The 65348-nt window shown below is 42.3% G+C and overlaps 2 protein-coding genes across 3 annotated transcripts; both read right to left on the reverse strand.

Annotated features, from left to right (window-relative positions):
- Positions 1-3522: 3522 nt before the first annotated feature.
- On the reverse strand, positions 3523-22119 carry nt5c1aa (5'-nucleotidase, cytosolic IAa). 2 transcript variants are annotated; one of them, XM_070984031.1, is made up of 7 exons: positions 21453-22119; positions 17529-17573; positions 14369-14536; positions 14148-14277; positions 8796-8918; positions 5579-5763; positions 3523-5000 (listed from the first exon to the last, which is right to left on the reverse strand). In XM_070984031.1, the coding sequence occupies exons 1-7, from the start codon at positions 21606-21608 to the stop codon at positions 4644-4646; spliced, it is 1164 nt and encodes a 387-aa protein (XP_070840132.1). In that variant the 5' UTR covers positions 21609-22119; the 3' UTR covers positions 3523-4643. The 2 variants fall into 2 exon arrangements, with proteins under 2 accessions (XP_070840132.1, XP_070840133.1); XM_070984032.1 differs by lacking the exon at positions 17529-17573 and having other exon boundaries at positions 21453-22055.
- Positions 22120-29327: 7208 nt separating this feature from the next.
- On the reverse strand, positions 29328-50692 carry LOC139345451 (hippocalcin-like protein 4). Its single transcript, XM_070984033.1, has 4 exons — positions 50529-50692; positions 35947-36122; positions 33071-33286; positions 29328-32913 (listed from the first exon to the last, which is right to left on the reverse strand). The coding sequence occupies exons 2-4, from the start codon at positions 36106-36108 to the stop codon at positions 32716-32718; spliced, it is 576 nt and encodes a 191-aa protein (XP_070840134.1). The 5' UTR covers positions 36109-36122; positions 50529-50692; the 3' UTR covers positions 29328-32715.
- Between the last annotated feature and the right edge of the window lie 14656 nt (positions 50693-65348).

The following is a 65348-nucleotide window of genomic DNA, read 5'->3' on the forward strand; positions in this document are numbered from 1 at the left end:
GTAGATTAAAGAGTTTTGAGATATTTCAGTGTGGACCAAAGTGTTGGACCATCCCTGGAGCCATTCTGCTAGCGTGTGCTTAAAATATACAAGAAAATGCTGGAAAACATTTTAATATCAGGAGCTCTGTTAATCAACAGCAGCTGTTATTTGTTCCTATATATGAGTTACAGTGACAGCTGTTTTCTCACTTGTGACAGGAAGCTATTTTGCTGTCAGGCTACAACACACAACCTGCACGCACAAACATAATCTGGCAGATACACACAGCAGTTCGTGTGGTGAACTTGGTATTTTTGATACCTGACTGGCAACCGCTCGCACACACACTCACACATCCCTGCTACCAGCTGCCTCTCATCCAGGCAGAATCTCTGAAACGCTGTGCTGAGTTAATGAATACTCAGTTACCGAGACCAATGACACACACACAAAGTTCAACCAAATTAGCTTAATGGCTGTGAGTCAGGTTATTAACTCCACAGACTTCATTTCATTTTTATCGTGTGACACTGTACGGAGAGAAAAGCCTCGTGAAAGCCGTTTCAGCTCAATTCCTAATTAAACACATTGCAGCACTTTCAGAGAAGTGTCTATTTTAGGAATTCAAAAAGCTACAGGACTTGAGTGCACAGCAGACAAAAATTGTGTTGGAACAGATCGAAAACATTTTGCGGACTGGTCTCCCACTGCACAGTCCCTCTGAGTCTGACCGCCAAATCTGCCAAGATAGACTGAGTCACCCATCTTTCCCCTCCACGGGTGCCACTCTGCTTTGTAACTGAGCAGAAGGAAAACAACACTCTTGTTATCTGTGTCTTTGGGGCAAGTGCTGCTTTGCTCTCCGTCTGTCTTTATTCTGATCTCTCTTTCTCCTACTGTCCTTCTTGTTGTGTTGTTATCCAGTGCTAACAAAGACCGACCGCATCCCCCACCCCCCACTCAGCCTCTCCTCTGTAGGTCACATCTGGCTGTAAGACTGCTTATATTTGAGCTTATGGTCTGTTACGTAATGTTCCACATTCGGCCCTCAATTGCAGTCAGTCGGACGTATCTGCAATCTATAAAATAACTCTTTACTCTGCTCTATTTCTTTCTGTTGCATGATTGTCCTCCCATCCCATCAATCAATTTTATGATCTTTGCAAGAAGACCATGGGTTGCTTCTAACACCTGAAATGAAAATCTATCCCAATTTATTTTTATCTCTGCTTCACTTGAGCACCTTCCAGCATTTATCTGCTAACTGGGGTATCTGTAAGATGCAAGAGAGTGGGTTGTTATGGTCATTTCTGTCCCCAGGCACCGCCTCAATCTGGCATAGTGAAGCACAAAGTCGTCCTCTCTCACTATTCTTCATTCACGTCGATGGTTATTGTCTGTTTATGGATACAGCTGGTAGCCTGTCATTATTAACTGTGCATAGGCTTTGCAGAGTTCACCAGCTGGCCATATCCTATCTATGCAACTCTGTATGTTGCAGCAACATGAGCTGCTTACTGTTTCAGAGCTTATAAAATCCACACGGATGTCAGTCCATCAGCGTTTACCAGCAGGGCCCGTCCCTGCGGTGTTGTTAGCAATATGGCTCCAGATACACCAGCACTGCACATTGGTGCTTTCTGGATTTTATTACCCAGGCTCTGCTGGGAAGAGCACAATTCAGCTGGGACTGATTGATAACATTAACACATTTTTCACAGATATGTGAATAGGGGAGGGAAGATGCAGGCGCTGATATGATTCTGCTGTAGGAGAAGTTTGAAAAATGGGAGTAAACGGGAAAAGATGAGAGAGGGTGTTAGGAAGAAGAGGAGGTAGAAAGAAATTAGCTAAACTATGTAAAGATGACATTTTACATTATCATCTTTAATTTGTGTGGAGCTGTTGAATCAATGTCAAGTGATAGGTTTTCATCCTAAATAAAATCAACATGTGTTAAATAAAGACCGGTTGCTGCAGCAGGTCATTTATCATTCCAGTGCTGCCACCCCATGGTAGAGTGAAGGAGTGCACATCAGTGAGTTGCAGTATGGGAGTGATGTGCTAATCTTGGATGCTTCATTATAGAAATCAATCAATCTGAGGCTATTTTCATTCATGAGTAAAGCAACTGCTAACATTTTCATCTTTATTATTTCTTCATGTACATTTTTTTATTGCAGTGCCACAGGCTACGTGTATATAAAGTCATCAGAAACTTGCTGAAAGGTCCAAACAATGCTTCATCTGCATTAGTCTGATCCTGAATGCCCAACTGCCCTGATTGATCCTGCTGAAACTTTATCCTCCGATACCTCTGCCATCATTTCAGGGCAACCGTCTGCCAAAAGACACATCTGCTTAATTATCTGTAGAAGATTTCTGAGGACTCGCCAGCAGTGACAGAGAGATGTGAAGTGGATTGACATTTTCAAAAGGCCACTGCGGCCATTTTTTTCAGTGAAAGAAAAATTCATGTTTCTCAATCAAACATAAGTCATACTGTAAGTGAAAAAAGGCATTGATTGCCAGATGCACTTGGACTGGCTAAACTTAGCAGAGCGTGACTTTGCACTAGCTTTGTTGTACAAGAGAGGGCGGTAAAATCAAAGTGGCTGCTGGTGGAACATCTGTTAATGTGATACTTCAGTTGATGAGAAACCTCAACATGTTGCACAGAGGCTGTTTTGCCCTCATATGAGCTATCAGGATGGCTTTTAACAAGAGCAGCCATAGAAGGCCTGCAAAGTGGTAATACTGGAAATTGAAACTGCTGGATGGAATAAACATTGAGATCTTCTTTTTACCGCTTGTGGCGCAAAAACCTTTGGCCTGAGTGAGCAAAGCCGCACTGTTATAAACGTCACAACAAGAAGTCATTTTAAGGACAATTCAGACAAGAATTATCAGAATTTACTCATTTTTAATCAGGCTGCCCAGTGCTTTGCCCCTGTGCTTTAAGACAGTTAACCTTAGCATGCTAACATGGTCAACTTTAGCATGCTAACAGTAGTTTACTGCTGCAAGTAATGGGGACTCAGTTCAATTAGTTTCAAGCATGTTGTGTTATGAACTGAAGAGCTTTGAATGGTTGCTGGTGCTGCATGAAAGGGAATACCTATGATCCATGTTGTCAAGCTATCACTGACCATATAAAGATATCCACTGAAACTAAGACCCCCCTGAAACTTATGGCTGCCTATTTGTTCGGGACCATCGGAATAATGAAATAATATGCCTATATTCAGGCTTATGAAATACATTTCACATGCTCAGACTGGACACCTTTGCATGCTGATGGTACGCCTGTGTCCCACAGCTGTGAGGGTGATGGAGGTTGGTTATTAATTTAATGCTACATGAAAAGTCGCTGACATCAAATTCCCACTTGATATTTTTCTCTGGGTCAAGAACATACTGCTAACATGGCAATAAATCATGTACTCACCAAAACTAAAGGCACCCACTGAAACTTATGGCTGCATATATTCTTTTTTTGTTTTGTTTTGTTTTGTTTTGTTTTGTTTTGTTTTGTTTTTTGGACAGAATAATAAAATAACACTGTTGTCACTGTTGTCACTGTTAACACTGTTTAACATGCTAGATGGAAGAACATTAGCATGCTAATGGTCATGTATGACTGGAGCTAAGGGAAATTTATTAGCTCAAGGTGTTCTGTCATGAGCTCAAACTTTAAGTTTGACCTGTGAGGCAACATTAAAGGTCAGGTGATCTCCATCTTAGGTTTCATTCTGTGTGGCATAAATGCTCATACTGAATTTTATGGCAATTCATTCCACAGATATTTTAGTCTGGACCAAAGCACTGGACCGACCACACTGCTACACGGCTAAAAATAGTGTCTTCATTGAAACTAAGGCACCAACTGAAACTTATGGCTTTCTATACATGTTTCGGACTAACAACAGTAGATATTATAATCAGACAGTGTTCAGAATATACAATACATTTTGTATAGTTGCAAACAAACAATTTTACATTCTTGTAAAGTCAAACTGTAAAATGAGTCAACCATAAACTTTTTAATTAAAATTATGACTCTTGTGCTACAGTACATCACTATAATTTTTGACCTTTTTATACCTCTGCATTGGGCATATGGCTCACCAGGCAGCATACAGTGTAGACTCTGGGCTTCACTTGAACAGGAGGCATGTAAAAATCAGTGAAGCCATTCATTCTATAATCTCCAGCGATCACTGTAGAGGCATCTTCTTTATGAAGTCGAGTAGTAGAGAGAGAAATAGCAGGTCATCATAGCAGTCAAGCACCTCTTGAATTTCCTGCATGAAGCAACATTTGACAGAACGCTTAAGTATTGAGTAGATTGAGGCTTTGAAATGTGAAGCTGAGGGACACTTGACATCATCTCAGCTTCCAGATCTGAACTTTTCCTTTCAGGACCTCTATCTAACTCCTCATATAATAGCATTAAACTAACTTTGTGATAAAACAAGCTTACAGTTGTTACAGTATGGAAATGATGCATTTCCATATACAGTTCAGTTTATCTTTCCAAGCTTTCCAAAACTTCTCAGCCTCATTTTGCTCTGCTCTAAGATGTTTCTTCATCCCATCCTTCTTCTCTTCTTCTTTTTCTGCTTGGATGACCGTGCCATTTGCATCTTCAGTCCTGCTGGCTACTTCCCTGCGCTGGTGTTCTTTTTGGGGTTATGTTTCTGTGCAATGCCATAGGGCACATGGGCAGCGATGGTGCCCATCTCAGCCGCTCCCTCCACATGAAACATCTGATCATCGAAGTAGATGTGAGGCCTGATCTTCTCCAGCATGGGGCCCTTCGGCGCTCCCGCAAGGAACAGGGCCTCGTCAATCTCCAGTCCCCAGGCCCTGAGTGTCTTCAGCGCTCGGATCCCAGAGCTGGCTGCGCTACGGGCTGTGACCAAGTATGTTCGGATGGGACAGTCCAGGCGCTGGCCTTTAGCGTAAAACTTTTTCTGGAGCTTCCCCAGTGCCTCCAGGAAGCCCTTCAGGGGACCCTGCCAGAGAGGAAGACAGATTATGATGAAGCAGAGCTGGTAAGACTGTGTCACTGTCTCGTTTTGTGTATTTTACCTCTGACATTATTAGTTGTTAATCCCTTGGCATATTTTTCTGCACATGCAAACTTTTATTGAATTAGCACCATTTCATTTTAGCGCATCTTGAAGCCTGCAAAGTTTAGAGTTATATTCATAAAGTGCTGTCTGTATCCCAGTGCCATTTGAGACTATTCATCATAGAATTTTGAATTATTAAGTCATAGAATAATCAGTTAATGAAATGGATTTTATATTAAGAACACCATCATCATTTACAGGTGATAAGAGCTGCATGAAAATGGCAATTTGAGGTTCCCAAGGAGAACAGGGATTAAAGCAAAGCTCACCTACATTTTTTTCCCTTAATTTACGCCTTTTAATTACACATGCCAAAAAACCCAAATCTCCCACAGAAACCCATTCTGTGTTAAAATGAAATGCACCAATTCTATCTTTGATTACTTTGTGTAAAGCATGGTGTCAACACTTACGATACTGTTCAAGAGAAAATGTAACCTCCAGTGAGAATTACATACATGATCCAATAGTGTGTCCTCGTGGTCCCTCTCGTGCTCGAAGAACTTGTCCAGGCCGTGGGCCTTGAAGATGCGCTCAGATTCATCAGAGAAGAGGACGGCATCCCCATCAAAGGCCACCCTCAGCTGGGTCTGTGACACCTCTGTCTGCTTCTCTGGCATGAACATGGTGGCTGCAGCGATGCCTAAACACATCAGTTAGAACAGGTCCATCAGTACTCGACTCAAATCATCTGAGGCAGTTAAAGGGAAGTGGACAAGCTCCACTTTACTGCACTTGATGTTACCTCACTTCAAATCATAAAGACTTTGATACCAGCAGACAATCCAACACAGTATCATGGCCGTTTGTGAAACAGTCATGAAATGTATTCATAGGACAGAGTACATACTTTGATACCTGATGACAATCACATGCTGGATAAGATCAAATTCAAGTGAACAGAAACATTTCTTGCTAACCTAAAACCAGCTCTCATTTGATCACTTCATTTCCTGCTAGAAATAGAACAAATCAGGAATGTTTTCAATGACATTGTTACAGCTGCACTCAAAACAGACCCGCAATGGCCTTTAGCTTACAGGAAGTATTAGCAGCTACACAGCTAATTAAGACCTTTCAAGTAAAATGTCAAGGACACTTCCTTTGCTTGACTGTGTGTGTGTGTGTGTGTGTGTGTGTGTGTGTGTGTGTGTGTGTGTGTGTGTGTGTGTGTGTGTGTGTGTGTGCTTGCAGTTGTGTATTACTTATGTTGTGGGGACATAAAGCTGTTCACACATCCACACTGTGTAGACTCGCCTTCCTTAAGGCGGCAAAATACAAGTCCCCATAACGTAAATCAAGAATTTTAGGATGAAGACTTGGGTTTAGTTCAGGGTAAGGGTTAGGTATCCAGGAAATGAATGTAAGTCTATGTAATGACCCCCCCAAAAACGTGAGTGTGTGTGTGTACTTGTGGGAGGGTTGGGGGGTTGTTGGTGGGTGTGCGCTTGCCATAGCGTCACTATATTAGTGACATTAAGTGTGCAAGTCACATGAAGAACATGTGGCCACAATGATCAATCAGCACTCAGGTAATTTCCCCTCAGCCCTCTACACTCAGAGACTGTGACACAGCGGATGCCGTGTGTTGTTTTCTGGTTTTAATAGCCAGGAAATCAAGATTTTGAAAAACTAAAACATTGTGTGTCAACCTAATACACACATCTTTATTTGTTTGTTTGTTTGTTTGTTTGTTTGTTTGTTTGTTTGTTTAAAACTGGTTTTATCCCTCCTTCTGTATTGGCTTTGCAGGATTTTCAGTTCTCCTTTGTTTCAGCCCTATCTCTCTCCACTTGGGCTGCTCCGTTTCAGTATGTGCTCTTCCTTTTTGCCAGCAATAATAATGAAGCGTGAAATATGCTGCACTGAACAGATTTAAACCTTCAGAAGCGGTTGTCACCTCATGTCCCACAAATTTCACGTCAACATATTCTGTTTCCAGTTCTTTGTCAGCTGAGCATATTAACATTTTATATTTCTTTGGGAAAAGGAGCCCATGCTTTCAAATATTGATACACAGTCAGAGCAATGCTGGTATTCCCTTTGGTGCATTTCATGCAGGAATCCATCAACAAAATATAGAGAGAGGAAATAATCAATATGCTGCAGCATCAACAGAGAGAAAAAATAAAGACTGTGTGTAAGAACTTCATTGCATTATACTCTTCATTTAAATTGTAATTTAAAGGCACCATTGAAGTTTTATTCCATTTATCTGAAATTGCACGTATATGAAAAAACTCCTCTTTCCAAAACTTTTTGATCATTCTGCCCCTACAGCTGCACTTAGAATTACAATGATAACAATAATATTAGATAGGCGTGTTGTAAGTAAATGGACAGTCTTTGCGAATAGATTTTCATGCAATAATGAAATGAATGAAAATAAACAGGCCCTACTCTGCCTCTTATTGTTTCACCCTCATGTTCTTACCTTAATCATCACTCCTCATGCCTAGTCCTAACCGAACCAGCCAATAAGGCAACAAGGACAGTGGCAGAGTAGGGCGGGTCATCCTCTTGCTACTGTAGGATTCATCATTTAGCCTTGGTTTTTGTACAGATTAAACAAATGACACAACATGTTAATTAAAGAGACTCAGAGGTGCTACTATAAGGATTTTGTAAGTTTCAACAGAGCCAGGTCAGCTGCTTTCCCCAGTTCCCGGTCTTTATGCTAAGCTAAGCTAACCAGCCACTGACAAATGTATTAATCGTAGCATTGACTCTCATTTCCAAAAAATGGTGAACAACACTGTAAAACAAATTTCCCATTGTCTAACGTCCGCAGAGATTAATTTAATTTCTAATCTATAGAGTTGAAATAATAGGAAATGATCTTAAAGAAATTGTTCAAAAAAAAAATAAATCACATATTCTTTGGCATAACAAGATATCACTGAGAGAGCGGAAGGATTTCTCTTTAAAAAGAATGATCAATGCAGCAGATAGTGGTATGAAGCTTCTGCCTCCTCTTCCTTGTGTCTGAGTTTGTCCCTGTCCCCTCATGTTTTGCGAGTCCTCTCCTTGCGTTTTTCTCTGTGTGTGTGTGTGTGTGTGTGTGTGTGTGTGTGTGTGTGTGTGTGTGTGTGTGTGTGTGTGTGTGTGTGTGTGTGTGTCTGGACTGGGCAGTTCCTCCTCGACCATCACGGCTGCAGCCAATCGATAATCACCAGCCACAGGATAAAACACGGTTCTCTTCACCAGTTTTCACCAGAGTGTTGTCCTCACCAGCCTGTTAACACATCTTGGCCATTTAGCTCTCTAAGTGCCTCGTTCTTTGCTCTTTCTCAGTGATTAAACCGTGCTCTCCTCATGTCTCAGGATCACCTTCCTCATGTGTCTACCTGCCCAGCTCCAGTCCACCACCTGAACTCCTGCTCACTCACCTCGCCTGCCTGCCCACTCTTCGTAAATCTGCACAGATCGTGTCCCAGTGATCAGTTTACCCTTTTGTGACAAATACTTTTTTTAATCCAATTCATCTGAATCTGTATCCCGGCTTTTAAGCATTTATAAGTTTAATTCAAAACAAATGTGATTTGAAAAAAAAAAAAAAATTCTGCCTTTGCTGTACTGCACGTCATCATCTTTCATTCTTAAGTCACAGATACATTGTAAAATTCTACTTGTTCTTCCTCATCTGTGTGTGTGTGCATGCATGTGTGTGCTCACCTTCAGACAGCGCCTCCCTGACCTTGTCAGCGTCAGCAGACAGGTAGAGGTTGGTGTGCCAAGCCTTCAGGTAGCCAATAGGACTGCTTCCCCCCGTCATACAAAACCTCTCAATGAACAAATCTGCAGACAAGAAGAACAAACAGCAACAAGGATTTTAGTTTCAGTATATCGGCCAGTGTTAAATGTCGACATCATATTAGCTGGATTACAGATCCATTACAGTATTGTTAGATGATACAGCCAACATCATGTGACTTTAAAGAGTTGAAACAAAACAGGAAAATCACCCTTTGAGCGGGAAGCTGTGACTCTGAATTTGTCATGGAGTTCACAGTAAGCAATTTCAGGAGGTGAAGTAGAGGGGGGTTGGGGGGGTTAGGACACGTTGAGAGGATAAACTTTCAAGACAGCGGGAGAGGTTCCAAAGAGGGGCTAAAGTAGAAGGGGGAAGAGGGGACTTTGTGGGGGTCAGAGCTTTGCAGGTGAGAGGCAGAAGGAATTAGGACTGGTTGAAAAGTGTCTGTTTGCATTTTGGCTGAGGGAGGCTCGTAATTCGCTGCTGTGGCCTCATCCAAAGAGCAGAGCACAGACGATATGAGGAGAGCGAGGGGAGCATGACATTCTGTAATTAGATCCACGATTACAGGGCTTTGCAGGTAAAGTTGATATTTATGTGGGACCAGGGCGAACAGAAGACAGAGGACCATCAGAAAGGGCACAGGAGTAAAGTAATAGACTAATGTTAGGACGGAGGCATGGTAGAATGAGAATGAGAAAAGCTGAAGGTTATAAAAGGATGAGAATTGGTGGGTGACACCCAAGATGGATGGACATATAGTGAAAGTGAAGGTTAGTGTGGGTGGGAGATTAATATACCGATTATGAAAAGAGAGACAGCAAGGCTATGGCATTTATTTAAAGCTGCAGTAAGCAAGAAACTTCATTCACGCTAAAGGAACATTCCAACCATTTATTACTGCACTTCCATACAGACGAGAGGCTTGGAAGAGACATGCAGCAGAAGTTATCCTGACTTTTTGTCCTTCGTATGAGCCACACACCACAACAGCTGGATCCTACATTTCCCATAATCTTTTATACATTTGTTGTGTCCAAGCCTAAGCCAAGATAACTCTGATGACATCACTGTGACATCACCAGAGTTATTTTCTATGACTTGACAAAGCTCCCAGCCACAGTAGACATCATACAACTGTTGTCACAGCCTGAGTAGCACTAATCATGACGAGTAGAACTGCTCTTTTTATAGAGAACCACTGCAGTGTCCCTTAAAGATGGCTGAAACTTAACACACGTCTTTTCCTTTCATCTTTCTTTGCCTTCATTCCACTCTTACAAGTCAACATTATTTCACACCCAAAAGCTAACACAAAGCAGGAAAGCAGCTTTCTGTCACCTTACTCCCTCTGAGTCCACTCATTTGAAATGTCAGTGAAGCAGAGCACACAATACAAGCTGTCATTAAGATGCACCTACTGCACGCTCATTTTGTCAGACAGCTTCACTGTAATAAAAGTTGTGATGTGATCGACGTATGTCACAGGGTGACATGTGACATGTTACCAAGCGCACCGACTGATTTGCAGTGATTAGCTGCACCTGTCCACAAAACGGCAGCAACTGTGATAGGTGCACGGGGGGTTAGTTTTTTGCCCTTAAGTGACACAGATGTGCTGCATTGGAGGCAGAGAAGAGTCAGGCTGCAGGACGACATGCAGCCACGGAGCCGGGAGGACGTGATCACAGGCGAGGGAGACGGAGCTGAACGGCGGTGACACATTGCAGGCAGAGGAGCCAGCGTATGACCGCTTGGTGGGCCACTTCACTCCCCCTCACAGCTAAGTACCCTCTCCTTACCTTCATGACGTCAGAGACGTGCTAATTTCCAATTAATTCCTTTATTAGTTTGGTTTGGTGTGGATATTTGTTTAAGAGTGTTTTTTTTGTTTGGAATTTCTTTTGATCGATTTTGGAGGGGGAGAAAACACTATGACTGTACCCTGGAATTTGTTTATTGGATGAACATCCTGCTAGGAGTCATCTACAGTTGGTTACAGCTGTCAGACTCTGAAGTAATTTAGTCTTTTTACATGTAGGCTCCCTGCCGCCCTACTTCTGGATGCAGACGGGGCCAGCTGTTTTGCAAGAAGAGGCTCCTCCCTGGACCCTGAACTCCTAGTGGTGTTCTTTTTAGAGACTTTAGTCCTGGACTATTTTAGCAAACATTTCATGTGTTTTAACAAAAATAAATTCTCTTACAAAGACTTTCTCTGCATGCTGATTGACAGACTGCTCCCCAGTGGAACTACTAAGGCAACAACTAGGGGTTTCAACCCCCATTACACGTATCTGTGTGTGATGCTTTGTGAAAGTGGATAAAGAAAAAGAGATGTAGCTCTTTTGTTTGCAGAGGTCTCTCTGAAAGTGTACTTGAAATGCTAATGGTGGACAACAACAAAAGGTTTGACCAAATGTTTTTAACTATTTTGCCTTTATCAGGGTGGTAATTGTTTTTCTCAGCTGACAAAAGGAAGTTTTTCCTCGCCAAGTGCTTGCTCATGGGGGAATTGTTGGTTTTCTGTAGATAAAAGAGCTTGGTCTGTACCAGCTCTATATGGAAAGTGTCCTGAGACAACTTCTGTTGTGATTTGGCGCTATACAAATAAATTGAAACATTTGATGAAACAGAAGAAAATACAGTTTGCAGGTTGCAGCATGAGCCGCCAACAGAAGGTCTGAGGACTTGTAGGACGTAGATCACCAAAGTGTTTGGTACCACTTACACACAGAAACAGCAGTGATCATGTGTTGCGGTTCCCAACCGTTTCAGCTGGTGACCCCACTCAAAATGGACCAATATCCCCTTGCAGCCCCCGGTCGCATGTTCAATACGTCTATTAGTTGTCAGCAGTTTAACGTAAGAGTGGTTTTCTCCTCTAAACCTCGTAAAAACGATTGAATATTTCTTGAGAAAGAGAGCAAACATTGAATAACATTCACAAACAATCTTGTGGACAACTTAAGATGCACACAAACTGTCTCCTGAATGGACAGAGCTCTGCCCAGAAACCCACGAGCTCAGCAGCAGTAAACTCTGATGTTTTTGATGTCAGACTCATTCTGCTGAGATTTGCCACAGTGCAAAATTGTGTTGTGCATTTTTAAAGAAGACTTGCAGGAACAAAGACAGTATGAGTCACAATCAAGCTGAAGGCAGATGGAGACTGAAAAGCAAACAGAGAGACGGTGTGCTCTAAAGCCCATGAGTGATCTCGCCATCATTCAAAGAACCAACTGTCCTGTACTCATTTTCTAAATGGTTTATTTAGCTTTGTAGTCGTGCCCTGGTGAGCTTGACCCTGCACTGCTCTGTGCCTCATCACATCAATTCTCCCATGTGTCCTCTGTCTTTAAGACGGGTGCCGGAGCGTGGGAGTCACTCGAGAGAAAATCTCATCACTGATGTCTTTGTATCTTTTTTTTGGTCTCCTGCAAAAATGTTTTCATATCATCTATCTCTGTATGATTTATTTGCTTATTCAGAAGATCTAAAGCATGGTAATAGGGACGCAGGAAATCAGCAGGACTGCAAAGATGCCGCTGTCACGCGAAAAAATGAGCAGCTGCATTGTGCAGTTTAACACTCCACTCTCATGGTGGCTCGGTGTGTCCATGGAGGACATTATGCATATTGCATGAGCTTGTGTAGTGGCTCCACTTTTGATTTCCATAGGGAATGCACACATTGCAGGACCTTCCAGTGTATAGATGCAAAGCAGGTGCATGAAATTGCAGGGGGCCACCTTGTCATTCACAGCCATGAACTACTGTACTGTATAGCTATCCCCAGTCTTCCACATGCAAGGTGTGAAACTTGATACTGTACTTCATCATGCCACTGCTAAAAATAGCAAGCGTAAGCAGCTGATGAGAGGTAAATGAGTATCGAAGTGTTTCTTGCGGTGCCCAGATTGAATTTCAAATGTGAAAAGCTAAGGAGTCACCCATAGGGACCCATTGCTGCCCAGCACTGCAGGGAGGATGTTCAACAAACCCTTATCTCTGTGACATCAGAGGAGCCGTGTTTTCCTTCAGATCTGTAGGAAAGGTCAGAGGTCAGCCCCGTCATGCTGAGGGCCACCAGAGAGATCTAACATGGAAGCATCTGGAGGGCCGTGTGTTGCCTCAGTGGCTCCGCTCAGACCTGTTTTCATTTCGGGCCTCTCGGATTATTCTTACATCCCGAAGGAGGTCATGTTGAACTCACCCCGACCTGGCACTCCGAGGACATGAAAACATGTGAGGAACCGAACAGGAAGTGGTCTGTGTGGAAGGCGTCATCGCAGGGTCTGAGATTTCCCTGGGAAGGATCCCGTCAGTCAGCTGTTCATACACTTTGTTGTTTGTTTCTCAGCTGAGCTTGCGTCAGCTGCTGGGATTATCTCATTACACCGATGTGCATCTTAACATCTTACAGTCCTCTTTGTGTTACTTAAAGGAGAATAGCTTTAGAGGCTTCAAAGAACGGATACAACAAAGTACACTGAAGAACTCAGAACCACAAACTGACCATGTTTTATTACAGTCACTGCATTGTTTGCTGACTGTTTCCAGATTTCTGATACCCTTGAACATGTCAGATTTATGTTGAAAGTTTCCTCCTTCAGAGTGAACTGAACTTGGCAGAGCTTCTTCACTTAAGTGGGAAATCGTTTCCTTTCTCACTGTTTCTGATTAATGCCCACACGAAGACACTGACCGCATCAGCCTCTGCTCTCATTCACAGTGCAGCTGGCATACAAGCTTGTATTTGCACATTTATTTATTTATTATCTCTTCCAGGTGATTCTGCTGGACTGTGTTTTACAGGATTGATAACCACATTTCTTTTCTCTGGACAACATCCACCTAAATATTCTGTTTTTGCTCTCAATTTTAATCTATTTATTTGTCCTTTTCCTTTTGATGTTGTGTTTTTTCTCTCTTACATCATTGGATGAACATTTATGTGCCGTTTTTGAGTCAATGCCAATGGGGCTCATGTGTTTAGTTCTGCTTGTGTCTGTGTGGGTGATAGAAATCTGATCTCTTACTAATCTATCAATGACAGGAAGCTACAGCATTTAAAGCCACTATTCTGTCAGCCACATTGTATTTTCTATTAGTCCCACTGAGGGCCGCCAAAGTCATAACTTTTCAAATTCTACATATAGAGGCTATAACCTCATGTATCATTGCCACTACGGTCTAACCCTGAAAGAGACGCTGGGTATAAAGCACCACTTTTCTCAGCTTGGAGCTACTTAATTTGATCTCTGTAAGACTTACTGTGATGGTTGATGGTGTTGATGAGCCGGATTCCTACGTGCGCATGGTTGTAAGTCACCAAAACAATGTCAAACAGCTCTTCGCTTTGTGGGTACAGCTCCCGCAGGTGAGCGTTCACAGCCTCCAGAGCCTGTCAGGAAACAGCAACAGCCAACACATTCAGTCTGAAAATCTGTCCTGCTTTCGTCATGTCTGCAAGTGTATGCTTGTGCGACTTTAACCTTGACAAAGGGGAAAGCGGGTCCAGGGGCGAAGGGTTCGTTCTCGTGCTCGATTTGGTACCTCAGATACTCCTCCACCCCTTTCTGCTCGAACACCTTCTGCTCCAGCTCAGTCCGAAACAACACCCGAGAAGAGACGGCAACGGTGACTGCGTTCTCCGGCTTCGGCTGCAGAAAAAGAGAGACGAGATAGAGAAAGGTGTGATGAAGAGGAACAGAAGAGGAGGGAAGATGAGCGAGTGGTAATGACCCATTGAGATGATGATTGGAAAACAGGTGGAGGAGAGATGAAAGGTGTCAGAGGAATGGATGAGCCTATTTTTACCTGTGGGAAAAACTGAGCCGCCAACCAAACCCTGCTAATAATACTTTGACTGTTTCCTCTTAAGAAGTACATGCATAAACAAGCACGGCTGTTACCTTTTACAATGGACCTCTGGGGCGACGCCATTAAACCTTTATTAGAGCTCTTCACATCACAATACGTGCTGGGATACATGCAAACACATGGGCTACATTTCACACATTGCCGTGCCTGTTATCTGCTCTAATAACGTTACAGCTTAATTATCCTGAAGCTGCGACAGACTGCATGAATGGAGATCTGTCATTACTAGAACGTTGTCATCACTAATCGTCGGATAAGAAGACGTCGTGTGTACGGTCACATGACCTTCCGTTTCCCAATTCACAGTATGAATGCAATACAGAACAGCTGCAGCAACAACTACCTGACTGAATGTTGATCCAAGTCTGTGGTGTGTGTGTGTGTGTGTGTGTGTGTGTGTGTGTGTGTGTGTGTGTGTGTGTGTGTGTGTGTGTGTGTGTGTGTGTGTGTGTGTGTGTGTGTGTGTGTGTGTATGTGTGTGTGTTCTTATCAACGACTGCTCCTCCGTGAACTCAAATGAACAATACCAGATGACAGCTCCAGCCTCATGCTGAGCTCATGTTGCCTAATGTGTGTTTATGCTAGGGTGCTAGCGTGTGGAGGGGGAGGGCAGCATTCCTATGGGGGCAGCCAGTATGAGTGCCCACAGCCCGCAGCTGAACGCAGATGATGTCTGGGTGATGGGACAAGAGGGGCGAGGGGGGCAGAGGGGGCTGACAAATTTAAAGTATAATTTATAATAAATCTAATGATAGAGATGATGTTGACGCTATATTGCTCATTTTATCATGTTATTAGTACAAAAACTTGAACTTTATTAGGCAAAGGCAAATGAGTTGCAGCGGGAGACGGAATGTGTGTATTCACACACATGCATGTTTGTGTCCATGCCCCGATGGCTGTGTGCTGGTAAATAGGCCACAGGCTGACGGGGGCACTGAGCCATTGTTCCTCTATTTAGCCTTATTCCATCACAACACCAATGCCTGCTGACATGTCACCTACATACCTGCTAACGCATACACAAACACACACATCACCTTGTCAGGACTAATCCTAACCCACATCTTAATCAGATTAAAAATTCAAATTGATCAAACATAATCCAACTTAAATCACTCCTCCTGTCTGCAGGGCTCTCGTTTTTGTGTCCACTGAAGTGAACTGTAAATCATGTTTTTTACACAGAGAAATGCATGCGTACTGTAGATATCATTTCTTATGCTTTAGAAGCCACATATGCTCTCACAGGTGAAAAAATACACAGATCACCTTTGGGAACATATGGCAATGTATACTGTACACAGATGTATGTAAAGGCAGTGTTTGTATCACACACTGATGAGACTATTTTTGTTTTGTCACCAGAGGGAGGGGGCTCATCCCCATTGTGCATGTGAAGGATGCAATTTGTCAGGACAAAACTAAATGAACACCCATCACCTTCAAAAGTGCAGGAGAGGTATGAAGGCAAAATAACACATGCATGAAAATAGACTAAATGTAGAGCTTTGCCTTCTTTTGCTCATTTAATAATAACACTTTCACTAGAATCAAACTTCAGGAGGGAAGAAAAACACTGGAGTGGAAACACGACAGCAATGACGGTTTTTCCTTCTTTGATGCCAAATTTTAAAGTCACCATAACAGCACCGCTACACAGACCACTTTATTTTTAGCCAAACTGAATTAAAATTCATTTTTGCTGAGGAATCTGGACTGTGCAGTGTATTTGGTGTTTGTTTTTGTCTGACAGGACTTGGTCAAAATTGCAATTACTAAAAAGAAGACTTAAAATTGTATTTATTTGTCTTCTGTGACATTATTTTTGCTCCAGGGAGCATGAATGTTTGGTATCAAATGGTACAGTCAGTACTGTAATGTGATTGGTGCAATACATGTGAGTGGGTCCAGAACACCATAACTGACATTAAGCTTGGTATAAAAACCTTAAATAATATAATACAGCAAACACAATTATGCATGTGTATTGAATGTTTAATTTGCATTCAACTGTGTTTTATACATTGATTACTGGCGCAAAGTATGAAAGTTATCACCAAAGAAAGACGTTCCTGCATCATCATGTAACAAATATGTCATAGGGTCATCTTATGATCTGACTCATAGAGCCAACTGGTTCACAATCAACACGTCACTAGATTTAAGGGCTTCTGTGTTCGTGTGCGACTCCTCTGTGACATGATATGACACACAGGGTAACCCGCTGAGTCACAGCTGCTCCTGTGAGTTCTGACGCTCTGGTCATTTGCCGTCATCAGAACAGGAATCCAGGTGACACTAGCTGGACCATGCTTCTTTGTGAAATGCAGAACAAACGTTTAACGAGTGGACAGAAGCCACCAGTGACTCAGCAGGGGATGTCTAAGAGTAGGAATCAGGCATAACCAAAGCAAATTAGGTTAGCTAGCTTTCACTTTCTGAATGGAAGCCAGCTAGCCTGCTAGCTCCCACTGTGTTCACAAATCAAAGCAGCTCTCTGCGGCTGTCTGGTGTTTAGAACATAGCATGTTGGTTCATTAGCTCAGTCCAGCCGGGGACCGTAGGCTACAGTATGAATCAACATGACAGCACACGTGACGATGCATCAGGTCAGGCTGTTGGTTAGTAGAGCGGGTGTGTCCGTGATCATGCAGGCACATCAACAGCCATCACACAGGAGGTTAAAAGAAGGTGAAAGGGCAGTGGTGATGGTCATTCAGTAGCTATGGAAACAACCTCTGACCTCACGTGATGATGGGACATACTTACGAAGAACACGCCTCCCTCCACCTTCCGGGCTCGTCTCCCTGTCACCTTAGCAAAATGACAGTTTGTTTTTATTCATCGGTCATTCAGAACATTCATTTACAGCTGAGTTTCACTGACAATCCATCCAAAAAATACTCTTTTTCTTGCAGAGAAGCTTTGAATTTTGTGTAAATCAAGGTCTCCCATATGAAGACACATAGCTGCATAGGACACAATGACACCGTGTGCTGTGTAGGCTGCAGTGGATATTATGGGTTCTCTCCAAATGTCAGAGACGGCCTTGCACATGGACGAGACCTTTTGGTGCAGCTTATCCATTAGAGTCATTTTAATCTATGAATAACGTGTCACACAGTCTGGGAGTCATCCCAGAGCTAGAGTCCAGTCCTTTGCTGTGATTTGATACTGGTAGTGTTAACAGCCTGCCCTCTCTCAGTGGGCCTCCTACCCACTGGGAATGCATTGATCACAAGGCTGCTCTGCGCAGGAACCCACAGGAAGCGTAATCACCTCCTACTTATTGATTTGTATGCTGAGGACAAGATAATATAATCAAACCTGCTGGGAAGGAAAACTAAACACTCATTCATGTTTATTCTATGTTGCATGAAGAATTAGAGCACTGTTTATTGTCCAAAAAAGGGGATTGTTGTTGAACTTTACCCCTCCTCTCTTCCCCATCCTCTATAATAATCCTGTCAGAGCTCTGCCAGATCAGCAGCACTGGTATCTTTGCATAACCCATATCCATGACTCATCTGTTATTTACATATCTGAGGCTGTGAGACATCCCCTCCATCCATCTGCGGATGAAAAGAGAAGAGGTGGAAGGGATTTCCAGACAACAGAGGGGGAAAGAACAGAGGTGAGCGAGTGAGCAGAAAGAGACGGGGTGGGGGTGAGGAGCTGTGGGAGGGGGCACTGATATTTATAGATAAGTAAAAGGCCAGTGATGATGCAGTCTGTTCAGGCCTTGGCAGATATGGTAACAGAGGAGTGTGACTGCACACTGTATTAGCAGCAATGTTAATGTTTGTCTAAAATCAGGCCAATATTGGACTTATATGAGACAGAGTTACAGACACTTCTGATGTGATCTATGGTTATATATCTAGTCTAGGCAGTATTTGATCAGGGCTGCTTTGTGTGTCTCATGGGGAAAAAATAAACTGAATGCAGTCATTTTGATCAGATTCGGTGGCTTTTTGGCAACACAATGACTTCAGCCACACAATAAGTGATACATGCAACACTCATAGATTTGTTCAACAAATGAAAACAACAGCTTCAGTCTTTCCCTGAAATGACAACTGTTGCTGGCAGACCTTGTCAGCTGTAGCTTGTCAGCTAATTGAGCTTGCGGTGATCCATTTAGAGGACATGGAAATAAACAAACAGCATTTCTTGTGTTACAGTGTAAAGACTTCCTAGTAAGAACGATACAGAAAAATGGAAGATCCCACTCATACAGTATCCTAGTTGTTGCTTATCCATTAAAAGTTACCTTTATATTTGTATAATTACATGTTCATTATTCTGTTGATTCAACTGTAATTCATTGATTTAACTCCCTTTATATTTGTGGGAGTTTATTGTGGTCCATGGTGTTTATGTGAAGCTATTACATATGTTATTACAATTGCCTCCATACAGTCGCTCCTACACATGGGTTTTTAAGTAATGATATTTTTTTTAAAAAATGGTTACAATCATTCTATTTATTACCTTGTTATTGAAAATAACTTCTAAATATTTAAGATAAGCCAGCTCTATGTCACCTATGACCCCTTAGTCATTTTCCCATCCTGGTCCTCGCCTTCAGACTCACTGTAGTTGAGAAGTTGTTGTAATTTAATATGAATGTTTTTTCATTACACTGACCTGATGAAATGAAAGAAGTACTGAATTAGCACTGCTTTTTCTTATTAATGAGGCCTGCATTGTTGAGTTAAAGCTCCATTATTATCCCCTATTTATCTTTTATATTCATTTTAGGTAGCCAATTATGCCTAAGGCGGACGTCATCCATGAAAATGTATAACTCAAAAAAAGAATCATGGAGTGAAATTTCATCACTTGACTGAGGATTAATGCAGCAATAATTATTTTTTTATATTAATTAATTACACATTTAAATGTGTCTGAGCAGTTTTTAACTCTGTGTCCAATAACATACTACAAAAAAAGAGAAAAGGGGAGAATGTTCAAAATTATTTTTTTGACCTATATTTAGCATCTAGCAAGAGATAAGTGACCAATAAACACATGGTCACAGAATAAAAGCTTGGAAAGTTTTTATTCACTGTCTTTTTTAACCATGTCTTTAAAAATAAAAGATGTACCTTGCAAAGAAACATCAAAATTAATATGATGATATCTCTTGCACATTATGCTATGATAACCACAACACAAAATGATGTGATCATGACCACAACTTTTGTCATAACTGTCATGTTTTCGTGCATTCATTTCAGTAAAAGCTCTATAATCTGCATGGTCCATTTCCTCTATTAGATCAGATGCAGTGTACACTAATGCTGTTATATGGTCTTAAAACTCTCAATGTGATATCTTTACATGTCAGCACAGTTAAACCTCCCAGCGTACAGAGTTTCAGATGAATGCAGACGTGGATCTGTGATGTCCATTAGGCCAGAGTCATATCATTATTACAGTAATATTTAGATTGATAGTTAAGCAGTAATGGATGTTAGCAGTCTGAAAATATACCACTGCCACACTAATCCTCAAACAGCAGAGATTACTCAGCTTTTAGCTACTTTTAGCTCCAGCCTTCAGTTTGCTTTCCTCACCTCCCTTTAGTTTTTTTTATTTTTACCATCCTCTGTCTTCTTTCTTACCCACATGTTCTGTATGCATGTTTAACTTTATGTATATAAACTGAATAATTCCGTTTGAGAGTAACTCAGAGTACTGTAGCTCAGCACCGTGTCACCTGATTCACTGGTGGTGCTGATGTGTCCTGCGCAGTGTGTAAGTCCTGCAGTGCTATAAACAGCACTAAACTCTGCCACTGGGTATGTCTAGTTCTCTTTTACATGTCAGCTTGGATTCATGTTGACCTTTTGCAAACTGGACTTTTACTTCTCAGAAGTTTGTCAGAGGCAAAGTTGCTCTGGAGGCAGGCTGGGGTTGAGTGGAACCTGTTTATAGAACCTAAGGCAAACAACTCAAAGTGAGCTCGACCTACAGTAGCTTCTAATTCACTTTCACTGAAGAACATCTGGAGTACAAATATCCTTTTGTGCCCCTTTCATATCACATCACATATGTGCAGTGTGATTTACTGTTTCATCACCTATTGTATCACATAATCCAGCTATGCTCGCGTACTGTGCAGTCATTTACATGTAAAATATTTTTGATTGCACATGTTCATATTTTTCGTCATATCTTTTATAGTCATGATGAGTGAAAATACTTTAATTCATTGGACAATATCCAATGCAATGAGCCTTTAGACAAAAATCCAGTAAAAACAAAAAAAGATAAGTGATGATGAAATGAAATGTAATGTAGACAATAATTTATGAAAGGTAGTATCAATGATATGGCCGTTGTCTTCTTTCTTTTGCTGGGTTTTAGTGAGATTCCATTCAGAATTTGGAAGAGAAGTTTGACACCAAACTCTGCGGCCTCAAAAACACACACTCTCTCACCTTGTGTAACCCCCACCTATGAGTTACGCTTTAAGTTGCACGTGGGCGAAGTAAACATCTGACTCAAGAGACTAAGCTGACGACAGCAGCAACAGGGCCGATGAGACGACAGGAGGCCTGAGGGATCTTGGGATGAAAGGTGTTGTGCGGTAAATGGAAAGTGTAGCCTCTAATAATCCAGATCCTTAACAAACACAGACACAGACAGATTTACTGACATTCATGGATGATCGGTGACACTTACTGGTTTTGGCTTGGTGGTGAGGCCCAAGTTGTCTTGATCAAACTTTTCTTTCTCTTCCCATGATTCTCTGCTGTCCCCGTTGGACGAAGGGGCAACCTTGAGCTCCTTCACCTGGCCGCTCATCACCTGTACAGGGTCCACACTCATCTTCACCATAGAGAATCCCCCTCTCTGCGCTCCCAAAGGTGCCCCCCAACCTATCCTCACTCCTCTACCTTTGACAAAGACACGACTCTCTTCTTCTGCAAAGTCAAATGAACAAAACGTCCCGCTACAGTCTGCAGCATTTATCGAGATACTCCATTCACGTGCATTGAAAACAGGCTTGCTACAGTAGTCTGCTGGGCTTGCACCTGCCCTGTGGAAGCAGCCGAGGTGTTTGTATCCTTTTTTCCCCAAGAGGATTATTGATTACTGCTTCCAGTTCCAGAGGACATGAAAGACATTCACTCATTCACTGCCATTCTCTTGCACACAGCTTCTCCGCTTGCATACACACACACACACACACACACACTGTCACACACGGTCTATCCTTTGTAAGTGTGTTGCAGGCAGTGCAGCAATCCATCTGCTGCTCTCTCTGTGTCTTTCCCCCCACTCAGTGCCTCCCTCTCTGTCCCATTCAATCACTCCCTCTGCTCCCTGGCTTCGTCCATTCCCCTCTGCCCCCCGTCTGACCAATCACAGCCCTGCTTCCTTATTCAGCATGGCTCCACCCCCGTGGTTGACAGCCCAAGAGGCTCATGGGACGTTCAGGCACACACTAAGTACACAGCAAAAAATAGCCTACATGATGAGGCATTTAATCTGGTGGTGAATCAGATTTTTTTTTATAGCAATATGATTTTTTAATCCTTTTTAAAACCTCACACTGTCTTATTCTAACACTGATTTTCAATTGAATTTTTTTGCAGTGTAGCTCCCTATATGTCTGCTCATTGTCCACACTAATCTAAAGGTTGTAGGTTTAAACTAGAAACATTTTCACGTTAGGTTTTAAGCCACCCAGAATGACTAAACGGAATGCAACAAAGGGGAGATGAGAAACAGGTACATGAAAGTGAAAACAATGGAGAACAGGCAGCTGGCTGAGAGAGTAAGCGTGAGTAAGGGAGGGGTTGATCAGGGAATGGGGAGTTAAATTAGCCTAAAGGTAGCAGATAATGGATGTAACCTTCATTTAAAACCAAGGTTGTCCACCGAGTCAAACACAGGGCCATTAGCATCCTTACTCATGCATGTTGAGTACAGCACAGTGCCAGGGCTTCCAACGACCAAGCGCCTTTGTGGCTTGTTGTCCTGCTTCATACAAAGGGTGGCTTTACACATTCATTTATCTTTCAATCACAAGGAAATGAATACTTTCGTCGCATCATGGCCGGTGTTACTCCCTGATGATATCTACAATATGTTTGTCCAAACTGGTACGACCAGATTCACCGGATATTGGCTTCACTTTATGTCCTACCAGTGCAGTTGAATAATTCATTCCAGAATTCAAAATAATTCACTCAGCGTTGCAGCACATTTTGAATTTATTGCTATAGCTTTAGCTCTGATCTGCCTGCACTCGAGGCTGAAGGCTAATTATATTTGCATTTATATTCTTCATTCACTCTTTTATGTATTGTGCTATTTGGAGGAAATTACAAGTAGTTGTAGTAACCAATAAAGCAGTCGTGTAAGTTGTATTATTATTCATTTCTTAGCAATTACTTAGAAACTCCTTCTTTAAAGATTGTCAGCCATGCTAGCTGAGTGGCACTACAATGGTAATGTAGAGTCCCTCAGCAATATCTGAATGGAACAGTCCAGATCGTCCCGGTGCACAGAGGATGTAGAACCCTGGCTGTGGTGATCCTTTTCATCCAGCTCCACCATGAGGTTAGCATTTGTAGTTTTGAGTGAAATGTCTCAACAACTAGACCCCCCGAGTCCACCGTGTCAGATATAAGATATCGGCTTAGACTGTCAAATAAAGTTTGCTGAGAAACATTTCAGGTCACAGTTTGGTCAGGTTTAGGTATCAAAACTGCTTGATTAGGTGATTAGGAGGATAATGATTTTGGTTAAAATGAGTACGTTAGCTACATAAGTTTAGTTACCTTTCCTTACATTACGTCACATTACTGCACGTACGTCTCCTCCATACAGCAGTCCTGTGTGCTTGTGTGAAAGTCTTATCTTTGACCCATTCCTCCAGCCCGACCGCTCCCCTCACAGACTTGTCCCCTCTTTATATACTACGTCATACTTTGTTTGTCCTTTACTCCCATCATTAATCGACCCTGCTGCTACTTCCCCTTGAGACATGTGTGTACATTTCACGCATGGGCAAGGCCAAACATGACACACTATCCTTTAGTACATCCACAGGTCTATTACACTTCAGCTGAACTACTGGATGAATTGCCATGAAACTTAAAGGTAAAAACATTAATATTCCTCTCGAGGACAATTTGTATGATCCCCATGTCTTTTCAGGTGGCATCATTAACAGAGAAAAGGTTTTTTTCAGATAATTTCTGACCAAATACCTGCAAAACTTATAATATCCCCATCAGTCTCATCTGCAAATGCTAAACTTAGATGGTGAACATTATACCTGCTAGCTATCAGCATGTTAGCATGTTGATTAGCTATTAGTTCAAGGCACCACTGTGTCTCACTGCAGCTTGTCATGGTTTTGGGTGTTAGTTTTGTTATTTCCTGTTTTATGTTGAAAGTTTTCCTCATGTGTCATCTTTTGTTTTCTTCCTGTGTTTTCCCTCCTTTGTGATTGTTGATTTTTTTCACCTGTCCCCATCAGTCTTTCCTCCCCAGTGTCTGTTTTCCCTCAGTCTGTACCAGTTCATCCTTGTACTTTGCATTTCAAGCATTCCTGATGTTTTCTGGTGTTTTTGGACTTTCGCTTTATTTTTCCCTGGTCCTTGCTTATTCTTGGACATTTGGCTTCTGTTCCCTTTTGGGATTTGTTTACCTGTTTGGGCTGTTTTCTTTGATTTGACCTTTGCCTGCCTCACTTTTCCATAAGCCTTTTGTTAGTTGCCTTTTTTTGGAAATAAATAATTTGAGTTGCAGCTCCTCTGACTTTGCTTTGCATTTGGCTCCAGCTTCTTGCTTCTTTGTTTCCCCCGTCTGCAGAAGTGTGAAACAGCCTTACCGTTGATTACATTTTCCAATTAAGTTTTGTGACATCAAATACTGATATTATGAAGAGAATGAGAGTTTAGAAAAAACAGTAGCACTAATGTAGCATTACTGTAGTAATGTACAGTGTACAGTGGCGATAGCAGGATTAGTTGTGGTAGTAATGATAATAGTAGCTGGAGGAGGTTTCCTTTGTCTCCTGCATTACTCCGGGAGCAAGGAGCTGTACAGGAATGTTTACATCACTGGCTATCAGTGATGTAAATACAAGATGTACAAGATGTTGGTCTGTAGCCATACCTCAATCTGCCTGCTTAGGCTTCTGGATCATTAGCTAGTCATAACTTGTGATAACATAGCATCCTATTTGACACTGGTAATGGAGAGCTGTGTGACTCTTATGGCAGTGAGTAGACTGACCCCTATGCCTCCTGCTCCAATGGTGCCCCCTCCAGAATTTTGGCTTGCATGACACCTCTTGACTAGCAAAGTCAACTTCTAGCATGAAACTGATGGAGTTCCCCTTTAATTTTTTTTTTTAGTAGGTGATCTGATCATTGCTCTACATGTATCTGATCTGGTTACAGTGACCTCTACTGAGAATTTTTGTGATGTCAAATCATTGCAAGACTCACAAAGAGTATGGAGCTGAGCAGAAACAGCAGCACTAAGGTGATGGTTTGTGTTTGATGGTGAGTGTCAGCTGGAGTGAGGGGAGGATGCTTATCAGCCACACAGTCTGCCTGATCATGGATCAGTGTGACAGTGCATAGTGTGGGGAAATGCGCTGATTTGTAGATGAATATCTGTCACCTTCTTTTCACCAAATAGCAATGTGAAACTCTTCCTGACAGGTCTTTCTTCTACTCTGTTTTTTAATTTTCTTTTACATGAACACAGGAGTGTTGTCAGGGAATTGGAAAAACTGACCCTCATATGGTTAAGATGGTTGTGATGATGTTAGGGCATTAGAGTTGCATGTGACTGGGCATACAGCGCCATCATGTGGCTGCTCTGCAAACTGCAGCTCCTCAGCGTGACCTCTATTGCTGCAGTGTGATTCACTGTTTCTCTGCTGCTCGGCCTGTGTGCGTGCACTTGTGATGTTTAGTTTTCCACTGAGCTGAAGCCTAATACAGCAAGGCTCAGAATAGATTCATATTGATCTGTGATAGATGGCTGGAGGAGGGGGCAGTGGAAAAATGAGGGTTTAGCCAACACAGTTTAGGAATGAACTGAAACCAGATAGCAGAGACCCTTTGTCACACTGGGAAGAAAACACAAGAACTCCAATGAGAGCTTAAATTTAGCTGTGTTCTCCCTTAACAAAACATTTAAAAGACAGGAAATGTATTGAATTTTTCCACCTCTCATGAGTAGTATGTGTCCATATTGATTTATAAAGTCAAAGCTCAATCTTTCACAGTCATTTAATTGCATTCAATTATTCCTCCATTGCTGTCCAGCTGAGTAAATGAGATTCTGCAGATACAACACAAGATACAAGATTCATTTCCACAGTTAATACATTTCACTTCATGCAGACATGCACACATGCAGAGTTCCATCTCTGCATGTGTGCATGAGTTTTTGTCTAAATATGCGTAGTAATATAGGTGTGAGAGTGTGTTTGTGTGTTCATTCACTGGTCTCCCTGCCTTGTGGCCTCAGCATGGTTACCATGAGAACAGTATGACTGGTGACATCACTGCAGCAGTGTGACATCACTGCTAGACAGTGACTCATACTCTTGGCCCAGTGTTGTGAGTGTGTGAGAGAGAGAGAGTGTTTAAATGTGTGAAGATGCTACGGGGAGGAAACTCATGGGCCAAGGCAAGACGACAACAACAGCCACTCTGGACATCCATGTGTTTTATTCTATGTAACAAAAATAATTACATTGTCTTTGATCTAGAAGCCTAACAATATCGGAAAAGAAAGAGAGAAAACAAAAGCAAAATCATCAGACGGGACAAATAGACATTTACAGAAACATCATAGAGAAATGTTGAAGAGTAGAATTCTATTGCACAATCAAGCACAAATGATCCCCTGTCAAAAAAAAATTGAATATCCATGTTGATATTCATGTCACACAGCTCAGAGCGTCTGTCCAGAGCTTTCTGAGGACTGACAGCTGATGAACTGCATCACATGTGATCAATACATCACTTCGTGTTTCACTCCACCTGATAACTCCACAGCAGTGTTCCAGTTTCCTCACGCCGCACAGTCCCATCTTTGGCACATTAAATCTAGAGTGAATATTGAATTCTGCTTAAGTCGCTCTGAATTGGATACTGCATGGAAGAAAGAGGAGAAAGCAATCAAAACAACGAAACAGAAACCATTCGTGTCTGCAATCTCAGGCAGGAAAGTGAAAGTGGCTCTGAACCGGTGCTAATTAGGATGGACAGAGTCTAATAAGCAGAGGAGTGTGGAGATCAGCATATTGTGAAGCCACTTTGTGAGCCAATCTGTTCTCATCAACTGTTTTACTGCAGACCGCTCAACCTAAAGTAGGATGATGAACCAAGCCTGTGACAGTATTATAGTGTAAAGTCAAAACAACAGGCAACAAAAGGAAACACATGCGGCTCTATGGGTGACTATTTTTACACTCCATCAATCTGCAACACCTTCATTCTGGTGGTGTCAAACTTGGTCTTTTGTCTTTGTTTTTCTTAAAATAAGAGCAAAAAATCTGCAAGTGGAGCTCTTTGAAACACTCTGGGAAAAAATGCATTTCAGTTTCTGTGTTATTGATTGTGTATCACATCATTCACTGCTCTCATTTTTGATTCTATTACTGGAAATTTTCAAATCTTACAGGCTGTATAGGACTTTAAAGCTGCATGAATTGTTTTGTTTTTTCATTTTTACCACTTGAGATCTGTGGAAAAAGCCCCAAATAAATATTCACATATCATCACAATAGTTCTCATGGTGAATGTGTTGAATTGTGTGTATTAACACCTGCAGCAGATTACACAGAAACATTGGCATTCATTTTCAGTCATGCTTCTGACACCCAACAAATGTGGGGGGGGGGGGTTTACTCAGATGCTCATCCTCTTCATCAGTAATATAAAGAGGTCAAAGTTACTTGATTCAAGAAAATCCACAAAACAGGTTAATAATAACAATAAAATCCAATTTACTCTGCAAAAAAGGTGAAATTATCTCAGTCCACTTCCAGATTTCTGCAATTCTGTTGAGAAACACAAGACTGTAAAGACTGAAGCAGGACTAATCGAGCTGTTTGCATCACAGATCGTTGTCAGTTTTGATCCGAACGGCTGTTCATTACATAATAAATAAAGGGGGGCCGTGCAGTGGTTGAGCTTTCATGAGGCGTGACATTATACCTCCATCCACTGGGTGACACTGTGACACAGGACAGGATTTTTTTAGGTTTTTTTTTGTTGTTGTTAATCGCTGACATCCCTCCCCTCACACCTCTGGCTTCTCCCACCAACAATTTCTCACCACCTCCATTTCACACAGACCCCCCGCTGGCTAGTGACCCCTCAAAGCCATTCAGTGAAACGTCTATATGTGAGTATTGTGTGTAGAACTGCAACAGGAGGCTACAGCAAACGAAACGACACGTCCCATATCAGAGACAGTACATACAGTATATCAGCAGACCACAAAAGCAAGTGTAGGTGTGGGTAATAATACTCACTGCTTCGGTGTGAGGGTTTACACTCATGATTTTACAAAGTTAAACTAGACTGAGGCATCTCTCGTTACACAAATGATACAAATACAAAACACGTGGACACTCGCAAAAGCGTCCCGACATACAGCACACACAGAGCTTCCACAAGCACTCACAGGTGTTACACAGGCTCTCTCACTCTCTCTCTCCCACGCACACACACATACACACCCACACACACACACACACACACACACACACACACACACACACACACACACACACATACATAGTAGCTGTGTCATCATATGAAATTAGGTCTAAGCTAGTGGTACATTTACATTTACATATTGTATTTGTTTATATTCATAAATACGATTACAGTCGTATCATAATGTACATGTAGTCTTATCATTACATTATCACACAAAGGAAGCTTGTTCTTTAGCTTTAGAGAGGGAGCATGCTCATTGGCTGGGTGAGAAGGAGGAGATGAATCTGATTGGCTGATAGGAGAGAAGTCAATTGTTTTTGCTGCTATGCAGAGATGTGAGAAAGTCTGACTTTTTTTTTTTTTTTTTTTTTTTGAATGATCCACAATGAAATATACAATGGTCTGCCCCAACGAGGCAGAATTCATGACGCAGCTTTCATGAGATGCAAAGTCTTTTCAGAGCTGCTCGGGTCCTCTCTGCGGTACCTGGCCTGGAAGTATCCAGCAACTTGAATTTGATTAACACTAATGGAGGCACTAAATACTCAAGCACAAAAACAAGGTGCGTCACTACCTCCTCTCCTAAATCCATCTCTTCCTGGAGGACAAAGGTCCCCTCTCTCCAAAGGAAACGGAGCCGACAGTTCATCGTTATGTAACGTGTCTTACTGCAACTTTAGCCATACTCTCTGAGCACAGTGACTCTAACTTACAATCTCCCTCAAATAATAACATTTGCCTCCATGTCTGAGAAAGTCAGGTGGACAGATCACTGCATTTCTTTTTCAGCCAGTATTGGATGCATTAGGTGCTTGCTTTGTTAGCGAATAGCTATTAGCACAAGGAGTGGGGAAAGCTAGCTAGTTTTGCTCTGTCCAAAGGTTAAATAATTGACTACCAGCATCTCTAAATCACTAATTAACACATTATATCTTGTTTGTTAAAATAAATACAAAAATAAATAAATAAGCAAGCTAGCTGTCTTCCCCTGCTTTCACAGTCTTTCTGTTAAGCTAATTGGTTCCTTGCTTTAGCTTTAACAGGTAGACAGACGGTCCATTCATCTAACTCTAGAGCTGACATAAAATTAGATGTCAAGATGATCCAAAGGAATGCGTAGATGCTGTGATTTTAAGTGAGGAATCACTGACTCTTATTTTCCTGTGCAGGTCGCATTACACTTTCACACGTGTAGTCACGCAGCGCGCAGGTTTCCTCTTCAACCTTTTCCTCGTTTTTGAATTGATTTTAGATCTGAGCTGAGTTCAGCAAAGTTCCTCTCCCTCCGCCTATTATCAAAGCGCTTCCTCTCTGACATTTAGAGAGGAAGACAAAAGGGGGGGGGGGGGCAGGACAGTCGGGGAGGAAGAGGAGAGATGGCTATTTCGGCTTTTCACGTGAAACAACAATGAATCATGGAGGCAGGTTTGGCCTTTCAGAGAAATACCGTTTCTGTCACACGGCCTGTAATTACTGTCCTGATTATCCCCACTCCACACTCTTTCAGTGGCTCTTTCTTCTGCTCAAACTGATGGTCTTAGAGATGCAAGATCACGTTTCATATTATTTTGTATGCGCTTTAGTCAGTGCACATGTATAAGATGTAATAATGAAATAATGGAGCAGTGTAATAACTTTGAGTCTCCTTCAAAATTCAACCTGTTAATGAAATACCAAAAATGGAAATAGAAATTTCTTAACTCATTAGCTGCAATAATTAGCTCCATTACAGCGAATGGACTTAATCTAACAATTACTAATGAGGAACAACTCATAAGAATGAGTTATTACATTGTTATCCGATATAATTAGACAGGCTGCAGCTCTGAGACGTTGAAAACAGTTTGTTGATCAGCTGCTTTGAACATTTTTGGCAAAGTTACAAAGGTTTTGGTCATTTCATTTGAGAGCATTCTGCCTGTGCTGTTTCACTGTGCTCTTCACAGTGGTTTGACGTGGGTGGCTGGGAAAAAGGTGATGCCACTCATTTCTGTCCACCAATGACAAATTAGCAACAACTGACTCAGAATAAAAGCTCACACAGTCCTGATGAAGCACGCTAGCTGTTGACGATTTTGAAGGTTAAAGATATAATTTACCAAGCTTATATTGCATCTTATTTAGTTATGAATATTAAATGATATAAAGAAATTCTTAAGATCTGAATAATATCACAATGTGTAATATTTATAAGTGTTGGACTTTTGAGTCCCATAGTGTTTAAAAACACAAAAAAAGCACCAACAAAGAGGCTTAAAGCAACACACAGACTGTGCTGCTTTTTCAGCGAGCAGAAGAATTTAAAGATACTGTAATCTCATAAAAATCTGACACGTGGTTGCTTTAATTATGTAAAGCTGTAGTGATTTCTTCTTTTAACAATTATAGCAATTATTACATAGTACTAGTGATGTGAAGTTGAATGCTAAATGTTTCACATCCCACTCAAACTGTAGACGGCGTTCAAATAAACCGAAATCAATCCCAAAGAGATCCATGCAGAGAATATGTTCACCTGCTGGGGAAAGCACAGATTACATCATGCCTTGACTTGCCTGTGTGGAGGACAAGGTTTTATTCTAATTACATGTCCTTTGAATAAAACACTTGCAATTGCTTTGAGATATTGATTTTGTTAGCATGTGTGGAAAAGCTTTGGAGCAGCCTGAAGTCACTGCGCTGCACATCAGTATGCTTCTCCATGCTGCTGAAGGCAGACATTCATCACCTGCCGTACTTTTACTGTTCTGTAAACTATCTGGAATGTGTTCTGCAAGAGCCATATAACTGGTTGTGGATGTGGTTGTTGAGGAGCTGATGAATGCGCCTGCACACACACATACGTATGCAGAGGGGCAGTTCGGGTTCATGAGGTGCATTTTGCTTGTAAATGTCCACATGCACATTCTCACATTCATACTCATGCACATATGGACACTATAACACAAACTCGCGCACAGCTCATGGGATTGTTCATTTAACGTGATTCTCTTTCTATCAGCATGACATTTGCTTCTCTCTCGTCGCTCTAGATGGACACTGTGGACCAAGCAATGGGCCCTTTGCTGGTTTGATGCCATTCCTTTTTTCAAACTATCCCATGCTGCACGGCATCCAAACACTGGATGTGTTTCCAAATCTCAATTTACACTTGAGTAACATGATTGGGAAATATGCTTATTTGTTTTCTTGACAAGATGATGATGAGAAGATCCATATCACTCTATGTGTGTGGTAAATATGAAGCTGGAGCCAGGAGATGATTAGCTTAGCTTAGCACTGAGACTGGAAAAAGGGGGAAACAGCTAGCCTGGCCTTGTGAAAATATAAATAAATAATGAATAAAAATAATATATAACATGTTAATTAATTAGTTTAAGAGGTGCTGGTAGGCTTGAACAGAACCAGGCTAGCTGGTTCCCTGTTTTCAGTCTTTACGATAAGCTATGCTAACTGTCCCCTGGCTGTAGCCTCATATTGAACTGACAGCTATCGGAGTGCTATCAATCTTCTCACATAACTCTCAGAAAGAGAGCGAATGAGCGCATTTTCCAAAACTATTGCTTTAAACAGATAGCTGAAAGTATCATTTGGGACAATAATGAAGAGGTAAAACCAGATGGTGAAGACATCTGGTGATGCTGTCTTGTGATAAACACACTATTACATATTTTCTCATTGGTGTCTGTGTTAGCTTACATAAATTAGAGGCAACCTGCTTTGCAATTATACAGTGTGCAAGTGTACTAAAAACAGAGCAGACCTTCGCACTGAAGTCACCCTGCAGTCTTGTAAACTCACATGCTAAGCACAGAGCCTGTGAGTGACACGTCTACATATCTCCTCTGTAAATCCCTACACTGTCTGTACAGAGGAGCTGGAGGAATTTCCACTTTTCACAGATCATCAGATTGGATTTGTAAAGACACCCAGCTAGACTGAAGCAGAAGTGCTGCAGGATGACACTGCACAGCGGGACAGTCTGGAAGAAACAAATGGCATCAATCAGAGGTCCACTGTGATCCAAACATAGCTCATTCCCAGTCATCTCTGCCTCAAAAAAGGAGAACAGCTTCTCTACCTCCTCCTCCTCCTCCTCCCCAAACTGCATCCCTCCCTTTTTCCCCAGCCCATCTGTTCTCCCATTCTCCTTCCTTCTCTTGTTTCAGTTCAGCTCTTCCCCCCATCCGCCCCTCCCTTCCCTCCCTGTGTTTCTCCACCCATCCCTCCCTCTACTTCTGCATGTCACACTGAAGCAGTAAGACGATGGAGGGGTCGGACTTGGCCGCCTCCTTAAACTCTTCCAGGGTGATCTCATCATTGTGGTCCTTGTCCATCTTGGAGAAGATCTTGTCCACGCGCTGCTGCGGGGTCAGACCATCCTCATTCATACGCATCATTATCACAGTGCCCACCATCTTGTAGATGGCCTGCAGAGGGGGAAAGCAAAACATTTAGATTTTGTCTTAAAATGTATTCCTTTACAGGAACAAGAACCAGTGATATCCCACAATCCAATTCCTAAATAAAACCTTCCAGACACACTCTAACTCATGCCTACTCCCTCCTCACAAACACATACTGTACCTCGATGATCTCCAGCATCTCCATGCGTGTGATCTTTCCATCACCATCCAGATCATACATGTTGAAGGCCCAGTTGAGTTTCTGCTCAAAGCTGCCCCTGGAGGTGATGGACAGGGCGCAGATGAACTCCCTGAAGTCAATGGTCCCGTCACCGTTCTTGTCAAATGTCCGAAAGGCGTGCTGGGCAAACTTGGAGGCATCACCATATGGGAAAAACTAAAGAGTGACAAGTGAGAAAAATAAGGGGACATAAATGAAAGACCTTACTCAGTTGCATTATGGGCAATGTAGGATACAGCATTTTTGGAGTTTGACACCCTAAAAGTCAGGATATCTCAACCTCTGCACCTCTTGATTATTCTTTTTCTTAATTTGTCTCTTGTGAGTCCCCCAACTTTGTGTGATATGAACACTGTTGTGCCTGAACGCGTTCATTGTTCATGAACCCGTTCATATTTTGGGCGAACATGAACTGAACGTACTGTATTACTGGCTGATGAACGTTACCATGAACTCGTTCGCTCTCTCAGTTTACCTTTGTTCAATAGGGTGCCAGATTTCTATAGAGCCTTCCAGGCGAAAACCCGGCTAAAACACACCATAAACAGGCCTTAATATGTAGCGGAAACACACCCAATCTGGCAACACCAGCCACCTGCGTCGCACCGCCACATGCGTCATCAAAACAAAAAGCAGCATGTAGGCGACAAAGCAGCAAGGAGGCGTCATATGATCATTTACCACTGTCCTGTTTTTCAAGCAGCAAGTTTTTCCTCCTGTTTTTGAGAATAAACTGTAGGGGTGAAAGCTGCGGCTGCTACTAGTGTAGACTGAATGGACAGCATCAAAGCGTTAAAGCAACAATGGGGAAATGCTGTCCCCTCAATGCTAATGTAAACCCTGGTTGGATAAGGACTCAAAATTGGATCTTTCATCTTCTGACAGTGTGAAATAGATAAACTAATTGCTGTCTGTGGTTCTATATGGGCTGTGGCAATAATTTTGAAAAATAATAGCTCGCAGCAACATATGGAAAAAAAGAACTAGAACTAGTTTATTTTTTGAACGGTGAACTTAGTTCAAAATTTTGAATTATGAACTATGAACTGAACTAGTTCATTTTAAAATTTATGAACTGAACTTTGAACTAGTTCATGTAGAAAGTGAACTCTCCCAACACTGAATATGGGAGGATTTTGATGACAGTACCATAGAATTGGAGCAGGAGTATTTCAGTGTTAGCTCAGAGGACATTAACTCACCTAACAAATAGAGGATCGCTGTGTGCAGTGCATTCACATTGCATTTAATGAGCAGTGAACAAAAGATGAACTAAGAAGCTAGATTCTGTTTTACATTGTGTCAGGAACTACAAAAAGTGATGACAGACTGAGCCTCCTCCTGTTTGTGGCTGTGGAATCTACACTGGTAAAGACATTAAACATGGACGATCTGCTGACAGACTTTGCCCAGTTAAGGTCCAGATGCTTTCCTCTTGAGGACTCATCCAATAGCAGCCTACAGCACCAGAAGGCAAGAAGATGGGAATGCCTTCCTCCTCTAATCTGCCGACTAACATTTTAGCTGTGCAAAAAGCAAATAATCGCCTACAGCAGCCTGATGCTATAGTCAACCACTGTTGGCTTTGTCAAAGCATATTGACGTTACATTAGACGCAACGATCCAACATGATTTAATATGTTGGATTGTCTGAGGATTAGCAGTGACTGACTGTTTCACTGCATGCTGCTGGATCTGTCAACTGTGTGGCTGCAACACCCCGTAGAGAGGAGAGACCCTTCTGAGAGGGAACCTGGACTTTAGCTAGCACTTAGTGAACCTGAAAGTATTGCACTCTCTGGTCTTTGTATGCACTCGTTCAGCCCTATTTCTCCATGGCAAGAAAATAGACCTCTCATCAGTTAGTTATTATAGTGTCACTGAGTGAACTTGCTCGTTCCTCCATGATTTTCGACGGTGTCTTATGGCCCAACAACAGGCTCTACAAATGAAGTAGGTATTTCCAGGAAACCAATTAATTCAAATATGTTGACTGAAATAAGCCTGCATGCTCAGGCCTTCATACAAGGTTACAATACATTTGCTTAGTTTGTGCCAAATGTGCTTTCTGTTTTGATGTGTCTTGCAGTTTGAAGTTTGAACAAATGACTACTGTAAGACCTCTGCTCTCTGTCCGTGGTGCTGAAACATGCACTCAATAGATATGATGGAAGCTGCACTTTAGATGCAAACATTAGGCACTGTCATATTTTTTCAGTATTCCTGTGATGTCATGTCATGCTGACATACGAGTGGAGACTCCTTACTTACAAAATGCAGCTATACTACTGATGCAACTTATCTGGGGTCAGGTGAACTTTGCAGTTAGTTTCTTAATCGCAGTGACAGATTAATACTTGAATCACAAGCCACAGTTGTTCTCTAGGCACTTTAAAAGTGGGAGACAGTGAGAGGATATGCAAAAGTGATTTAAAAATAACTTTAACCCCTGTGCATCCATGAAAAATCAGGCAGCCTCTCACTGGCGCTGTGCCATCTCAAACGCTCCAGAATGTTCTGAGCGAGCTTCAGCCAGCAACAGTCGTTGGCAGTATTACGACTCCGCCTCCTCTCTGTGGCCCAAACACAGGATGACTAGTCAGTCATGGTAACATAAGGTTTCTATGGAACAACCCAACAGTGAATCATTTAACAGGTAACTTGACTTATTTTATATAACTGTGGGAAAAAAGCCCAGTGTTCGCTGCAGGCAATGCAGAAAAAAGCTATCAAGAACATTGTGCTACCGATTCCTAAAGACCCCAGCCCTGTTTACTGCTGCATAACCAACTGACATGATTTCACCTCGACCTCACCTTGACATAGAGCTGCTGAAACTCCTCCAGGTTGAGGATGCCAGAGGGGCAGTCTTTGAGGAAGCCTTTGTACCACTGCTTGAGCTCTGCCTCATTGAATTCAGTGTTCTTGGTCAGATCATCCAGGACCTCTGGAGCCAGCTTGCTGTTGTGTTTCCCCATGATGCTTCACCTCTCTGGGGGCGGGGGCAGATACAGAGAGAGAGATAGGGTGAGGACACAGGTGAGGAGGTGTTAGACAAACAACAGCAACAGCAGTAATGCCCCTGTGTTGTTGCAACAGCGCAGGTCTCTGAGGACAGATGCAAACAAGGAATCACCTGCACAGGCGTACACTGAGGAAAGCTGCATGCTCTATTTGTGGCTTTGTGTGTCAAAATATTCAGTATAAAACATTCACAGACAAATATACGCTACAAAAAATACTTTTAGCAAGCCATTTAGCCCTAAATATTAATCATTTACAAGTGTTTTCGACAAAGTATTTCAAATAAAATGACTGACATTTAGTCAGTAAGGTTTGCTATTTATCAGTCAAAGTTAGATACTGTGTGGGTTGTGTTGTTGGGGCAGTGTTCCTGGACCTGAAGAAGGCCTTTTATTTTACTGTCGAAGCTTTCTACTTTAGATATCTCAAATGAAACACTCTGCTGGGTGAAATCTTGATTGGGTAAACACAGCTAAAGGGTCTGCCTTGAGGACTGCTTATCTGACGCTGAAGTACAATATTGGTGTGCCCAAAGGTTCCATATTAGGCCCTTTACTGATTGTGTACCGCATGTACTTTCTAAGAGAGACTGTCTCCTGTTCATCGGATGGACTAGAGAGAAAGAACATAAAAATTGTTGATAACCTCAAACATCTTGCAGTCATCTTGTGTAGTTTAAGATTAATGAGACCTTATAAACCATAAGATGCTATAAAACCATACATGCATGCAGTGATTCTCTCAGATATCTAATTTGTTCAGAAGGAGACTTTGAAGCAGTATTAGGTCTTATATTTAAAATTCTGCATGGAATTACACCTCCTGCTTTAAGCCACTTTGTCAAGCTCATGGACAGCACCTCTTGGAAAACAACAGCAGGTCAGAGGCAACTTTATCAAAACCTTCAGTTGCAGCAAAATTGGACAATCATCCATTTCTGTGAAAGCAGCAACTTTGGAACACTTTACTTATGGAATAAGAAACTGCACTACTTTAAAAAAAATCTGTCTCATAATAGGGTTTTAATCTACTCAGGTACGCACTAATCGATCACCTGATGTGTTTAGAGATGAACTCGTGTTTCAGACTTATCTCATTCTGCTGCTGGTTTAAAACTGCTCAAAAGCAGTGGTCACTGATATCTGCACTTCACTTTGTACTGATGGTTTCTATCCTTTGTCTGTTTTTAGTAGTGTTGGGACTCCAGGTGCTCTGGAGCTGACCCCGGCACATTTTCATTGATGTCTGTGTAGATTAATGTATATTGTCCCCTATAAATAACTTGTTTCCAATGCATATTCTATTGTTGCAGGAATGTTCCAGACAAGTGAAAATATCTATATAAGATAAAGCTGGTGCAGAGTACGGCTTATTGAATAAAATCCCTTAAAATAAATAAATCTGCCTCAGACAAGTGGAATTATTTGCTTAAATGATTTGTTGAAGTCGATAGGGTGAGCAGTGCACATACATTACAGGCAAAATATTCATGCCACAAAAGGTCTCTCCATTGCCATCATGACTCATATCATTCTGCCTCTATAATCACCTGCTAGCATCGCTGTTCTTTTGGCCATAAAATGGCCCATTACCCTGGCTCCTCACCACACACATATTGACATGGCTGAGGACCACTGCAGCACCCTCATGACGCCACGCCTGACTCATGGTCCCGTCTGACAGCTTTCGCACTTTGACACCAGGACACAGCCAAGTCAAGCGGTCACAAATCCTCCTCTAAATTGGACATAGTGTGGGGACAGTTTAGGGGCTGAAATATCGTCCTGCTGTGCTTTATGGCGAGTGAGTCATTTAGAAAGAGGCAACATAACCCCAAGTCACTGCAAACTGCACAAATGTTTTTGGACTTTAATACAAGTTGGAGGCACTGAAGGAGAGCCAAGAGCTTAGAGGAAGAGCAATAAAGAATATCAATAGGCCAACAGGCCATTCGAGCATTAACTCATTTTGAAAAGGTCACCTATGATCTTATCACAGTGAAACACAAAATGAATGTTTCTCTCTTCTCAGCAGTCCTCTTACATTTGTTTAAGACAAAAAGAGAGATTTCTGTTCAGGAAGTGCAAAGCCTTAACACCGAATAGGTGTCAAACACTGGCTTTTGAAATAGCTTTCACTTTTAGCATGTTTATAATAGACGTCAGCATGTGTCAGCCACAAAAGAGCCTGTGTTTAAACTGTGCATTGACACAAACGAATCCCTTCAAAGGTGACTCAGGATATTTTAGGTTGGCAAGGCGACCGTTTTGTGTGGCGTCTCACTAGCTTTCCGAACCATTTGTGTCATGCATGACTTGCACAGGCACACAAACCCGCTGAGACACATGAACACACTCAGTTTCACAAGGTTAAATGCAGCAGGATGGATGCAGACAGATGTTGAGGGCGGCAGTGTGGAGAGGGTTCGCATAAGTCGGTTCATGTTGTGGCAGTCACACCTTTTCCCCTGAGAGCCCGTCATTAAATTAGAAGTATTCAATTAATAAATCTGCACTCGCTCTCTTAGATGTATACGACTCCCAGGGCGTTTAGAATGAATTTCAACCATCCCTGAAGCATTGGCAGTGTCCACTCAGGTAGCTCTGTACATCAATGACTGCATCAACAAAGACACACACACCACAAGCATATTAAGCATGCAGGAGGGCTCTTCCCGCCTGTGCTTACACACACACTCCACAGAGTTGCAATGTTCTTTTTAGCCTCTGACTGAGGTAGAAGAGATTTTCTCCCTCTGTTAGGAAAGCAAATGTAGCAGATAATAGAGTTTCCCAGGGAGGACAGCGAGGGGCTTGACTAGCCGGGCGCGCAAACACATAGGAAATTTATCCCATTTGAAAGAATCAAAATAAACACTGCTCGCGCCAGCAAAATAGGCAACCCATAGGGTTCATTCTAATCATTCCCAGGTTGGATGCTGCCTTCCAGTCAGGTGCTCAGGTCTCTGCCAGCTCGTCCTACTGAGGAAGAAATCTATTGTGGGAGAATATTCAGGTGTTGGAGGTTATTTGGAGATAACCCTGGGTGTTTATTTTTCTTGGATTAAGCCGCCTCTCAGAGCAAATAAGTCAAATCCCTGGAGAATTACTGCATTCAGAATACAAATTTACTGGCCTCTTTGCCATTTTGTTTATGTTGCCTGCCTTGGAGAGGGTGACGAGTCTATGCATTAACACGTGCATGTATGTGTGCACATGTATGACAAACTAAGGTATGCGTGTGTTGCAATAGAGATGTGCTTGTTGTGTTGCGAGAAACAAAGGCATGTGAATGCATAAAATATGGACTCCTCATGTTTATGTTGTCTGGTGCCACAGCTACAATGCAATTATTTAAAAAGGTCTGGTGTTATGCTCACTGATGGCTGCTGGCTGATTCAAGCTGCAATCAGAGCTTTGTGGGCAGGGTTAATAATAGGGACATCAACTTTCTGTGCCTGAGCCAGAAAAATAGCCGTGTCCATGAAGAAAAAGCAACAGAGAAATGGCACAAAATGGGAACAATCATGGATGAGATCAACACAACTGTACAGGTTATTGGAAGTTGACTTACAGACAACAACTAAATATCTATGGACAAGCTTTATGTTAAATTCAATAAGATTGTTAATATGCCTAACAACACTGCAGGTCAACAACTACACAGGGTGGACAGTCCTCAGTGATGCATCACACGCTCCATAAGGTGAACACAAGCTGTTATCATCATCACAAAACAACCTGCTAACCTGCTTAGCATAATTTCATTAGCATGGATTTTAAAAGTGTACAGAGTCCAGAGACATTTGCATGCTCTTTCTGAATTTTCCACTGAAAAAATAATGAAAATTAGGAGATAACATCACTATCAGCTTTAGTGCAAAATTGGCAATTTCAGCTTTGGCTTCGATAAACCCTTCACAGCCTGACAAAGGACCAAACCCCAGGGGAAACCTATTTATGCTCTCTGATGCTGCTGCATTCATAATCACTCCTTCTGGTGCTAATATAAATTGCTTCTGCTGCGATTTCCTTGAAATATACTACAACCTATAGAGCCCCGAACATCTGCTCTCCACCTCACACCAAATGGGATCAATTGGCCTGGCAGCATGCTGCTGCTGTGCATGATGTCATCTTTGACAGTCCGTTCACGTCAACACACAGCAGAGGCCCAAACACACACACACCCACACACACACACACACACACACACACACACACACACACACACACACACACACACACATACACACACACACACACACACACACACACAAACGTCCAAGCTTCAGCCAGCGACAACAATGACATATTAGTTCCATCAGTCTCAGGTGGGCTGTGGAATTCTTACACACATGGACACTCATACACCGACATGAAAACTATAATGATGAAGGAGGAGATAGGCAGAGCGAGAAGATGAAGAGGTTGGGTGTGGGAAAAAAAAATGGGGAGGGAGGATGACTCAATCTGGATTCACACCTCTGAGGGAGAAGACAAATAGACAGACAGGCAGAAAGACAGACAGGGAGTGAAAAGGCGATGAAGATGGAAGGAGAAAGATGGGAGGCTGCAGGCAGATGAACGGAGCTTGTAGAAAATTGTCCCAACAGGCGTTCAGAAGAGAAAGACATGTATCTCACTGAGTCTGAAAGCGCCTTAACGCATGTTCATTCCAGCTGTCAGACCGATAGTAAACACAAAGTCTAATCTGAGTTGCAAATGCGTGGGAGACTGTGTGTGTGTGTGTGTCACTGCGGGTATGTGTGCACATTTGCCAGCCCAGCTTGACAGCAATCTAGCTGATTGGATATGCTAGTTAAACATGTTTGCGTGCTAGTGTCAGGAGCAATAAAGTCTTGCGTTTCCTCAAAAAAACGGTCCACACTGACAGGAGGAACGGTCTGACTTCACTCTTATTTTGCTCCCTTGAAATCAGCTGGATGTGCACAAGATGACAGTGCAATGAAATGAATTTCTTAAGGTCTCACTGAGATCAAAAATTCTTTTGCCAGAGAGACCTGAGAGCAAATTACAAGTCACACCACACAAGGCAATTACAGTAATCACAGTAATCATCTGTCACACAAAGAGACACACTAATTAAAACAAGAGTAACTTAACACCCCCTGAAAATCTTGACCCACTGTGGTTTAACTTCTCACTGTGCTGCAGATGTCATGGTGACGGTTTGTCCTATTGTCCTATATGAGATAAAATGACAAAAGATGAAAAAAAAAAAAAAAAAAACAGGCTCTTTGGATAAGGTACCAGTGGTCTAATGTGTTTCCACTCCACTGATATGAAAACACCTGTTCTTATGCATCAAATTATGGTGTTGAAGGTACTGTAGTGGGTCTCCTGTTGAAGGTGTGTGATGGGTCTGTTAATAAAGCAATGCATGCTGGTCCAAGGCTTGATGTTCCAGCGGTGTATGGCAGGTAGTCATGGATGGTACCTGGAGATAGGTCTGGCTATGCAAGACTACTATTTAGTGATACTTTACAGACTAAACAATTAATGAACAATGAACGCAGTCACAAGCCGAAGTCCTAAATAAAAACATAGGTGAGTGTGCCAGAGCTAAAGCATTTAGGCACTGGACAAATGCAAAAGACAAAGTGTCCTGCACAGGCCTTCAGACAGCAACATTAGTTTTCACATTACTGTTCTTCAGGACCAGTTGTTCTAAACAGTAACGGGCTCCAGCACAGCCAGCTTTTCTTAAAGGCTATATTTGGCTACATGACAGACAGAGACAGACGGGCAAAGGTGCAGCCATACTTCACCGTTGGCATTAACTCTCTAATAACAGTGGATTCAAAGGAGAATACAGATGAAGCTGACTTGGCTAATGTGATAAAAACTGTAAACAAATCTAGTTGAGTCAAAGGGGCATTTGGAGTCTGATCTGAAATGAAATCACAGTACAATTATCCTGAACTACTTTTTTAATTATGCTAAACATTTTTTCTCTCTCTGTGCACACACCGAGCGAGAGGCTACAAGAGGAACAAAACAAGCTTGACAGGCAGTGGGCTTACGCTGTCATTACTGTGAGGCTCAGGCACTCTGGCTTTAACTGAACGTAGCCTAAAGCGGAAAATATGTTGGTGTCCCTGTGACTGAAAATGATTAGCTGGCAAACGCTGTAATTGAGTTGGAAACATGGGAAGCTAGGTCTCCCATACAGTAGTCATTTCCTGTGTACGCGCATGTGTTTGCAATGGCAATAACCTTTGGGAGAGTGGAAAAAGTACAATGGACTGTAGCAGCAATAGGGGAGCAATCAATAGGATACCAGTCCAATACCAGCCCTGGCCGTGAAGCACTGTGAAGTGTGTGTGTGTGTGTGTGTGTGTGTGTGTGTGTGTGTGTGTGTGTGTGTGTGTGTGTGTGTGTGTGTGTGTGTGTCAGAGAAATAACAGGATATAGAAATCTGATGAGAGGTAGACGGTCAGCGTATTGATATATGAATTGATAAAGCACAGACTGAGCAGTCTTCATGGCAGCTCATCAAACCATCAAAAGTGAAACACAACAATATGTTGTCTTGACAACAGTTTCCTGGCTCACTGCCAATCAGCCGTCCGACAGCAGATGACGCTTCTGGCCAGTCGAAACAGTCCCTCTGCCAACTGGACCTGACCAATTGGCTGACTGATATACAGTATAGGCTTGATGTGGGGTTTTTATTGAAAATCTAAGCATTGGCCGGTGTCAGTCCTCCACGTCCCACATGATGTCCTGTGTTTGTTTCGATTTCTGTTGTTGAATTGAACAGCAGAGTAATACACTGATGGTTTATCAGAAGCAACCAGAATTAATCTAATGCAACTTCTATATGCAAGCTACTTTTTATTAGTGCTATGGCAGCAAGGCTGAGCAGTTACTTAGTATTAACAGTAACAGTACTGAATTATGCTTTGATCATATTGTGACATTTCATAAAATTCTACTGTCAAATTACAGACAATAATAATAAGTTTTGAATTGTAACAATGACAAAAACATTGAACATCAATTTCAAATTTTACAAATCCTTTGATAATGCTTAACAAGAGACAGATGGAATTTTTCATGTCAGAGATTTTGCCACTGGCAATTAATATAATAGGATAATAGATATTTTCATCATTTTATCTTGACTCTCTTTAAAGAAAGGTTTTGTGGTAAACCCCTACAAATATATATTTATGATCTGCTAAAACATAGTGTAACACTTGGAAAGAAGAGACAAGTTGAGAAAGTCAGCAAAATGGCACAGTCTGCAGGATTCAGCTTTTCACTTCAAAGAGGGATGTGCGAGTGCTTCTTTCTAAAGTTACATGGTCTTATTTTAATCTCTGCTTGCAGAGCTGCAGGTTGGGACTCAGAGTCAGACTTGTGCCATGTGTAAGACACGGCCAGAATTAATTAATTTGAATTAATTTAAATGTTTCATAAAATGGACTAATATTATCAACAGAATGTGAAGAAGTACAGTTGTCAGAACTGTACTTCTTCACATATGTACTGGGTTGCAGAGATATCTACTGAAGTTAGCATGCTATCCAGCTAGCCCAGGCTCATCCTGTCTCATCATACCCCTTTGTACCTCAAGAGGCAATAGTCTGATAGCCTCCTGTTGTTTCTGATGGGAAAGTACAGCTTTTAAGAACTTTTTTAAGAGAACAGAAAAATACAACCATACACTTTCAAACTTCTCTCTCTCTCTTCTCTGTCCCCACCTGCTGTGTCTTCATCGTCCCTGGAGTCCGAGACCTGGTTGGTCTGGCCTGGCGCTGATCACCTCAGCACTGTTTTCCCTGTCAGTATGGCTGTGTTCAGGCCTGACTCGGCTGTGTTCACTTGGTCTAATTTAGGTACAAACTCTTTTGACACTGCCTTGAGAGGATCATTTTCTAATAATTAACTATTATATTGATGCACTTCCAATCTACTTACAAGACTTGTGAAGAATGACTTGACTTTGTCTTACGGCCCAAATTGTGTAGCTGCCATAAGCCTGTGATCAAAGCTGAAAATCAATTACACTAAATTCAGTACAAAGTAGTACAGTACCAAGTATTTTATGCACTAGACTTTAACCAAAAACTAAATATATCATGAAAGTATATGACACATGATTTTATCCACATTACCCTATTTGCTAATTCATGAAGTATAAAAATACTGGAAAAATATATGCAGTAGTATTACTATTATTCAAGCAAGTAGTAATGAGAGCAGTAACTGTTGCTTTATTAGTGAGTATTAGTAATAGTTATAGTACTTCTTGGTTTGAATGCTTGAATTGTGGAAAAGAACAAAGTATCAGCAATTGATACAGCAATCCAAAAATGTCAGTATGGTATTGTTCACCATAAACAGTGAAAGCCTTGTTAGCATAGAGTGAAAACGGCTGGTTATGTAAGTAATTACAGAGTCATGAAAGGAAATGTTGGTGCTGAGGCGCTGCTTCCTATCAGTAACATCTCCATATTATTCTAATCTACATATATTCTCTCTGGTGACTGGAGCAGGAAGGATGCATCACTATAGAAACGCAGCTCACCTCTGTGCAGTTCAAACTCTAATTTAAGACCAGGCAGCATGTCGAGCCTGGGGAGAAACACGGGGGACAAAGCCACTGTGTGCATGAGTCAGTCTCCCAGCTAACCTTTATCTCCCCTATCTCCAAAACGTCATTTATTCACCTCTGTATTTATTTATTGCCACAATTATGAAACATTTACTGAAGTCTGCGTGACTCATGTCTGAGCGCTTCTCTAATTGTCAGCTATTGTTCCTGCCTGTGCCCTATCAAACCTCCACAGCCTTGTAAAGTGTGGCTAATAATATTCCAGCGACACCTTTAAACTCAGAGAGAGGTGGAAACATGCCAGCACACACACACACACACACACAGAGAGAGAGAGAGAGAGAGAGAGAGAGAGAGAGAGAGAGAGAGAGAGAGAGAGAGAGAGAGAGAGAGAGAGAGAGAGAGAGAGTTCATATGCACAAACACAAAAACACACTTTCCTATATTACATAAGCCCTTGTGGAGAGTTGTTTGGTTGTACGGCTCAGGTGTTTCTAGACGAAAACTGTAAGTGCGCGCACACACACACGCACATGCACATCCGGTAGTATCAGTGTATTTATTGTGTAGTGTGTTGAAAGTAGTGTAAAAGAACAGGGGGAACAGAACACTGGACAAACGTCTGCACCACTTCCACCTGCTCCTGTGCTGAAAGCAGACCCATCATCACTATCCTCTGTTGACCTAAACATTCAATGTGCTCTGAAATCAAAGACAGCTTGTAGGTGGCAAATCAACATCCTACAACCTACAGAATAATGTCAGAACATTGCGTTCAAAGCTGCAGCGTGTGCCGTCTTGAGTTAAATTAATCACTCTCGTTTCAGACGTTACCAAACACTCTTCTTAGCACTCTCTGCAAAATATGCATTATACTGCATATAGAATATGTGCACAAAGCAGTAAAGGATGCGGTTTCATAATCTAGTGGAAAGATAGTTTGTTATATAGATGCAGCTTTTTAGTCAAGCCATTCATATGTAAAATAAAGTCTATATAGACACACAAAGAAGCCTAAAGTATACTGTGCATGTCAAACATATTTGCCTTAACCAGTTGAATGTTAAAAGAAGTGCAGCACATAACTCTGCTGTGGGTAGATTTACAGTTTCTTTTCATTGAAAACTCTTTAATCATTATTTCCATATTTGAAAACTCGTCTATTTAGTGTCAACAACCTTGAGATAATTTTGGCAGCGTCTCTGCTTGTTTCTGGTGTCGGCATGGACTCAGACTTATTTTGACTTCCACTTATCTCCTGATAGAAGTTTATTAATTCCGAGCAATGTTTTGATGATAACACCGTCAGTAATTGTTTAGTACAAAAATGTGACACACTTCCCCACAGTAAAACTGCAGTGGCTCACTACCGCTAAGGCTAACATCTTATGCATCAGATGGCAGCTACGCAGGGTTAGGTCATAAATGCTTTGGGGAAAAGGCTTGAGAAGTCTAATGAAGGAAACCCCGGTATAAAGACAAATATTGCACATTTTCCACCAAGGCCAAGGTGTAAGGACGCTTGCTCCCACCCTGACCAGTTGTCAGTCTTTCGCAAGACCGACACATTCACACCAACGGACAGTTTTAGCATCACCAGTTCACCCGACCTGTTCATATGCCTTTGAGTTGTGGCAGGAAACTAGCGTGTATTAGTCCTGAGCTGTTCCGTACAGAACATTCAGCTTCCTCTTTAGTGGCAATGGTCATTTTTGCATTTCATTTTCACTGAAACAAAAACGATAATACAGAGATTTAATACAGAGCTGGGGTCTGTAAGCGAACACATTCCCTGACGTCTGGAGATTATGATTTGTGGGCTGGGGTATCTGAACCACCAAAAAGCTTCATTTAAAATGACACACAGTGGCACATTTTACCTTGGTCACAAAATTGCAGCTCCTGCAATTTGGATATTGCATTGTGATTGATTGTTCTCCCCTATCTGTGACCCAAACACTGATTGTGAAAACATGTCTACGACTCGCCTTCTAGAGTGTGAGTTTTCCCCACTAACTTCTAGCAGTGCACATATTGTATCCAGCTCCCTGCCCTGGGTCATTCCACCACCCTTAGACTGTCCATATACCTCACATTTAAACAAGGCTACTCACAGTGAATCCTGAACTCAGCACAGGCAAACACTTGCTTTAAATGTCAGAGCAAGAATGATTGGATTAACTAGTTCCTACATTCAGTGACTCCAGTCAGGTCGTCAGAATCAGATACCTGGTTGAAAGTGAAATGCTGTGTACATTCCTGTGGGTGTGGATATATAATACGCGTTACTTGCAGAACATGTACACATCACATTATGCTTCAGTTGTAATTTTGAGAGGCGAATGAAACAATTGTTCGGAGACGGTGGTGATGGAAATGGATGGCAGAGATAGTAAAATGCACTAATTGGCAGAGCGTGTTTCTGCACATCTTGGGCCTCCTATGTTTGGCAGATTTGTCACTTTTCCCTCCATGTGACACACAAAAATCTACGTGGCATATTTTACAAAAAGCATGACTTTAACCGACGATGCCCTTCATTAAATGCAGGTAAGCCTCCCCCTACTTGGTGAGATATTTAAACAAACTTTTGGACTTTTTGCCATGTACTCATCCTTCTTCTTCTTCTTCTTCTTCTTCTTCTTCTTCTTCTTCTTCTTCTTCTTCTTTTACTGGCTGATGCTGTTTCAGTGAACGACATCTCCTCACTACCAGCCAATGGTCTACATCCTGCCACTTGCATCACCAGAGAGCAATGCAGCAAATGCATCCAATTAGCCCAGCGATTATATCTCCTGACAACGTTAAAGCCAACCCTTTTTCTTTTTGTTTTGTTCAGCGACGTAAAAAATGTAGATTTACAAGGACAATTTCAAGACAGAGGGAGAGAAAGGTAAACTACGAAAGAATCCTGGGGAAAACGAGATGGTTGACAGGTCTGGGGGGACACTATCAGTTTTATCCACTGGTAACTGTGGCTGTTATTAGTTATCAGCTACTGATGCCAAACTCCGTCACTCAACATTCATTTATTGTTACTCAACCGCCATCAGCCAATCCATGGGCTCACAGGAGCTGGTAGTGTGTGTTGCACACACGCACCCAGTTTTATATTCCAGCATCTGTCTCCCTGGGTAATAAAGCATGTGAAAGGAATGAATGGATGAATCAATCAGTCAAGAGACCTAACATGGAGCAGCTCAAGCGAGCCACCCCCTGCAAACACACATACACACACACGCAAGCACATGCACACAATGAGCCAGTGATGCATGAGACAGATGCAGAGTACACCTGGCCACAGGCTTACGGCGAAATGGAAGTGATACAAAGTGAAGGAAAGAAAGAGATATAAAAAGTGGGGGGTGGGCGTGGGTGTCATGGGATCATTCATCTGCTGCTGTTAACAGAAAAAAAGCAAAAAGATGACACGGGATAAACAAACAGCACACACATGCACAGACGCAGGCAGGAGTCTGTGGCGTAACATGTTGCTCCAAGCTGATATTATTGTACTGACATGGATCAATAGATCTTGCCAGAGTAAAGGAAGTAGCTATAATCATGCGTTTTCCCATCCAGCGATCTGTCAGTCAGCTGTTCTGCACAACTGCAGCTTCTTTCCACCTGCTGTGGTGAAAAACAGGGAGTCTAACATCACTGCAAAGACCTCGCAAACGACTGCGCGCCTTTAGGAAACAGCCTGTTGCTCGTCTTATGTGATGAGAACATAGCCGAAATGATCCATGTGTCTCTCTAAAGCTAACAATACACACCACTGAGTAGAATTTGTGTAAATCCTGATAACGTTTATTTAGAAAATGCAATAACAATGTGCTGTTTTAGAACGCCATAAAGGAGAACATAGCAATGGGAGCCTGTGTTTATATGAAGCCTTAAAGCATGGGTCAATAACAAAACTCCCAAACATATTAGCGAAAGCTCTGTCTTCTTTATTTGGATTAACACTTAACTGAGTGCACTTAGAGCATGGAGTGCCGATGAGGCATGATTTTTGCAGTGCATTCTTTCAACAGGCAGACCACAACAGTCATGTTTTTGAAGCTGAGAAACACACAGAATTTCTATTTTACATCGGACCATAAAAGTCAACCTCAACGCAGCACAGTGTGTGAACATTCCTGCAATTTCTACAGGAGACACTCATTGATTGGATGTTTCACAGTATCAAAGCAGATTATAATCTGATGGTTTTGGGGATATTTTGGAGGAGATGGCGGCAATTAATAAGATGGTAATTAACAGCCCCCTCATGGGATGCTATGCATCACTTGAGACAAGCTGACGCTTGAGAACTATGCACTGCTGAGAGCAGAAAAGTGGATCGCAGGAGAAAAAAAGCAACAGAACAGACTGAATTTTCTGGCTTGATTGAAAGACCACAAACACCTCATCATATCTGTGCTGATAATTGTATTTAAAACTAAGTCTATGTCACATCTTTAAGCTCTGTATCCCTTAAAGTTAGCAAAGTGCCAAATGTGTAGCCTTCGGCGCTGAGACCCATCATGCACCAAAGATCTGCACCTCTTCAGCTAAAGGCTGCCAGCAAAAGGGCTCCAGAGCCAAACGGAGCTGTCACTGCCACCAGCTGTCTGTCACGAATGTGCCCATCACGGGTGTGTTTGTGCATTTGTTTGCATCCTCCCGTTCCCATGGGACATTGCGTTGCCGCTTTCCACTGTGTATGAACACAATCAATGAATGCTACATTATGCATAGACCAAACAAGGCATACAAACATGTACACACACACAAGGTTAGCGGCTGTGATGCAATAACTCATCTGACGTGACCCTTCGATGCACAGACACATGAAGGCCACCAGTAATGTGAACAAGCTCACACACAGCACACATCGGAAGCAAAGCGTATTGATTGTGCTGGAGCTGGTGTCACTCACAGAGGACTAGACAGATAAAACTAAAGCACATGTTTGGCCTGCTGTTTCTCTGTCTGTCACACACAGGTCACCTCAAAATGACTTAGAAGGCAGAACAGTCAGACCTCCTGGCTTCTTCACTAAGTCTTCATTTCTATACACTTACTGCAGTTTGTGTAACTACCCTCTGCCTGCAGTATTCAAGCACAGACTTTTGCACAATTAAACGCACACTTGATTCAGTTGGCATGCTTATATCATGCGAAGGGAGAGCAAGAGTCCAGTTGCAGTGGTGCGACACACAGGTAGCCTGATTTCGTTCATCCATTGATTGCTCCCACAGCATGAAGGACATTCTAGGACTGACTTCCCTGGCTGCGTTTTCAGATCCGTGCAGAGGCGAACAGTTTTACGCATCCGTCCAGGACGTGGAGAGAATTCTCTAAAAAATATTCACAAAATTTAACACATGCCAGCACAGCACAAGGTTGTTTCATTATGTTTCTGCCAGCACGGTAGATGTGGTGAAGAAAATGACTTAAAAACAGGAGATCATGGAGCCAGGGTCTACTGACTCTACAGCCCTAAGTGTCCTTGAGCAAGACACTGAACCCTGTGGATAAGACAGCTCAGTACAACTGAAACCTGGACTCATTTGTGGTGCTAAATGAGTGTAACACTGACGGGGGAAAGGGTTCAGCTCCCCACTCTCAGGGGGACACCTTTGATTATAGACCAGTGACATAATGTCACCACTTACTGCTTCTCTTAGTTAGGAATTAAAGGTAAGCAAAGGAATATCTGACACATTTTGACCAGAACTTGCACACACTAACATGATGGCACCAAAAGAACATGTCCAAATAAAAAATGTCCTCCACTTACCCTGTAATGTTTGGAAGAAGAATAAGCTCCTTGCTGCCGTGAAACAAAAGCCTCCTGTCTGCTTTTCGGCTATTCCCACGGCAGTGTTTTGGTCCAATACAGTTCCTCCCTCATGCAAAATAACCTTCGTGTTAACTCACCTCTCTCTCTGGAAGAAGATGAATGAACCGCTGCGTCTCCCTTGCCAACACATTTGCATAAAGGCCGCCTCCCCCTGCGCGACGATTAGCCAGGGCGCCGCTTAAAGGTGGATCCTTTTCATCTGATTCGACGGAGCGCCTTGTCAATAACGATGCCGAGCCGTGACCGCGCGCGCGCGGTCGGAGGCGCTGAAGAGAGGACGCGAGGGCACAGGCGCGCGCGCGAGGGAGAGAGAGAGAGCAAGGCAGAGAGACAGAGAGAGAGAGAGAGGCAATATTGTAAAAAGCTATAAAGGTAAATCAACAGCTGTCAAAACAGCAATGAGAATTGCTCAGTTTAAATTATTTATCTCATCCTAGTAACCTTCAAGTTCGCCTAATTTACATAAAAGGCTGAAGAAGTTTTTTAGTGATAGGCTATGACTTCACTCTTTGGCTCATAAGCTTTGACATGGTGGCCATGTGGGTAACATGATGGCCGGGAAATTCACTTCATGCACCCACAGAGAAAGAAACATCTGTTTAACCACGACTGTAGCGATATCACTTACGGATAGTTTGTGTGCCAGAGCTCTACACTGTAACATGCATGGCTGGATTAACTGCACCCCCCGGGCAAAAATGAGCTGCGTGTCGCCTGTTAACCTCCACTCCTTTATGCATATTCCAAGTTAACTGAGGGATATGATTTATATTATCACCAGACTGAAATAATTTAGGTCTTAAAGCTAGAGTTGACAGGGACCCCCGTCCAGACAGGAACCCTGCATTCTGTTAATTCAGTGTTTCAGTTCAGTGTTTCAGTTGTGCATAGCGACTGCGGTATGGTTGAAGTTTGGGAAATACTGTGCTTCTGACAAATAAACTATGGTTAATGTTTGTACGTATGTCTGTTTGTCAACCTGACCTATGATGGTTAAATGTCCACATTCCACGTGTGAAGTGAGAGACCTCCAGGTGTTACTGAGGGACTGTCTCTCCTTTGTCTCTAAATGGCACAAATGTCAGTTTATCGGAGAGAAACTGTGATGGCAGAGAATTGCTTTGTACGTTCTGTCTTATCATATGACAGCCGAGCATCCAATAATGTCCTACATGGTTACATAATGATTTCGACTGTAGTGCATTATTGATTCCTCTTGTGCTGACATGGTATTATAATCTGTTGTTGTAATTTGCTGTAAAAACCCATTAACTGTTTCATCTGGGTTTACAGCAGGTTAGGTATTTCATCAGTTTGTAATTTATGTGCTGTATCTCTGCTATTTGTGCTCATAAACAACACTGAGATACCACAGCTCCTATTTAACACTGTAGAGTCAAGATAAAACAGCTTAAAACACACATCCTTAAACTTTAATGGGACAGAAAAACAAGACATCCTGCCCAATATTATCTGTCTTTGTAGCTGTCAGACAGAAGTGCATGTATAAGTGTGTATGTGTATGCCTGTGTGTGCTTGTGTTCCCCTCATCCTAGAGCCTGCATTAGAGCGTTTTGGGAATGAAGAAATAGTAGAAAAAGACAGAAAACAGAGACTGAGTTATAACAGAAAGCGAGAAAAATGTGTTACAGCCTGATTAGCCAAGATCAGTCAAGGCCTCCAGTCAGGGAGTGACATAATCTTGTGGAGAACCTGGAGCCTCTGTGCTGTATAGGGCCCATGGGACCATTTGATGTGGCCTGTGAGGCAATTCATAAATACAAAAAGCAATTACTTTTTTTCAGTGAAGAGAAACAACATAAAATGGTAGACAAGCACATTCTTTTTCAAGTGGTCATTGAATGCAACACACATATCTGTTAATGATGGCACGTCAATGCATGAAAAGGACAAACCAGGGTGACTGAATTAAGCAAACCTTGAGCGTAATTACTGCTACAAACATGTTAAACAGGATGAGCTGCAAGGACAAATGTGCTTGGATAAAGTTTTGATGCCCATCAAGCAGCTTTCACAGAGCACATTCTGACATCGTTCTGCAGGCAAGTTTTGTGGTGAGCGAGCTAACAGCTAAGAAGCTGAAACCTCACTCAGAAGGAGAATTTGTGGAGGAGAGCCTCGTTGCTGCTGCAGAGCTGCTAGAAGCAGACAAAGTAAATTGTTCAGAAGTGTCAGTTTGTCTGAAATACTTATGAAATATAAAGTGATAGCAAGTGTGTGTGTGATTTGACCTTCATGGTGGACATTAACAAGTAACTCTCCGAGCTGAACTTTAAGCTCCAGCAGCTTCTCAGCTCTCTGCTTTCAAATGTGAAATCACTGGAAATGAAATTAAAGCTGTGGCAACTGGAAAGAGGAAACACTGAGCGTGTTTCTACTCTGCACCAGCTGATGACAACCGACAACATGAAATCACTGAGCTGCACAGCAACAACCTGCTACTGAGAGCAGATCTTTTCAAACTGACTCCTGCAAACACTCAGCTCTGCTCAAGACTGACTGGCCCAAACCTGAAAAACCAGCTGTGAGGATCATCATCATCTCTACCAACTCACATCAGACGTCTCGCAGAAGAGAAGCATCTCCAGCCATCGCAGAGGTTTGTGTGATATATGTCTTCAGTAATTAGCCGTAACTCTTGAAAAATTGAAATGGCCCTTGACAGGAGTGTGTGTTCTTCAAAGATAAGCACCATTCACTTTGAAAGAGACTCAGATAATCACGACAACCAGCAAAACGGCCAGTTTCAGCCTGAGCATATAGAGCTATATATACAGCTATATGTGAGGCAAAAAGCTGAAATCATGGAAGGTACAATTCACAGAGAATTTGATGATGATTGACATCACTGTTATGTCTGATAAATATGAAGCTAGCTGGCTCATCATAGTTTAGCTTAGCTTAGTTTAGCTTAGCTGAAAGACTGGAAACAGGGGGAAACCTTGAGTCTAGCTCTGCAGGCAACTAAATTCACCAATCAGCACCTCCAAAGCTCGCAGATTAACATGTTTCATATAGCTTGTTTAATGCATATAACTCCTTGGTCTTTTCCCTTGGGTTATGTGAAGGTCTTTGGACAGAGCCAGGCTAGCTGTTTTCAGTCTATGTGCTATGCAGGCTGTTCTCACTCCCAAAATGTGAAATATGGCAAACTATGACACTATAGGTACTGCTCTAGCATTATTTCTGGAGGTGTGTGTCTGACGTAGTATAAGGAGTGAGAAAATTCTGCATTACAGGACGTGGAAGTCAGAGGGTTTATACGCAGAACATCGGGGGTCGTGACCCATGTAAAACCAAAAGCAAATATTGATGTTGTCAACAATCTTTATTTTTGAAAGTCTAGCTGGATGTTGCCAACCAGACGTTGCTTTTTTATTATTGCTCACTTGACCACGGAGCCCTGCATGTGGAAAACTAGCCCTAGAGGGCGACGTAGAGCATGATAGTTTGAAGAGTAAGGCCACTGACCAAGCTAACGAGTTGGAGTGAGAACATGTTGCAGCTAGGCCAAGCTAACCAGCTGCTAGCCGTAGCTTTATATTCACCGTATCAGCATGAGAAGGTCAACCTTTCTTACCTTTCACTCGAAAGCCACTCAGTGTATGTGCCTTATCGTCGAACCGTTCCTTTAGGTATTAACTTGTCTTCCTGTCTGTCCGTCCCTTCTCCCCGCTCTAATTCAAATATGTATTATTGAAACCATATTAATTGATATGAAATGAATCTCTCGCCCTCTAATTGAAATATGCTTTATTGAAAATGGCATGAATATAGTATGAACCTCTATCCCTTTTACTTCTATGAATATTCATGGCAGTGTGTGTGTGTTCAATGGCAACAGAAGGTTGCCACGGGAGACAACCCATCGAGCCTGTCCTCATCCTCTCATTCCTCTCTTCTCTCTTTCATCTTTCCTGTCCTCTGTCGCCGCTCCACCATTAGTCTCCACACTTTGGCACTGTTCGGTGTTCTACTTTCCTCGGCTAGTCTTTTGACTACTTATTCTATTGACATTGCTGTTTTTTTGCAGTTTTTTGTGCTGTTTCATAGCGGTGGCTTTAAAATGACTCAAATATATTCATCTTTCGCTGAAAATGAGTGGAATTGTCACTTCACGGGCTGATTTTTGTGTCACAAGTGAAGGAAAATGATTTGTTCCTGTGGATATTTTCCTTTCACAGTCTATTGTTATTATAATAAGGGCAGGCCTGGAGGATTATGTGTGGCTCACAGCCCATAGGTGTGATTTCAGGCCTATTCCCTCAGCGAGAGGTGATACAATCTTATTCATGCTAATTGATGGGCAAGTTGGCAGCCTGATAATGAAATTCAAACCTCCATTCATGCCCCGGTGTGCGTCTGAGGTTTGCTTGTGTGTGTGTGTGTGTGTGTGTGTGTGTGTGTGTGTGTGTGTGTGTGTGTGTGTGTGTGTGTGTGTGTGTGAGATGTGTAATTCTGTGAGATGGCGGCCTGTAAACTGTCTAATTGACCTTTCCACGCTCCACAAAGGACGGCTCCTCCGCCCGCCTCCTTCCGGCTGCTGTTCCCTCCCTTCTCCCCTTTCTCCCATCCTCCTTTTCCATTGTCCCTTGACACTTCTTCTCCCCCTGTCCTCTAGTTTCTCCTCTACACTTTTACCCTTTTTCACCATTCCCTCATTTCATAGATCATGCATCCAATATATGTGACACTGATGATGTTTCTAAATGTGGCTACTGTAACTACTGCATGGGCAAATGTGTGTCTATTTAAAGACATCTTTTTTTTTGTTTCTGAGCAGAGTGAAGTCAGACATCTTCAAATTCTCCCATAGTGGCTTTTACCCTTAAAAACAGATGCATATTTAAAAACAAAATGAAATAATGATCAGCCCATGGATACTGTATTCAACAACTATTTTTTTTTTCTTATTGGGGAATTGAGTGTAATCCAGGGTTTTGCAGAATTGTCTTTTTTTCTCTCTCTGCCCTCACTGTCCTTCTGTCTCTATACTATCAGCTGTCAAGGACAGGTCAAAAACAAACGCTGCCATCCTGCCAACTGAGGCATTAGATCAGAAAAGCTCACCCGGGCCATTTTGGACGGCAGTGACGAAATGATCTGTTTTGCTGTTTAGGTTGGATGACTTGTCGGCTCCTAAAGGGAGACACAGCATTCAACGGAGATGTTAAAGACATGTTTTTCATAAACTTCTGTAATATCTCTGCAAACCTGTCAGAGTTCATCCTCCAGTCATTCTCTCAGATTACAATATTTGCTGTCTGTTGCTAATGTAATAACGGACTTTAAGGACTTTAAATGTTATGATAGATTTATTTGTTAATTATCTCCATTCTTAGTTCAAGTTAGACTTCTTGTTTCATCTGCTTGCCTCACTTTGTTTCGTTTTGGCTCCAGCTTCCTTTGCAAAAAAGGTTTGTGATCTCAGAGGGACTTGCTGAGTGAAGGCTAAACGAAAGTCCTGTTCTTCTCTCTTCTTCATCCCCACCTTTTCCTTCCTCCTCTCCTTTTTGTTCCTCTTTTCATTGGCTGTAAAGAGTGTGTGAGAGAGATAATGAGTGAGTGTCTAAGAGCCAAGAATGTTGTGGAGACATAAATCTGTTTTCACAGTCACATTATGGGGACTCATCTTCCTTTCGGGGAACAAAACTCAAGTCCCCAGTGTGTAAATCATCAGCGTTTAGGTTGAAGGTAAGGTTGTGTGCTGCATATGTGTGTGCGTGTGTGTGTGTGTGTGTCTGTGTTTCAGCTTTGTCGATCAATCTGACAGAAAGTCTCACAAAAAGTCTACTTCACACAAACCTGTACTGTAGTACAACTTTTTTTCAGTCTTCAAACCTGCCAGCGACCTTTCTCTCATGTTTCTTTTTAATGACCCTTCTTTTCTTTCCTTCACCCTCTCCTCTACTTCCCCTCCTCTCTCCTGTCTCTAGCGATGTAATGAGATTAGTGAAAATGTCTTGTGATGACCTCGCCATCGCAGGTCAGCATCTGCCATTTTGTTTGAGGGTGTAGATAGAAACCCAGAGTCAGGCTGCCTCAGGCCATACGATCACTGCAGCATCATACCAGCAGAAGTTATTACGCATCATGTATGCAGAAATGCTCAAAAGTGACATGAAGTATGTGTTGCTGAGATTCAGGATGTCCTTATCATTCAGACTGAAATTAGCCTCCTCATCCTCACTAATTTTAGATCAGCTGAAATCTTCTGTCTCCTTGAATCTGACGATGGCAGAACTCATTCTAGTCTGTCAGTCTAGCAGTGAAACCTGCTTTTCTGGAGCTCTTAATGTGTCTTAAACTCACAATGCCAACTTGGTGCTCAAATAGCAAAACAGTTGTTTTCCCAACTTGGAATATAAGACAGGGTGCTGTCTATCATGATCCTAATTCTATACACTGTTATTATTTATGCTGTAAGGTATGAAACCTTTCTCGCCCATTGTAGCTGGGATAGGCTCCAGCCCCCCGCAACCCCGAAAGGGATAGGCAGTATAGATAATGGATGGATGGATGGTATGAAACCTTCTCTCATATACACTGCATTATGAAAGAGGTTCCCAGCCTCTGCTGCATCGATTATGACTACTTGTGTCTCTTGGGAACCTCCCGATGCTTTGCAATACTAATATGGCTGGAAATCTTCTTAACAGTCACATCCAGCTCTATCACACTGTATCTCTGAGCCCTGCAATGCGTAAGTCATGATCTGCTGCAGAAGTCTATGAGAGGATGTGCACAGTATAACATCATTTAAAGAGACATTTGAAAAGAAATCTGAAAACATTGTTTTTGCTCACCTCTTGTGCCTTAACTTCTCAACTTGCCACTGTTAGGTGTGGCTACAGGTACTTCCGCTTATTTGCTGCAGAGGGCATTTTAGTCTTTTGGTGAAGATTGTGGGAATGTGCTAAAACGTGCTAAATTGGATGAGCTGCAGGGACAAAGGTGCTTGGATAAAGTTCATGCTCTTCAGCAGAGTTTGGATGCCCGTCAAGCAGCTTTGACATGAACAGAGACAGTGTTCTGCAGGCAGTGTGGTGGGCGAGCTAACAGCTAAGAAGCTGAAACCTCACTCAGAAGGAGAATTTGTGGAGGAGAGCCTTGCTGCTGCTGCAGAGCTGCTAGAAGCAGACAAAGTACAATTGTCAGTTTGTCTGGAAGCCCTGACTTGCAAACTCAGTGACAGCAAGTGTGTGTGTGATTTGACCTTCATGGTGGACATTAACAAGTACCCCTCAGAGCTGAACCTCAAGCTGCAGCAGCTTCTCAGCTCTCTGCTTTCAAATGTGAAATCACTTGAAATGAAATTAAAGCTGTGGCAACTGGAAAGAGGAAACACTGAGCGTGTTTCTACTCTGCAAGATCAAAAGCTGCTGTGACATCTGAACATGCTGCTGAGTGTGAACACTCCTTCAGGCGTTTGGTGAGAGATTTCAGGACATGAAAAGTAAACAAAAGGACAATATTTGCTCTTTAATGTGGAACCAGCTGATGACAATTGAAATGGCCCTCAATCAGATAAAGGTTCCCCACTCCTGCTTTAAGGCATCTTTCACTTAAGACATTTAAACTACGACAGTCTATTGACCCTACCATGCTGGATTAGGAGGGGCTGTGTCCGACCATTTCTGTAACTTTCCAAAAACAATGATCTCACATTCGCAGCCACATCACATTGTGACTGTTTCAGCTGTGGGGAGCTGAGAAAGGAGCCAGGGTTTGAACTTGAGCTCTCTTTTTTCATTAGTCACATAACTATTTCTGTCTCCCTTCAGGTGTACAGCCAAGTGCAACACTATGACTGAGCGCCTGAGAAGACAGCAGGCAGACCAGCTCATATCAGAAATTTACTGGACTGAAATAGTTTTCAGTGGACTCTCCACTGACTACAGGAAGGAAGGAAGAAATAGTTTCACCTTTGTTGTGAAGGTCTCTGTCATGCTGCACACCTTCTTGACTTGTCCCACAAGCAAACATTTTTATCTCATGTGTTTTTAGGTGGATCCGGGGTTTTTGTGTCTCTCTGCCAGATGGAACTGCCATCAACACTGCTCTTAAATATCCAGCATCACCTTAGGCTTTCTTCACAAATATTTCATATTACATGAACTTTTTCTCTTTCCGCTTTTTTTCCAGACAGCAAACGCCGCTCACCTCTCTGTAGATGGAGTTTGCTGGTGTTAATGACCCTGTCTTTTAGCAGACCAATGGATGTACCACCTTGGGCACTGAACCACTTAATCATAAGGGGACGAAAAGGGAACAGACAACAGGAAGAGATGAAGTGTGGTGGTGGTGGTGGTGGTGGTGGCGGGGGGTCGGCAACCATGACGATCACCTCGAATTGGACAATGATTCCACTCTGGTGGCTTCAGAGAGAGAGCAGGGAGAGGAGGAAGAGGTAGTCTGACAGATCCTTAATTAACTGTGGTAATGAGTAAGAGAGGAGAGGGGGAGGAAGAAGGGCGGGAGGAGGTGGGGAAACAGTAGGATCCTAAACACTGTGATGCATCTGAAAGGCCACAAATCAAGCAGGCCATATGCCTCATTTTGTTACTGCTGCTACGCCTGTCAAGCTTTCCATTCACACACATGCAGTTTACAGTGATCATGGCAGATTCACCATCAAAACGCATTGTTGGGTTCTTGATTTCAAACAGAGGTAGACTAAAGCGGGCTTCTCCGTTCTAGTCAACGGCAGTTGATTGTGTTTTCTGAAATGACAGCTGTTGCTGGCAGAGTTTATCAGCTGTAGCTAGCTGGTGAATGAAGCTAATGTTAGCTCCAAGCGTTGGGTGGAAAACGAACTTGTTTTCAAATAAGAAGCCTGTAAAGGGGTCTTGAATACCCACATGATGGCTCCACAGATGACATTCATGTTAAAAGTATGTTCCAGGAAAGAAGTCAGTGTCCTCACCACCTGACGATCCCTTGAGAAGACATGGAAATAAAGAAACAGCACTGTTCTTGTATTCCACTGTAGAGCTTGTTAGTCTCAGTGGGAGGAGGGAAAATTTAGGCTCACACTATTATTTTGTTCTAATATAATCCTCTTTGGCTGCTTATCTTAAATATCTGTGAGTATTGAGAAAAGGATGAACTTAACCTTCCCCTCTCTCTTCATTTGCTAGGGTTGCTGAACTGTAAAAGCTTGGAAGCTAGGACAGTGGGTAATAAGCTATTTAGCCAAGCATGCTACTGATAGCGGCTTACATTAGAGCAGTTAAACACACTGTTGAATCCAGCCCATACAGTTTGGCTCTTGTGTTTTCTGTCTTCGGTACTGCAGCTCTATGCACACCACTTCAGCATGAGGAGAAATCCAAAACTTCACAGGCCTTCCATGCCCAGCTACAATTGCTAAGATATGACTGGGCACTCACTGTTCATGGGAGGGGTTTGGCAAATGGTCAGTTGTAGGTGTTACTGTCAGTGATGGATTATTATTATAATTTCAATCATTTCATCGCAATGCAGAATTTGAGAAGCGTCAATACAGAATGGTTTGCAATAGTTTGTCATTTTGTATAGTGCAAAATCACTCTAACGTCTATATTATTGTAATGAATTGACTGAAATGACCATTATAATTAGAATAATGTGATTCCCATGTGATGTTACTGCAGGGGGCACCAGAGGAGGTGTGACAGGCAGTAATGGCCAGCATGTTAGACCAGCTACCGGTTCATTTACCTGAAATGACTGATATAATGTCACCATAATAATTAGAATAATGTGATTGCCATGTTATTCAATATCCTCATAATTTACATTCTAAGGCAATATGTGCCTTTCATGCAGATTTACACATGAAAACAAACAAACACACATACACACACCTGTTCACACACATGCTTTTCATCCCACTGGCATGTCTATTTCCAGAATGCCCCCAACCTGCACACGCATGTCGCTGCCTCACACGCACACACGAGCACACACAGACACACGCGCAGATGCACGCATACCTGTCGCAGGAGAACACACACATTTCACTGCCATGGCTACCGTGAAGCTGACTCAGTTTCCATGGCGACAGAGACAGGGTCGTTGCTGGCTGCTGATCCCCAGGACACACCCATTTGTCAGTAATACAGAGAGAGGCACGGAGAGATGGGAAATGAGACAGAGAGCTGCAGACAGAGGAATGAAATGATGAAATAGTTGCAGAGAGGCAAATGGAGAAGGATGAGGGATAAAGAGGTAAAAGAGATGGCAGGTTGAGAGGGGAATGGGAAAGCACTTCAAAAAGGGGGAGAGAGGAAGTTGGACATGAGGGCAGAACAGATTGAGAGGAGGGTTTGAAATATAATGATAAAAAAAAAAAACAGGTGAGAAGCCAGAGTAAATAATCACAAATATCAGTAAAATATCAGTAAGATTTAAGTAAAAGTAAAATCATGTAATAATACTCAACTAAAAAGTACATCCTACACCATATACTTGCATTAAAACTCCATCATTTGCATAAACATCCTGTATCCCCACAGAGATGCATATAATCTGCCAGTCCCTGAGTACATTTTCAGTTTGCATGCTTATGCTTGTGACACTGGGCGTTTTTAAGTGTTTAAGTTATTTATGGTTTTGTACAAACCTTACACCCATTAAAATAAAGCAATGTCTACTTGCAAAGTCACTGTTGTGTTTCACTGCTTACAGGACCCCAAAATGCCTTTCTTTTCTAGTCTTTAATTATGACTGAGAACAGAAGCAAACTGATGATTAAATGAGGAGGACTTGATGTGGGAAGTAGGCCAGATGGGTGCAGGCCAGACGCAGACAGACAGGGAATGGCTGGAGACAGGTGAGGGCAAAGCTGAGCACACAGGAGAAAACAAGAGTCAGGAATGCAGGCAAGCAGGCAAGGAACTAGAGCAAGAGTACACGTAGGCATTTCTTCAGTAGTCCCAGTCGTTACCACGAGGATGAACAGATAATTGGACAAATACTGAGTGGAGAGCTGGTGCTTTTACATACTGTGGTGGCAGGTGAGTCTGGATTGAATGATTGAGTGGAGCTGCGCTCAGGGGAGGAGGAGGCTGAGCCCGCAAAACCCGCTAACAGCATGTGAGGAAAACCAACTTAACATAACACAATTAGTGTGTTCACATTAGCTCATAATCATTTGCATTTGCTTGGTTAGCATTAACTAAAAACCATCCATCCAGCTAAAATTGATTGGTCCCACTTGATTATTGCTTTGCTAACCTGCTATTTGTGCTCGATTTTGGATAGACAGATGTGTGCATGTGTTTATACTGTACTGTACATGACTGAATAAAGCTTCTGTTCAAAGGAAAAATTTGAATTTGACACCTTGGGAGACACACTTATTTGCTTTCTTGCAGAGTTGATGTCACTCAGTGTCTGTACGCCAAATATGAAGCTGCATCCACCAGGCCGCTAACTTACCATAAAGACTGGGAACTGGGAGAAACAGCTAGCCTGGCCCTCTTCAAAGGAAAGAAAATGTGCCTACCAGCACTTCTGAAGCTCACTAATTAAACCGTTATATTTCAGCTGTTTAATCCGTGCAGGGGGTTGTGTGCTCAACCGTCTCTCTTTCATCTAACTCTCAGCAAGAAAGCAAATAAATGTCTTTCCCAAGATGTTGAATTTTTCCCATAGGTTTCTTTTTCTTAGGTCTTGTGACAAAATCCTTCCAAATATATATTTCTCTCCTGTGTGTAATTCATGAGAGGTTGTAATGGTTAAAATACGAAATAAAAATGCATTGCCATTTCTCCCTTGCTCCTCTGCAGACCCTTTCTGTTGGAGATCAGTTTCTATTCCTGTAGATATAAATGTTTTACAGCAGACAGACGGTGATGTATGTTACAAAGGCCCTAAAATAACTGCTGGGGTAAATTTAGGCACGGCTCGCCTCAGGCACAGCATAATAGAATAGAATATATGAATGAGAGCTGGGCCCCTCGGATGAGCTGCGACTGTGCATTTACTATGACAAAGATAACAGGTGGTGGTCATTTGTGATTTGTTTGTGTGTGTGGAGAGAGTGAATGAGAGAGAGCGAGAGGCGAAGGTGACAGGGATTTTCATTTCAAAGGCAGGCAGGAGCACAGCACAGATTAAAGCACACCAGGAATCAAAGGGCCTCAGGTGGTCTGCAACACACAGGTGTCCCCCATATGTTTGTGTTTTGCAGAAGAGAAAATCCATCTATTTTTACCTTATCTCTCCCAGCACCTTTCTTGGTCCTTTCTCTCTCTGGTTTGCCTGTCAGGACTTTCAACATGGAAGTGCTGTTGTCAGAGATGAAGGACAGTCTCCCACAGACGAGAGGTGCTACCTATGCATGGCCCCTTCGACGTCCACAGAAGATACAACGTTTGAGGACCTTTTGTGGTGAGCAGCACAATTGCCACTATTGGTGGTGCTTGTGCAACTGTGTTACTGCTTCTGAAGTGGTGGGAGGCAAATTCAGACCTCTACTTAAGTAAAAGACCCATTAAAAGACCATCTTACAGACAGTAAGTATAAGAACAGAAGTATTATAAATAACATATGCTTAGATATTAAACTCATGCAGACTGTTTTTGTACTTTTTCCATGAGGTTTCATTAGGTCTCTTCATTGCTTTAAATATGAACACATTTACACTCTCAGTATAATAAGGATTATTTTAAATATGGGTTAACAACAGCACCATAACCAATAAATAACATCTGCAACAACAAACCTTCACTCAAAGGAAACTTGAGGAAGTCAAACTGTGTCACCAGCCAACCTTTCTGACTGTGCAAGGGTCAAGGGTCACCCATGAATTTGAAATATGTACAAATTACAGCCAAGCATTATACTTAATTTAGCAGACAAGGGACACTGAGGACCACCATCAACAATGACACCAACAGAGTTACAAATATAATAATAATAATGTTCTACCTGGCTGAAGAGGAATTTGATCTGCTTTATACACCAGTGGTCATCTATTATAATAATACATCATATTTTATAAGATGATTTTTTGAAAGAAAATGAATGGATGTAATATGCAGAAGTAGAAAATAGCATAAAATAAAGTATTAAGTACAAGTCACAATATACTGAACTGCCAATAACCACCACATCAGATCGAGGAGTGGAAGCGGTCCTTGGATAATACCTGGTGTTGTTCATTGTTTCTCATTGTCCTGTTTCATGGGAACACTGTCTCCCGGGTTCAGCGAGGGTAGATTTCACACTGTTCCTGTGGCTGTAGTGGTGTGCTTGTCTCTGCTTGGCGGCTGTATCGTTTCTTCCACGTCTGACCAGGCTGGGTCAAAGTTCTCACACAGGGTCGGCAAAACTGTCAGAATTTTCTGACCTAACAGCAGCTCTGATAGACTGACTGCGGTAGCGGAACAAGGCGTGGGCCTATGTATCATCAGAATCCCTTTTGCTGCCTGTCCAGCACTCTCAGTATAATACAGACTAGATGTTACACGAAAAAATTCTGTAGTCTCTAGGGTAGCCTGACCCCACCACATAGGACTTTCTCTTGTGCCCACACAGATTTACGCCTACCTTTTGCCATCTGTCTGGACGGTACCTTCCAGACAGTGCGCATGCATGTTCATTTCACACAGCTGTGAGCTTCTGTTCTCTCTGATTTGCTCTTGTTATTATGTCCTGTGAAATTCTTGGCCATAGCCCTGACTGGTTGGCTCTTTCTCTGCAGTTCACTGACCCTTGGTGACCATCGTGAATCCTTCTTTTATCTCTGCTCTCACCCGCCTCTGTCAACATTCCTCTTATCTTGAAGATGTCCCTGACCCTGACCCTTTTTTCCTGGCCAGCCTGATTGGGTGAGTTGCCTCACTACCTGGATCCAGGGGGCTGCATGATCTTTCATCACTTACATTTTCTCTTGTGCAGCCGGGGGGTGGTTTAGGACTGACTGAGTCCTGAATCGATGGACATCTCATCCCCAAAGCACTGGGCCCTTTAAGTATCAGCTTCTACGAATGTCTTTCCTGGTGCATACACAGGCGAAAAGCACAGTCTCATCAGCAGCCTGTGGCACCTTATCAGAACACTGTCATGGTCTTTACTGCTCATTATGGGTACCAGGGGTTTGTGGTCAGTGATCAGTTTAAAGCTATCAAGTCCACACAGGTACAAATCCTCAAACTCCTCACATGCACAAACACTAGCTAAGTATTCTTTTTTCTTCGATCAAACCTGCTCTCTGCAGCAGGACCTCTCAGAGCCCTTAACTACCAGCATCAGTCAGCACCACAGCGGGTCTGGTAGCATCATAGAAGGGGCAGATGTTTGGGCAGACTTCAGTCTTTGGAAGACGGTCTGTTGTTTGCAGCAGAGCATCCATGTAGACTTCTGTTCTTTCCAGCCACTGTAAGGTTTCTGACATGTTCTCCTTGAAGATTTCTGGCGTACTTGTTCTCCCAAATGGGAATCGGAAGAAATCATACCTCCCAATCCTTGTGCAGAGGAATCTGGTAAAATCTACTGGAAGCATCTGATAATGTGAACACTTAAGACGCTGAGAACCATGGCATGATTTCATCTATTGATATCACAAACTTAACCAGTTTCACTGCACAAATTAGGCTCATTTAGTCTGCACAGCACTGGACCTCTTTTTTGTTTAGGACCAGAACCAGAGCAGCACACCAATCTAGTAGACAGTAGTACCTCTGAAACAGCCTTGACATCTGAGCTTGGCCCCTGGAACAACAAAAGGTGTTTCTGCGAGACCCA

This window comes from Chaetodon trifascialis, chromosome 17 (assembly GCF_039877785.1).
Source record: "Chaetodon trifascialis isolate fChaTrf1 chromosome 17, fChaTrf1.hap1, whole genome shotgun sequence".
NCBI classification, from domain to species: Eukaryota; Metazoa; Chordata; class Actinopteri; order Chaetodontiformes; family Chaetodontidae; genus Chaetodon; species Chaetodon trifascialis.

Excerpts from the sequence above, each read along its gene's own strand:
- nt5c1aa (XM_070984031.1), bottom strand. The coding sequence starts at position 21,608 with ATGGTGAAGATGAGTGTGGACCCTGTACAGGTGATGAGCGGCCAGGTG. Across the intron at positions 14,537-17,528 it reads TGGAGGGAGGCGTGTTCTTC|CCGAAGCCGGAGAACGCAGT; the intron begins GTAAGTATGTCC and ends CTTTTTCTGCAG. Across the intron at positions 8,919-14,147 it reads CAACACCATCAACCATCACA|ATTTGTTCATTGAGAGGTTT; the intron begins GTAAGTCTTACA and ends TCTTGTCTGCAG.
- LOC139345451 (XM_070984033.1), bottom strand. The coding sequence starts at position 36,108 with ATGGGGAAACACAACAGCAAGCTGGCTCCAGAGGTCCTGGATGATCTG. Across the intron at positions 33,287-35,946 it reads TTCAGCAGCTCTATGTCAAG|TTTTTCCCATATGGTGATGC; the intron begins GTGAGGTCGAGG and ends GTCACTCTTTAG. Across the intron at positions 32,914-33,070 it reads AGATGCTGGAGATCATCGAG|GCCATCTACAAGATGGTGGG; the intron begins GTACAGTATGTG and ends CCCCCTCTGCAG.